The 67,729-nt window shown below is 42.8% G+C and overlaps 3 protein-coding genes across 9 annotated transcripts in view; 1 reads left to right on the top strand and 2 right to left on the bottom strand.

Annotated features, from left to right (window-relative positions):
• Window positions 1-15,004, bottom strand: part of LOC120028379 — a 16,039-nt gene extending 1,035 nt beyond the window's left edge. For 2 of the 6 annotated variants that reach the window (XM_038973603.1, XM_038973607.1), the window contains exons 1-2: window positions 750-1,703; window positions 1-211 (exon numbers count right to left, since the gene is read on the bottom strand). The exon at window positions 1-211 is cut by the window's left edge. In XM_038973603.1, coding sequence (XP_038829531.1) covers window positions 1-211; window positions 750-767 — 229 coding nt within the window. In that variant the 5' untranslated portion in view covers window positions 768-1,703. The other 4 variants (XM_038973604.1, XM_038973605.1, XM_038973606.1 and 1 more) reach the window with 4 other exon arrangements.
• Window positions 15,005-26,776: 11,772 nt separating this feature from the next.
• On the top strand, window positions 26,777-31,132 carry LOC120028378. The gene is made up of 4 exons (XM_038973602.1): window positions 26,777-26,881; window positions 27,531-27,776; window positions 30,165-30,757; window positions 30,862-31,132. Exons 2-4 carry the CDS (start codon window positions 27,731-27,733, stop codon window positions 30,925-30,927), a joined length of 705 nt encoding a protein of 234 aa, XP_038829530.1. The 5' UTR covers window positions 26,777-26,881; window positions 27,531-27,730; the 3' UTR covers window positions 30,928-31,132.
• A 22,006-nt stretch (window positions 31,133-53,138) lies between these two features.
• Window positions 53,139-55,818, bottom strand: LOC120028597. Of its 2 annotated transcripts, XM_038973806.1 has the most exons (3): window positions 54,898-55,818; window positions 53,514-54,379; window positions 53,139-53,409 (listed from the first exon to the last, which is right to left on the bottom strand). In XM_038973806.1, exons 2-3 carry the CDS (start codon window positions 54,351-54,353, stop codon window positions 53,344-53,346), a joined length of 906 nt encoding a protein of 301 aa, XP_038829734.1. In that variant the 5' UTR covers window positions 54,354-54,379; window positions 54,898-55,818; the 3' UTR covers window positions 53,139-53,343. The 2 variants fall into 2 exon arrangements, with proteins under 2 accessions (XP_038829734.1, XP_038829733.1); XM_038973805.1 differs by having other exon boundaries at window positions 53,514-55,817.
• Between the last annotated feature and the right edge of the window lie 11,911 nt (window positions 55,819-67,729).

Here is a 67,729-nt window from a genome sequence, read left to right as displayed (position 1 = left end):
ACTCGCCAAGCTCTTGGCGGAGCAGCTGCATCTGATTTAGGAGGTCTTCGGGGGAGAGGGGCCGTGTCCATATCTGTGTTGAAGTGTCCACTGGGCTTTGATCCACGACAGGCTGCACCTTCACCAGGAGGGCCTCAGGAGGGGAGGGGGGCTGTGGTGAACTATCGCCTGCACATGGCCATCCACAACTTGAGCTTCCATCCATGACAAGCTGAATTTATGGATGCAGATCTTTGATCACCCAATAAAAGAAAGACACTTGTTCAATAATAATTGCTTGAAAATAAACAAGTAGACTAGCTAATGACTTTTCAATATCACGAGAAGACACGGATAAGGAAACAATTAAGTAAAATACACTGGTAAGACGCAGGTAATGCTCGAAGTTGACAGCAACTGACGAAATGAATCCCTCCCGATTCTTCAACGATTTGTGACAGCTGCGTCATAATGACTAGGAATCCACAATAGTCCTAGAATATGTTGCGTAATATTCGGATTCGTACTAACCCAAGGAACAAAACCACATACTTGAATTACCTCTCATTATATTCTGGCTGTCACGAATGTGGTTCCTCTTTATGTAATTTAGCTCAGGTCAGTGTGTTATAATTGCTTGCTGACCGTAAAACCATGATCGCGTATTTCAAGGATACAGATTTAAAGAATACGCCTGCTAGATCGCGCTCTTGAAAACAATTACAAATTCACCAGTCTTAGTTGTTAATTCAACTTAATTTCCAGATTACCAACAAATCTGTGTCCATGATCGAGATGGCTCAAGTGTGCACTGCATTCACTACAGCTCTGGCGAGACCTCCCAATCACATCTCTGTGGCTGATCTTTGACAGGCCCAATCCCAACTGACACTCCTTTTGGCTCTGGTCAATAGTAGCCTTGTAAACGCCTGATCTCTCGAGTTTACACGAATGTTCGCTACACGGATATCTTCAGTGTTTCCCCTACCAGAGATATGAGGAGGAGGGGGGCTTTTGCCTTGTTCTTATGCTATCTGAGTGACTCAAACATTTTAACAAAATCAATTTGGTCCTGTCATGCCAAATATTATCGTCAGTTGCTTTATCAACGCTGTGATGATCATTAAGGCCTAAATGACATTGTCATCGTCGCTATGCCAACAAGGCTGATTTCCGCGACAATTTCGCTGTTTTAACAAGCTTTAAGCTAATAAAATGAAAGCATTAATTCGAGCTACTTTTGGGTACCTTGTTAACATTCGATTTCATGTTCGGTCTTAAACATTGCTACGTTTCGGAAAAGAACGTGTAATCTGCTTGACAACAGTTATTTACTTTACAGATCACGAAATCAGCTAATTTCCACTCCATTTATGTGCCAAATCGTTTGATAGCTTGTCTGGCTATCATGTTTTTATTTTAACCTACCCTTCCCTTATCTACACTGAAATAATATAATTTCAGTAGTCCCCCAATTATTATTTTTCTATCTCGCATAGCTCATTAGTACACCATTGTGTACTATGCAACATCTATTGTAGGTCCTAGAATACAACAATAACGTGGAGCAAATATCTACGATCGAAGGATAATTTACAACTAATAACATTACCTTGTGAAACAGCTGTGAAAACCAACCTGGCAATATTAAGATTGTAATACATAAACTTTGATCGTTTTTGGTCCAATTGTGTGATTCATTTATTTTCTAAGATTTTTTGACCACTCACATGGCAATCATAGACTAAAAAACTGCATTCTGGTGTTTGGAATATAGAGCTGGTTGGAGGTTCTGTCTGTCACTTGTTCTCAACAGACAGCCAGTCTCAGAAGGGGGGCTTGGAGAGGGAGACTGCAAAGTCCAGGCACTGCTGCTCTCTGTTCAAATCAAATTTTATTGGTCACATACACATGGTTAGCAGATGTTAATGTGAGTGTAGCAAAATTCTTGCGCTACTAGTTCCAACAGTGCAGTAATATCTAACAAGTAATTGAACAATTCCACAACAACTACCTAATACACACAAATCTAAAGGGATGGAATAAGAAAATGTACATATAAATACAGTTGAAGTCAGAAGTTTACATACACTTAGGTTGGAGTCATTAAAACTCATTTTTCAACCACTCCACAAATGTCTTGTTAACAAACTATAGTTTTGGCAAGTCAGTTAGGACATCTACTTTGTGCATGACACAAGTAATTTTTCCAACAATTGTTTACATACAGATTATTTCACACTGTATCACAATTCCAGTGGGTCAGAAGTTTACATACACTAAGTTGACTGTGCCTTTAAACAGCTTGGAAAATTCCAGAAAATGATGTAATGGCTTTAGAAGCTTCTGATAGGCTAATTGACATAATTTTAGTCAATTGGAGGTGTACCTGTATTTCAAGGCCTACCTTCAAACTCAGTGCCTCTTTGCTTGACATCATGGGAAAATCAAAAGAAGTCAGCCAAGATCTCAGAAAATAAATTGTAGACCCCCACAAGTCTGGTTCATCCTTGGGAGCAATTTCCAAATGCCTGAAGGTACCACGTTCATCTGTACAAACAATAGTACGCAAGTATAAACACCATGGGACAACGCAGCCGTCCTACCGCTCAGGAAGGAGACGTTTTCTGTCTCCTCGAGATGAACGTACTTTGGTGAGAAAAGTGCAAATCAATCCCAGAACAACAGCAAAGGACCTTGTGAAGATGCTGGAGGAAACAGGTACAAAAGTATCTATAGCCACAGTAAAGCGAGTCCTATATCGACATAAGCTGAAAGGCCGCTCAGCAAGGAAGAAGCCACTGCTCCAAAACCACCATAAAAAAGCAAGACTACGGTTTGCAACTGCACATGGGGACAAAGATCGTACTTTTTGGAGAAATGTCTTCTGATCTGATGAAACAAAAATAGAACTGTTTGGCCATAATGACCATCGTTATGTTTGGAGGAAACAGGGGGAGGCTTGCTAGCCGAGGAACATTGAAGCATATATTGAAACATCTCAAGACATCAGTCAGGAAGTTGAAGGTTGGTCGCAAATGGTTCATCCAAATGGACAATGACCCCAAGCATACTTCCAAAGTTGTGGCAAAATGGCTTAAGGTCAGCAAAGTCAAGGTATTGGAGTGGCCATCACAAAGCCCTGACCTCAATCCTATACAAAATTTGTGGTCAGAACTGAAAAAGCGTGTGCGAGCAAGGAGGCCTACAAACCTGACTCAGTTACACCAGCTCTGTCAGGAGGAATGGGCCAGAATTCACCCAACTTATTGTGGGAAGCTTGTGGAAGGCTACCCAAAACGTTTAACCCAACAATTTAAAGGCAATGCTACCAAATACTAATTGAGTGTATGTTAACTTCTGACCCACAGTGAATGTGATGAAAAATATAAAAACTGAAATAAATCATTCTCTCTACTATTATTCTGACATTTCACATTCCTAAAATAAAGTGGTGATCCTAACTGACCTAAGACAGGGAATTTTTTACTAGGATTAAATGTCAGGAATTGTGAAAAACTGAGTTTAAATGTATTTGGCTAAGGAGTATGTAAACTTCCGACTTCAACTGTATATGGATGAGCATTGATCGAGCGGCATAGGCAAGATGCAACAGATGGCATAAAATACAGTATATACAAATATGAGATGAGTAATGTCAGATATGTAAACATTATTAAAGTGGCACTATTAAAGTGACGACTGATTAATTTATGAAAGTGGCCAATGATTTCGAGTCTGTGTTAGTGATGGCTGTTTAACAGTCTGATGGCCTTGCGATAGAAGCTGTTTTTCAGTCTCTCGGTCCCAGCTTTGATGCACCTGTACTGACCTCGCTTTCTGGATGGTTGCGGAGTGAACATGCAGTGGCTCCGGTGGTTGTTGTCCTTGATGATCTTTTTGGCCTTCCTGTGACATCGGGTGCTGTAGGTGTCCTAGAGGGCAGATGGTTTGCCCCCAGTGATGCGTTGTGCAGACCGCACCACCCTCTGGAGAGCCTTGCGGTTGTGCGCGGTGCAGTTGCCTTACCAGGCGGTGATACAGCCCGACAGGATGCTCTCAATTGTGCATCTGTAAAAGTTTGTGAGGGTTTTAGGTGACAGAAGCCAAATTTCTTACAGCCTCCTGAGGTTGAAGAGGAGCTGTTGTGCCTTCACCACACCGTCTGTGTGGGTGGACCATTTCAGTTTGTCTGTGATGTGTACGCCAAGGAACTTAAACTTTCCACCTTCTCCACCGCTGTCCCGTCAATGTGGATAGGGGGGTGCTCCCTCTGATGTTTCCTGAAGTCCACGATCATTTCCTTTGTTTTGTTGACGTTGAGTGAGAGGTTTTTTTCCTGAGTGCCCTCACCTCCTCCCTGTAGGATGTCTTGTCGTTGTTGGTAATCCAGCCCACTACTGTTGTGTCGTCTGCAAACTTGATGATTGAGATGGAGGCGTGCATGGCCACGCAGTCATGGGTGAACAGGGAGTACAGGAGGGGGCTGAGCACACACCCTTGTGGGGCCCCGGTGTTGAGGATCAGCGAAGTGGAGATGTTGTTTCCTACCTTCACCACCTGGGGGCGACCCATCAGAAAGTCCAGGACCCAATTACACAGGGCGGGGTTGAGACCCAGGGCCTCAAGCTTAATGATGAGCTTGGAGGGAACTATGATGTTGAATAATGAGCTGTAGTCAATGAACAGCATTCTTACATTCTGTACATCCTCTTGTACAGATGGGATAGGGCAGTGTGCAGTGTGATTGCATCGTCTTTGGAACTATTGAGGCGGTATGCAAATTGAAGTGGGTCTAGGGTGGCAGGTAAGGTGGAGGTGATATGATCCTTGACTAGTCTCTCAGAGCACTTCATGATGACTGAAGTGAGTGCTACGGGACGGTAGTCATTTAGTTCAGTTATCTTTGCCTTCTTGGGTACAGGAACAATGGTGGCCATCTTGAAGCATGTGGGGACAGCAGACTGGAATATGGAGAGATTGAATATGCCCGTAAACACATTTAAATGTCTTACTCACGTCGGCCACAAAGAAGGGGGGGGCACACAGTCCTTGGTAGCGGGCCGCATAACAACAACAGTAGCTGTAGATGATGTCATGAAAAGTTGGAGGGTGGTTGGTAATGGAGGACAGGAGCAGAGTTAAAGGGAACAGGGTAGGAGACAGATGTAAACAAGCACATACACAGGTTACACTTTACTGTGAGAAAATTTGATGGATTAGTGCAGTGTTATAAATGGGAGATAGTGGCAAGAAAAAGTAAGTGCCTTTGGAATTACCCGGATTTCTGCATAAATTGGTCATCAAATTTGATCTGATCTTCATCTAGGTCACAAAAATAGACAAACATAGTGTGCTTAAACTAATAACACACAAATTATTGCATTTTTCTACTCTACATTGAATACATAATTGAAAAACATTCAGTGTAGGTTGGAAAAAGTATGTGAACCTCTAGGTTAATGACTAACCTGGAGTCCAATCAATGAGACAAGATTGGAGATGTTGGTTAGAGCTGCCTTGCCCTATAAAAAAAAACACTCATAATTTCAGTTTGCTATTCACAAGAAGCATTGCCTGATGTGAACCATGCCTCGAACAAAGACCTCAGAAGACCTAAGATTAAGAATTGTTGACTTGCATAAAGCTGGAAAGGGCTAAAAGTATGCAGATTTTCATATTTGTTAGGATACTGACACACACACTATAATAATATAGCCCGGACTATTTGCATTGTGTGCCCCCAACCCCTCTTTTACTTTTAAGCTGCTGCTACTCTCTGTTTATCATATATGCATAGTCACTTTAACCATATCTACATGTACATACTACCTCAATTAGCCCGACTAACCAGTGCCTGTATATAGACTCGCTACTGTTATTTTTATTTCTTTACTTACCTAATGCCTATTTTTTTTTTTTTTAATTGCACTATTGGTTAGAGCCTGTAAGTAAGCATTTCACTGTAAGGTCTACTTCACCTGTTGTTTTCAGCGCACGTGACAAATAAACTTTGATTTGACTGAACTCTGCAAAATTTGAATTGGGACACTTACCGATCATGTGCCATGGTGAAACTACTTTGATGGGCTTCAACTCCGGCGCCAGTCTTTGCCCTCTCAAACTTCTGTCAGGCTAGACAAGGTACCGACCTTTTTTAAGCTAAACGTAACACATTTAAACATTGTGTGCTCTCTGATATGACGTTCATTGAAATCATAACTTCAGATATAATAGAACGTGATTGATAAACAAAAGGTTATTTCACTTGCCCAGCTGTCCACCTCCTTGACAATTCCACGTCAGAAGAAGCGTAGGTTGATTTTGGCAATCATGCGCTTCACTCCGAAATACTTAGATTGACCAGTTGGTCAATAGACTTAAGGACATTACAATATATGTGATTTTACAGCAGAAATACCAACACCGTCATATCAGCAAACATTTCTAAAAAACAGTTTTTGCTTTGTCATTATGGGGTATTGTGTGTAGCTTGATGAAGGGAAAAAATTTATTTAATCAATTTTAGAATAAGGCTGTAACGTAACAAAATGTGTTAAAAGTCAAAAGGTCTGAATACTTCCCGAATGCACTGTATGTATTGAATAATGGCACAATAATTTGGGCTTCTTTGGGCTTGGGCTCATTAAATGTCTTTAATGTAGGGCTCATCAGGCTCAGGTAGCATCAGGCTTGAATTTTAGATCAAAGCTCTAATCAAATCCAGACATAGGCCTAATTATATGCTTTTGAATGACACCAGGTTCCCTGGGAGAAAAGTGATTTATTCTCGGGATGGAACATTTGTAAAATACCGGGAAAAATAATCAACCCTACTCTGCATGCATAGCCTACAGTACATGCTTTTATGTAGAGCAAATGGAGTAGCTGTTTGCACTGGAGGTTTTCACTCCCTCCTGGCATGTGTAAGATAGGTTTCCACAGGTTGATGTTGCTGTTGTATGATAAGTCCCATCCATCCTCCTGCAGGCATTTATGCAGGAATGTCTCTGTGGCTATGATACAGTCCTACCTGGATCCAACAAAATGTAGTCTTGTTGGCATGCTAATTCTAGATGCCTTTTTCTGTTTGATATCTGGAGGAGAATCAACCCACCCCCCTGGAAACTATTGTATTTTCATATTCCTTTTTCTCCCCAATTTGGGACAAGAACATCCCTGCCGGCCAAACCCTCCCCTAACCCGGACAACGCTGGGCCAAATATGCACCGCCCCATGTGTCTCCCGGTCGTGGCCGGCTGCGACTGAGCCTGGACTCGAACCAGGATCTCTAGTGGCACAGCTAGCACTGTGATCAGTGGAGGCTGGTGACTTGAAAAACTGAGAAGGCCCACGGTATAGACATACGGAGACGTCAAAGCGTGTTTCAAACATCGTCAGAGTAATTGTTTTAACCTAAAGCATTTAATAAAGATTTCTAGTACAATATTATGGGGAATGAGAAAGAGAGGGCTACATACACCGTTTTGGGAAGGGATCACAGCAGTGATTGAATGAGGGTATGAGGCATGAATTGAGGTCTTCAGTGGCTTGACTTCAGTGCAGGACAGGAGATGACTGGGAAGACAAAAAACAATAACACAACACACTACACTGTTAGACAAAAGAGCTAAGAATGAGTTAGTCCAAGCAAGGAGTAAAATCATTGATGTGTAATGTGATTGACTATACATACAGTAATGAGAGAAAATTGATAGGGGTACTCACAGTGCTTGGAGAGGAAACATTAAATGTAACAGTGGATGAGCGGGAACATGAGACGTGGCTTCAGTTCATGTCAGGAGAGAGTTGACAATCATAGTGGAGTGGTCACTTCTTAAATCAGGGAACAGGAAGGGACTTAGATGGAATGTATCTGCTATTTGTATTTCCATTACAGCTGCGCCATTGTAGGTTTGAACAACAAGTTTGTCCATGAAGTTAAACAAAGACTGCGCATCTCGCTCACTTGACACATCAAAGTAGCCCAAGAAAGTTCCTGAATAAAGCCCTGATCATCCACATACCTGACGATAACTGACAACAGCAAGCAGACTGGTGGCAACCAGGGTTGGGGGGCAATTTTTTACCCACTGGGGCCTGGAGTTTTTCCTTATCTGTTAACCTATCCAGGAGAACTCTGGACCTTAAGGTCCCTAATCAGGTCTCATATGAATTATATTTAGAGGAGAGTAGGTGGGGGATTTCCTCTACCCAGAGACAACAATTGATAGACAATAGAACTCAAAGGGCTGAGCTTGCATCATGCAGGCCTATGCAACTGCAGGCCTTATAAAAATTTACTTACATCTGTCATCACTATTATGATGATTCATTCCAGTTAATAATTTGATTGAAAACGTATAGGCAGCCTAGCCAGCCCAATTTTGAATATAAACCACATTTGATCACATTCACATTTTCTCCTGACACACAAATGGACTGTAAATACATAACGCTACCAATTAATTACCCTGGCCAAATGGACAGCGCACATAGTAGGCTGTATGCATCTGCTCTTATTAGTAGCCTACAGTTGATCAGACTGAAAAATGGTCTAGTTTTCATCCCATACAGCAAGTCAAATCTCGAATGTTTAGGTGTGGTCTAGGCTGCTGCAACATTTATTTAATACGTTTTTGCTTGTGTCTGTCTGTCCGGAGTGATGTTTTATCATCTTTGCTAAATAAATACCGGAGGAAAGTGGAAAGCCTACTTGAGCGCGCTGCGTCAACCTCTCTTTAATCTAACTTTTAATGGGATGATGCGATGGAAGCTATCAAACCATTCTGAATGATCCCAGAAAAGACTGAAAGTTCCATATGTTTAGCAAGTAAAGCATCGAAACGTGCAATTACTGCTACAAGCTCCTTGTGGTTGCACTTGTTAGTTAGCGGAACATTCTCTCTCGTTGTGCCCTCTAATTTTTGCATGCCCAAAAACGCAGTGGTGTTGATAAACCAATTGAGAATATCCCTGTTTCTTCTTACTATCTCGTTGTGTTACGCATTTTGAATACGCAGACCTTCGTCATGGGACACGGCGATTCAGACAGTTAGCAGGCCGATGCTAACAGTTAGTAGGCCGGGGCTAATCAAGCTTAGCAGTTAGCATACCGGGGATGCCAAACTAGCAGTTAGCAAGCAAGCAGTTACCAGGGGTTAGCAGTTAGCAGACCGGGGCTAGCAAGTTAGCCTTTGGGGGACGTCGCGATGGGGGTACGTCTGTTTTTGCCTCCGTGCTGTGACATCGATAGACCAGTCGTGGAATTAATAGGGTTCCGGGTAGCTCTAGGTAGCTAGCAGGTTAGCAGAATGGGCCTTCAGCGGGCGTCGCGCTTGAGGGGCCTGTTGGAGTCCTCGGTCAGATTATGTCGGTATTCCAGTCGTAGAGGATCGGCGAGGGTTCCGTGCCCCGTACAGGCAGTAGAAGGTGTAATATTCATATGTGTAAACATACTGAATTATAATTGGATGCATTTTACCGCCATATCATACTGTGCTATGATTGGTTAAGACCACCCAAATGGTTAGGCCATGGTCAGTTTGATCCTGGTTGGCGATATGTGAACATGCCAGTTATAGCTAGCTAATAAAGAGCTATGTCAAGAAATATCCTGTAGTACTGCATTTTATTATTTTGTACAAAGTGTACAAAACAAGACATGGTGTCAGAGTAAAAGGTCTTACAAGATGGATTTTTCTGGAGTTCCTTCACCTCGAATGGACTTGGGAGTCTACAAATTTACCCGATGCATGGCGTAAATTCAAACAGCATGTGGAGTTAATGTTCACGGGTCCTCTGAAGGACAGAGGAGAAGAGGGAAAATGCAGCTACTTGCTCCTCTGGATCGGTGAAAAAGGGAGAGATATTTACAACACATGGACACTTACCGAGGCTGAATCAAAGGTACTGAAAACATACTACGATCGTTTTGAAGCATATGTTGTGCCGAAGACCAATACGATATTCGCTAGGTACAAATTCCATGAGAAAGTACAGGGAGCTCGCGAGTCTTTTGAACAGTTTGTGACAGAGCTGCGTCTGCTTGTGAAAGACGGTGATTATGCAAACAAGGATGAGATGGTCAGGGACCGTATTGTATATTTGGAATACACTCACCGCGAGTGAGAGAGAAACTTTTGAATGTTGGGTCTGAGGTAACGCTGGACAAAGCCATCGTCATAGCCAGATCTCACGAGCTAGCACAGGCTCAGATGAAAACCATTTCGCGCGGTAGCACGAGCGCATCACGTGAACAAGCAGTGCACGCAGTCAGGCAGACATCAAAGCACACCTCCGGTGCACAGAGAGCGCGTTTTAGAACGGAGAGAGACATAACTCCAAAACAGAGCGACACAGACTCAAAACATGTGGATATTGTGGATACAAAGTGCATGGCGAACAAGGAAATTGCCCAGCTAAAGGCAAACAGTGTACTAAATGTGGAAAATGGAATCACTTTGCAAAAGTGTGCAGAGCTTACCGTGGAAAAACAGTACACACAGCGAGTGAAGATGAAATGTCAATCAAAGAGTCAAACGCAGATGAACTGTTTATTGATTCAGTGACACAGAAAAGTCAAATATCAGAGACAGAGCAAGCCTTTGCTGACATTGAGATAGGAACACAAGGCACGAAGCTAAAGTTCAAACTAGACACTGGTGCACAAGTAAACATTATTCCTCTGAATAAGTACCGCAGCTTGACATCTGAGTGCGAGCTACAGCCCACCACGCGCAGACTGACTGGTTATGGTGGTGAACAGCTCCCAGTAAAAGGCACATGCACTTTCAAATGCAAATACAAGGAAAGTGACATGATGTTGGACTTTTATGTTGTTGACACTAGAGCACCTGTAGTGCTAGGTCTTAAAGCATGTTTAGCTATGGACCTCATCAAGCTAGTTTTATCAGTGACAGCACCAGTAGAGACAGACAATGTACTGGAGGAGTTTGCTGATGGTTTTACAGGAATAGGATTATTCCCAGGAGAATTTCCCTAGTTTAATATTGCCTGCTAACATTAATTTCTTTTAACTAAATATACAGGTTTAATTTTTTTTTTTTAATACTTCTGTGTATTGATTTTAAGAAAGGCATTGATGTTTATTGCTAGGTACATTCATGCAATGATTGTGCTTTTTTTCCCGCAAATGCGCATTTGTTAAATCATCCCCCGTTCGGCGAAGTTGGCTGTCTTTGTTAGGAAGAAATGGTCTTCACACAGTTCGCAACGAGCCAGGCTGCCCAAACTGCTGCGTATACCCTGACTGTTGCACAGAACGCAAGAGAAGTGACACAATTTCCCTAGTTAAAATAAATTAATGTTAGCAGGCAATATTAACTAAATATGCAGGTTTAAAAATATATACTTCTGAATTGATTTTAAGAAAGGCGTTGAGGTCAGGTACACATTGGTGCAACGAAAGTGCTTTTTTCGCGAATGCGCTTGTTAAATCACCCGTTTGGCGTAGTAGGCTGTGATTCAATGATAAATTGACAGGCATCGATTATATGCAACGCAGGACAAGCTAGATAAACTAGTAATATCATCAACCATTTGTAGTTAACTAGTGATTATGTTTAGATTGATTGTTTTTTTATAAGATACGTTTAATGCTAGCTAGCACCTTACCTTGGCTCCTTGCTGCACTCGCATAACAGGTAGCCAGCCTGCCACGCAGTCTCCTCGTGGAGTGCAATGTAATCGTCCATGATCGTGTCCAAAAATGCCGATTACAGATTGTTATGAAAACTTGAAATCGGCCCTAATTAAATCGGCCATTCCGATTAATTGGTCGACCTCTAGTGTAAACATTCACAGTGCAGGGTGGAAAAAGTATGTGAAACCTTAGATTTAATAACTGGTTGACCCTCCTTTGGCAGCAATAACCTCAACCAAACGTTTTCTGTAGTTGTGGATCAGACCTGCACAACGGTCAGGAGGAAATTTGAACCATTCTTCTTTACAAAACTGTTTCAGTTCAGCAATATTCTTGGGATGTCTGGTGTGAACTGCTCTCTTGAGGTCATGCCACAGCATCTCAATCGGGTTGAGGTCAGGACTGACTGGGCCACTCCAGAAGGTGTATTTTCTTCTGTTGAAGCCATTCTGTTGTTGATTTACTTCTGTGTTTTGGGTCATTGTCCTTTTGCATCGCCCAACTTCTGTTGCGCTTCAATTGGCGGACAGATAGCCTTACATTCTCCTGCAAAATGTCTTGATAAACTTGAATTCATTTTTTCCATTGATGATAGCAAGCTGTCCAGGCCCTGAGAAAGCAAAGCAGACCCAAACCATGATGCTCCCTCCACCATACTTTACAGTTGGGATGAGGTTTTGATGCTGGTGTTCTGTGCCTTTTTTTCTCCACACAGTGTTCTTCCAAACAACTCAACTTGAGTTTCGTCTACCTACAGAACATTTTGCCAGTAGCGCTGTAAAACATCCAGTTGCACTTTTGCAAACTTCAGACATGCCGCAATGTTTTTTTTGGACGGAGTAGCTTCTTCCGTGGTGTTCTCCCATGAACACCATTCTTGTTTAGTGTTTTACATATCGTAGACTCGTCAACAGAGATGTTAGCATGTTCCAGAGAGTTCTGTAAGTCTTTAGCTGACACGCTAAGATTCTTCTTAACCTCATTGAGCATTCTGCGCTGTGCTCTTGCAGTCATCCTTGCAGGACGGCCACTCCTAGGGAAAGTAGCAACAGTGCTGAACTTTCTCCATTTATAGACAATTTGTCTTAACGTGGACTGATGAACATCAAGGCTTTTAGAGATACTTTTGTAACCCTTTCCAGCTTTATGCAAGTCAACTATTCTTAATCTTAGGTCTTCTGAGATCTCTTTTGTTTGAGGCATGGTTCACATCAGGCAATGCTTTTTGTGAATAGCAAACTCGGATTTTTAGTGTTTTTTTTTTTATAGGGCAAGGCAGTTCTAACCAACATCTCTAATCTCGTCTCATTGATTGGACTCCAGGTTAGCTGACTAACCTGGAGGACTGTGGGGGGTCTCGGATGGTTGAGGGGCAGCTCTTTTTGGGAACTGTGGGGGTGGAACTTGGAGGGCTGGTGGCCTGGCGGTTAGGAGCTTGGGCCGGTGGCTGATGGATCGCTGGTTCGGGTCCCCGTTTTTGACCTTGTGGGAGATCTGTCGACGTGAGCATGATGTTGGTTGCCTCTGTGTGTTGCTCTGGATGGGAGTGTGTTAGATGACTAATGTGATGAAGTTATTGAGCGGCTTCACAGCAAGTATATTGTACGTTTTAAATATTCAATACCATTTTTTTTTTTTTATATATATATATAAAAACTATTCCACAACAACTACCTAATAAACACAAATCTAAGTAAAGGTTTGCGTGTATCAGGTAGTTGTTGTGGAATTGTTAGTTCACTTGTTAGATATTGCTACACAAGGCAATGACTCAAGGCTGCTGCCCACTGCAAATGTCAGTGTGGACGTAACTGCATTCATGTAAATGGTCTTTGGTCTGCTCTTGGTGAGTCCACCAAGATCATTTGCCTGAATATGCTTACTGTAACTTAACCCTACATTTGTACTGTTTTACCATTGTTTTATTTAAACTGCTTTTAAATTAGTCTGGTGGTGGGCAGTCTTATTTTATCAACAACCTTCTCTTTGATTGATAAGACTTAGCAACCCATATCAACATAGGGTGCTGAATGATAGTGTTTTAAAAGGAGCTTTAACTTCTCCAGATTTGTAACCCACAATTTTTATTATCAGATCACCACATTGGGTTTGATGTTGAGTCTTTTTTCTCATGTCAGAACCGTAAAGTTATCATAATATGAAAGTCACGTAGAATCTGTAGATCATTTATAAAACTTTATTGAAAACATGATTAACAACATTAACCACCCCAGCCTTGATAAGTATGTTATGATCGCTCCCATTCGGGATATCCTGATGGATAGGATGTGTTTGTCTTTGGATCAGGCAACCAGGTTTTTCCCGCTGACTCTATAGGAAAAACAATTCGATAAAAATCCTAGTTCACTTCTTCACCCGTTTGTTGTATTACTTTGTGAGCAGTTTTATGAGGTTGAAATACGTGGAGAAATATCCCCTGGTCATGGCAGTGTCCTATAAGCAGAGAACAGAAACAAGACTTTAGAGGAGAGGTCATGGTACACTGGCACATAATAACAATACTTATTTATGACTGATGAGCCAGTGGTCATCTCACCTTCTCCACCTTGGTCTTCTCCTGGACCTTGGTCTTCTCCACCTTTGCCTTGGTCTTCTTCTTGACCTTGTTGTTCTTAGTGGATCCAGTCTTGTTCCTCTTCCCAAAACAACATACCAGCCTCCTCCAGAAAGACATCTTCTTGGGCGTTGAGGAAGCCTTGTCAACCATTACCACAGGCTTCTCCTCAGGAACTGGTTGGCCGATGAGGTCACAGTGAGGGTAGATGGAGTACGGCCATGACATGCCCACACTCTTAGAGATGGAGGACCGGCTCAGGGCCCTCTGAGGCTCACCCTTGGAGGCCCAGGCGGCTTTAGGGAGAGGTGGTGTCGGTGCGTCCAAATAGCTTGTCTCGGGTTCATCCAGAACTTGGCTGATAGAAGCACTAAGCTCCACAACCTCTTGGCGGAGCAGCTGCATCTGTGTTAGGAGGTCTTCGGGGGAGAGGGGCCGTGTCCATATCTGTGTTAAGTGTCCACTGGGCTTTGATCCAGCAGGACAGGTTCAGTTAATGCAATCAGGTCGGCAACCCCTTGTTGGCGCAGGAAAGATCCAGGTGTGGGGGGGCGCTGTGGTGAAGCCTCCATAGCGTTGCTGCTTTGGTCCACGACAGGCTGCATTAATGCAGTCAACTCGCCAAGCTCTTGGCGGAGCAGCTGCATCTGTGTTAGGAGGGCTTCGGGGGAGAGGGGCCGTGTCCATATCTGTGTTGAAGTGTCCACTGGGCTTTGATCCAGCAGGACAGGTTCAGTTAATGCAATCAGGTCGGCAACCCCTTGTTGGCGCAGGAAAGATCCAGGTGTGGGGGGGGCGCTGTGGTGAAGCCTCCATATCGTTGCTGCTTTGGTCCACGACAGGCTGCACCTTCACCAGGAGGGCCTCAGGAGGGGAGGGGGGCTGTAGTGAACTATCGCCTGCACATGGACATCCACAACTTGAGCTTCCATCCATGACAAGCTGAATTTATGGATGCAGATCTTTGATCACCCAATAAAAGAAAGACACTTGTTCAATAACAATTGCTTGAAAAGAAACAAGTAGACTAGCTAATGACTTTTCAATATCACGAGAAGACACGGATAAGGAAACAATTAAGTAAAATACACTGGTAAGACGCAGGTAATGCTCGAAGTTGACAGCAACTGACGAAATGAATCCCTCCCGATTCTTCAACGATTTGTGACAGCTGCGTCATAATGACTAGGAATCCACAATAGTCCTAGAATATGTTGCGTAATATTCGGATTCGTACTAACCCAAGGAACAAAACCACATACTTGAATTACCTCTCATTATATTCTGGCTGCCACGAATGTGGTTCCTCTTTATGTAATTTAGCTCAGGTCAGTGTGTTATAATTGCTTGCTGAGCGTAAAACCATGATCGCGTATTTCAAGGATACAGATTTAAAGAATATGCCTGCTAGATCGCACTCTTGAAAACAATTACAAATTCACCAGTCTTAGTTTTTAATTCATCTTAATTTCCAGATTACCAAGAAATCTGTGTTCATGATCGAGATTGCTCAAGTGTGCACTGCATTCACTACAGCTCTGGCGAGACCTCCCAATCACATCTCTGTGGCTGCTCTTTGACAGGCCCAATCCCAACTGACACTCCTTTTGGCTCTGGTCAATAGTAGCCTTGTAAACGCCTGATCTCTCGAGTTAACACGAATGTTCGCTACACGGATATCTTCAGTGTTTCCCCTACCAGAGGTATGAGGAGGAGGGGGGCTTTTGCCTTGAGTGACTCAAAATCAATGGAGGCCTGTCATGCCAAATATTATCGTCAGTTGCTTTATCAATGCTGTGATGATCATTAAGGCCTAAATGACATTGTCATCGTCGCTATGCCAACAAGGCTGATTTCCGCGACAATTTCGCTGTTTTAACAAGCTTTAAGCTAATACAATGAAAACATTAATTCAAGCTACTTTTGGGTACCTTGTTAACATTAGATTTCATGGTCTGTCTTAAACATTGCTACGTTTCAGAAAAGGCAAAGAACGTGTAATCTGTTTGACAACAGTTATTTACCTTACAGATCACGAAGTCAGCTAATTTCCACTCCATTTATGTGCCAAATCGTTTGATAGCTTGTCTGGCTATCATGTTTTTATTTTAACCTACCCTTCCCTTATCTACACTGAAATAATATAATTTCAGTAGTCCCCCAATTATTATTTTTCTATCTCGCATCGCTCATTAGTACACCCTTGTGGTTGCATCTATTGTAGGTTTTTAGTATAATTGTGTGATTCATTTATTTTCAAGAATTTTTTGACCACTCACATGGCAATCATAGACTAAAAAACTGCATTCAGGTGTTTGGTATATAGAGGTGGTTGCGAGGTTCTGCCTGTCACTTGTTCTCAACAGACAGCCAGTAAGTTGGGTCCACCACCTCCTCCTCCTTCAAACCCACGACCACGGCCGCCAAAACCTAGAGAGCGACAAACACCACTTAACTAACTGCAAGGGACAAAGTACCTCTGAAGGCCTAGCTTCAACAAAGGGGTTCCAAAAACATCAGTTAATTGTTTAAAAAGTAAATAAGATATCAAAGTTGTATACAAGCAACTCAATCCTGACCTGTCTACACGTTTTAAAGTTTGAACAGCGTTTGTAGCTTAAACAGTGTAAGAAGATTAGCGTGCTAAAGACTAACTAAACTCAGCAAAAAAGAAATGTCAATTTTTCAGTACCCTGTCTTTCAAAGATAATTCATAAAAATCTAAATAACTACACAGATCTTCATCGTACAACACTGTTTGGTGGATGATCCATCACGGTGACATTGGTCCAGGCGGCAAATTTGTTCTTCGAGTAGAGGAACCCATGTGCCAAATTCCAAGACTAGGTTGAACGATGAGGCGGGGCTAACCTTTTGAAGTCCAAGGTGGCTTATAGGGCAACCAAATGTATTTGTGCATCATTTTACACCATCCTGCCAAGTTTGAAATCTGTAGGTCTCCAAAGATAAAAAATAATAATTATAATAGGGTTCCAGCCCCTTGCTCATTACTCTCTTCTAAATTCAATCACCCTCGTCATTTTTCCTGTGCTACCCCATGCGCTCCTCTGCCTATAAGTATCTATGGCAACGGCTCGGTTTGGCCTGCTCAATGACGAGACATGAGAGCTGTTCGCTGATGTTAGCTAGCTGCTTTTTGTCACTCAATACCAGCTAACAGCGGTAACTTGATTGGTAGTAGATCATTCTATTCTGATTATTGATTTGAATAGTAGAAAAGTTGACCAATAGATCATACCCTCTAAGTTTAAGTCTAAAGTCATGCGACAGTTGTCAATTTCAAATGTAACGCGGTTACTAAAACTGTTTTGGTAGCAGATATTTTTGTTGGGATTTGAATAGCAGCGAGGTAAATGAAGGTAAACTTTATACACTGTAACTTTTTGGGAAAGTGGTCCATTTCAGTTTATAAAAAATGTTTGAGGAAATGTTGATGTGGTTAGTAAAATAGCTGTATTGTTTGATCGGTATACTTTCTTGTTTCAATTTGAATAGGAGAGCAGTAGAGGAAGATTTTGTGAAAGTAGCTGATTTGTGCCAAGTTGCATTATTGCATTTACAGTGAATGCTGAAAAAAGTCCCATCAAAGTCAATTAAGATGGACAAAAATCTTTCTTTAGGAGTAATTTCACAGAAACAAGTAATTGTGGCTTGCAAAAGCTGACTTCTAGTTATTATTTGGGCTTGCGAAGCAAGAGTCCCCACTTTCAATCTTCAACATATTTCTTATTATAAACTCAGCAAAAAAAGAAACGTCCTCTCACTGTAAACTGCATTTATTTTCATCAAACTGTACATGTGTAAATATTTGTATAAACATAAGATTCAACAACTGAAACAAACTGAACAGGTTCCACAGACATGTCACTAACAGAAATGGAATAATGTGTCCCTGAACAAACAAAGGGGGGGTCAAAATCAAAAGTAACAGTCAGTATCTGGTGTGGCCACCAGCTGCATTTAAGTACTGCAGTGCATCTCCTCCTCATGGACTGCACCAGATTTGCCAATTCTTGCTGTGAGATGTTACCCCAGTCTTCTACCAAGGCAACTGCAAGTTCCTGGACATTTCTGGGGGGAATGGCCCTAGCCCTCACCCTCCGATCCAACCGGTCCCAGACGTGTTCAGTGGGATTGAGATCCGGGCTCTTCGCTGGCCATGGCAGAACACTGACATTCCTGTCTTGCAGGAAATCACACACAGAACGAGCAGTATGGCTGGTGGCATTGTCATGCTGGAGGGTCATGTCAGGATGAGCTTGCAGGAAGTGTACCACGAGGGAGGAGGATGTCTTCCCTGTAACACACAGTGTTTAGATTGCCTGCAATGACAACAAGCTCAGTCCGATGATGCTGTGACACACCGCCCCAGACCATGACGGACCCTCCCTCCAAATCGATCCTGCTCCAGACTACAGGCCTCGGTGTAACGCTAATTTCTTCAACGATAAACGCGAATCCGACCATCACCCCTGGTGAGACAAAACCGCAACTCGTCAGTGGACCAGTCCTGCCTGGTCCAGCGACGGTGGGTTTGTGACCATAGGCGACGTTGTTGCCGGTGATGTCTGGTGAGGACTTGCCTTACAACAGGCCTACAAGCCCTCAGTCCAGCCTCTCTCAGCCTATTGCGGACAGTCTGAGCACTGATGGAGGGATTGTGCATTCCTGGTGTAACTCGCTCGGGCAGTTGTTGTTGCCACCCTGTACCCGTCCCGCAGGTGTGATGTTTGCATATACCGATCCTGAGCAGGTACTGTTACACCGTGACCTGCCACTGCGAGGACGATCAGTTGTCCGTTCTGTCTCCCTGTAGCGCCGTCTTAGGCGTCTCACAGTACGGACACTGCAATTTATTGCCCTGGCCACATCTGCAGTCCTCATGCCTCCTTGCAGCATGCCTAAGGCACGTTCACGCAGATGAGCAGGGGCCGTGGGCATCTTTCTTTTGGTGTTTTTCAGAGTCAGTGGAAAGGCATCTTTAGTGTCCTAAGTTTTAATAACTGTGACCTTAATTGCCTACCGTCTGTAAGCTGTTAGTGTCTTAACGACCGTTCCACAGGTGCATGTTCATTAATTGTTTATGGTTCATTGAACAAAAATGGGAAACCGTGATTAAACCCTTTATAGTGAAGATCTGTGAAGTTATTTGGATTTTTACGAATCATCTTTGAATTTTTTTTTTAATGAGTTTACATGCATACATACATACATACAGATATAGACTGAGTATATCAAACATTAAGAACACATTCCTAATATTGAGTTGTGCGCACCCCCCCCCAGTCAGGGCATGGACTCTACAAGGTGGCAAAAGCGTTCCACAGGGATGCTGGCCCTTGTTGACTCCAACAGCTATGTCAAGATGGCTGGATATCCTTTGGGTGGTGGACCATTCTTGATACACGGGAAACTTGAGCACCAGCTGGTGGGCCCGGCACCTACTACCATACCCTTTTCAAAGGCACTTAAATATTTTGTCTTAACCAATCACCCTTGAATGGCACAAATAATCCATGTCTCATGGCTTAAATCTTTATTTAACCAGTCCCCCCCGTCATCAACACTGATTGAATTGGATTTAACAAGTGAGGGATAAGTGATCAAAGCTTTTACCTGGTCAGTCAGCATTTCAAAATACCCGGGTATATTGCCTAAACCTAGTTCAAGCTAGAGACACCAAACCATCTTTCACATGTTCAGGCTATCCTATCCACTGCCCAAATAATTATGTTGAAGAGCTGAAGCAAGTCACTATTTTTCTTCATGGGAAAAGTGCATCTAGTCTTCTGCATTAAGATAATTCGTCCATAACCTATTAGGGGCGTGCATCTTTCCATTTAGATACATGGGCTCAGATAGTTTAATTTGAAACGATGTGGTGCTCTGTTTGATTAGAGGAACGAATCTATGAGATTCTGCTTGATGCGAATAGATGCGCTAACATTTGTTGCATAAACATTTGTATTTTCTTTTCTAAATTCAAATCTGCTGCTGATGGAGCTCTGGTGCTGGATCTGTCGGAGCAGAGTTTTCTGAGATGTGTGAGAGTGAATGATGTACAGTGGCAAGAAAAGGTATGTGAACCCGTTGGAATTATAAATTGGTCCTAACATTTTTATACAATTTCATGTCTTCATTGAACCCACTGTGTAAACATTCACAGTGTAGGGTGGGAAAAGTACGTGGACCCTTGGATTTAATAACTGGTTGACCATCCTTTGGAAGCAATAAACTCAACCAAATGTTTTCTGTAGTTGCAGATCAGACCTGCACAACAGTCAGGAGGAATCTTGGACCATTCCTCTTTACAAAACTGTTTCAGTTCAGCAATATTCTTGGGATGTCTGGTGTGAACTGCTCGAGGTCATGCCACAGCATCTCAAATCGAGTTGAGGTCAGGACTGACTGGGCCACTCCAGAAGGCGTATTTTCTTCTGTTGAAGCCATTCTGTTGTTGATTTACTTCTGTGTTTTGGTTTGCTGTCCTGTTGCATCACCCAACTTAATGCTGAGCTTCAATTGGCAGACAGATAGCCTTACATTCTCCTGCAAAATGTCTTGATAAAACTTGGGAATTCATTTTTCCCGTCGATGATAGCAAGCTGTCCAGGCCCTGAGGCAGAAAAGCAGTCCCAAACCATGATGCTCCCTCCACCATACTTTACAGTTGGTATGAGGTTTTGATGTTGGCGTGCTGTATCTTTTTTTCTCCAAACAGTTGTGTGTTCCTTCCAAACATCAACTGTAGTTTCATCTGTCCACAGAATATTTTTCCAGAAGCGCTGTGGAACATCCAGGTGCTCTTTTGCGAACTTCCGACATGCAGCAATGTTTTTTTTTGATAGCAGTGGCTTCTTCTGTGGTGTCCTCCCATGAACACCATTCTTGTTTAGTGTTTTACATATCGTAGACTCGTCAACAGTTAGCATGTTCCAGAGATTTCTGTAAGTCTTTAGCTGACACTGTAGGATTCTTCTTAACCTCATTGAGCATTCTTTCCAGGACGGCCACTTCTAGTGAGAGTAGCAACAGTGCTGAACTTCTCCAATCTCGTATCATTGATTGACTAATCGGAATGGCCGATTAATTAAGGCCGATTAAGTTTTCATAATCGGCATTATTGTACACCGATCATGGCCGATTACATTGCACTCCACGAGGAGATTGCGTGGCAGGCTGACTACCTGTTATGCGAGTGCAGCAAGTAGCCAAGGTAAGGTGCTAGCTAGCATTAACCTTATCTTATAAAAAACAATCAATCTTAACATAATCACTAGTTAACTACACATGGTTGATGATATTACTAGTTTATCTAGCTTGTCCTGCGTTGCATATAACCGATGCGGTGCCTGTTAATTTATCCATGAATCATAGCCTACTTCGCCAAACTGGTGATTTAACAAGCGCATTCGCGAAAAATCACTGTCGTTGCACCAATGTGTACCCAACCATAAACATCAACGCCTTTCTTAAAATCAACACACAAGTATATATTTTTAAACCTGCATATTTAGTTAATATTGCCTGCTAACATGACATTTTTTTAACCAGGGAAATTGTGTCACGTTCTGTGCAACAGAGTCAGGGTATATGCAGCAGTTTGGGCCGCCTGGCTCGTTGCGAACTGTGAAGAATATTTCTTCCTAACAAAGAAAGCCAACTTCGCCAAACGGGGGATGATTTAACAAAAGCGCATGTGCAAAAAAAGCATAATCGTTGCACAAATGTGTACCTAACCATAAACATCAATGCCTTTCTAAAAAATCAATACACAGAAGTATATATTTTTAAACCTGCATATTTAGTTAAAAGAAATTCATGTTAGCAGGCAATATTAAACTAGGGAAATTGTGTCACTTCTCTTGCGTTCATTGCATGCAGAGTCAGGGTATATGCAACAGTTTGAGCCGCCTGGCTTGTTGCGAACTAATTTGCCCGAATTTTACGTAATTATGACATAACATTGAAGGTTGTGCAATGTAACAGCAATATTTAGACTTATGGATGCCACCCGTTAGATAAAATACGGAACGGTTCCGTATTTCAATGAAAGAATAAACGTTTTATTTTCTAAATGATAGTTTCCGGATTTGACCATATTAATGTATTTCTGTGTGTTATTATGTTATAATTAAGTCTATGATTTGATATTTGATAGAGCAGTCTGACTGAGCGGTGGTAGGCAGCAGCAGGCTCGTAATCATTCATTCAAACAGCACTTTCGTGAGTTTGCCAGCAGTACTGTTTATGACTTCAAGCCTATCAACTCCCGAGATTAGGCTGGTGTAACCGATGTGAAATGGCTAGCTAGTTAGCGGGGTGCGCGCTAATAGCGTTTCAAACGTCACTCGCTCTGAGACTTGGAGTAGTTGTTCCCCTTGCTCTGGAAGGGCCGCGGCTTTTGTGGAGCGATGGGTAACGATGCTTCGAGGGTGGCTGTTGTCGATGTGTTCCTGGTTCGAGCCCAGGAAGGGGCAAGGAGAGGGAGGAAGCTATACTGTTACACTGGTAATACTAATGTGCCTATAAGAACATCCAATAGTCAAAGGTATATGAAATACAAATGGTAAAGAGTGAAATAGTCCTATAATAACCTCAACCTAAAACTTCTTACCTGGGAATATTGAAGACTCATGTTAAAAGGAACCACCAGCTTTCATGTGGCGTGGATCTGCTTTTTTCTAAAGTATTTCTATTTACTTCAGATCTGGAATCCCTCAACTGAAGCTAGCCAGTTAACTACCTACCAGCTATCAGTTAGCAAACCATTGCTAGCGGTCATCAGCTAACCTTTAGCTCGGAAAGCTCTCGCCAGTTCTAACAACGTGACTCAAACCAGAGCATAACGGACCTATTTCTCTCCATATCCCCGGATTCCTACCACAAACTCTGAACATTTTCATCTGGACCTTCGCAACTAGCTAACCGCAATCCCGGGTGACCACTCCTGGCTAGCGTTTCCATCCCGGAGCAAGCACCAATTAGCCTGAAGCTAGCCCGGTCAGGGCTCCTGTGCTACCACCGAAGCCAACTCCTGGGCTACAATATCCGGACCCCTTCTACTGCCGGTACGGGGCACGGAACCCTCGCCGATCCTCTACGACTGGAATACCGACATAATCTGCCCGAGGACTCCAACAGGCCCCTCAAGCGCGATGCCCGCTGAAGGCCCATTCTGCTAACCTGCTAGGCCTGCTAGCTATCTAGAGCTACCCGGAACCCTACTAATTCCACGACTGGTCTATCGATGTCACCGCACGAAGAGGCAAAAACAGACATACCCCCATCGCGACGTCCCCCAAAGGCTAACTTGCTAGCCCCGGTCTGCTAACTGCTAGCTTTCCTGCCCCGGTCTGCTAACTGCTAGCTTGCCTGCCCTGGTCTGCTAACCCCTGCTAACTGCTTGCTTGCTAACCCGGTCTGCTAACTGCTAGCTTGGCAGCCCCGGTATGCTAACTGCTAGCTTGTTTAGCCCCGGCCTACTAACTGTTAGCATCGGCCTGCTAACTGTCTGAATCGCCGTGTCCCAGTCAGCCCAATGCATTTTTGGAAATTTTGAGCCTTGGGCGATAGCGGGGTACAGTGCCCTGAAGAACAAGTGCCCTAAAGAACATTAATCATTCAGCTAAACGGCAAAACAAAAACAGGGAGCGTAATGTTATAAGATTCAAGCTTCTGGGGAAAAGCCGCATCGATCATGACGAAGGTCTGCGTATTCAAAATGCGTAACACAACGAGAAAGTAAGAAGAAACAGGGATATTCTCAATTGGTTTATCAACACCACTGCGTTTTTGAGCATGCAAAAATTAGAGGGCACAACGAGAGAGAATGTTCCGCTAACTAACAAGTGCAACCACAAGGAGCTTGTAGCAGTAATTGCACGTTTCGATGCTTTACTTGCTGAACATATGGAACTTTCAGTCTTTTCTAGGATCATTCAGAATGGTTTGATAGCTTCCATCGCATCATCCATTAAAAGTTAGATTAAAGAGAGGTTGACGCAGCGCGCTCAAGTAGGCTTTCCACTTTCCTCCGGTATTTATTTAGCAAAGATGATAAAACATCACTCCGGACAGACAGACACAAGCAAAAACGTATTAAATAAATGTTGCAGCAGCCTAGACCACACCTAAACATTCGAGATTTGACTTGCTGTATGGGATGAAAACGAGACCATTTTTCAGTCTGATCAACTGTAGGCTACTAATAAGAGCAGATGCATACAGCCTACTATGTGCGCTGTCCATTTGGCCAGGGTAATTAATTGGTAGCGTTATGTATTTACAGTCCATTTGTGTGTCAGGAGAAAATGTGAATGTGATCAAATGTGGTTTATATTCAAAATTGGGCTGGCTAGGCTGCCTATACGTTTTCAATCAAATTATTAACTGGAATGAATCATCATAATAGTGATGACAGATGTAAGTAAATTTTTATAAGGCCTGCAGTTGCATAGGCCTGCATGATGCAAGCTCAGCCCTTTGAGTTCTATTGTCTATCAATTGTTGTCTCTGGGTAGAGGAAATCCCCCACCTACTCTCCTCTAAATATAATTCATATGAACAAGTATAAGGTTGCTCGCCCCCCCCCCCCCCCCCCTCATGTGACCTGATTAGGGACCTTAAGGTCCAAAGTTCTGGGCGAGATGCGCAGTCTTTGTTTAACTTCATGGACAAACTTGTTGTTCAAACCTACAATGGCGCAGCTGTAATGGAAATACAAATAGCAGATACATTCCATCTAAGTCCCCTCCTGTTCCCTGATTTAAGAAGTGACCACTCCACTATGATTGTCAACTCTCTCCTGACATGAACTGAAGCCACGTCTCATGTTCCCGCTCATCCACTGTTACATTTAATGTTTCCTCTCCAAGCACTGTGAGTACCCCTATCAATTTTCTCTCATTACTGTATGTATTGTCAATCACATTACACATCAATGATTTTACTCCTTGCTTGGACTAACTCATTCTTAGCTTTTTGTCTAACTGTGTAGTGTGTTGTGTTATTGTTTTTTGTCTTCCCAGTCAACTCCTGTCCTGCACTGAAGTCAAGCCACTGAAGACCTCAATTCATGCCTCATACCCTCATTCAATCACTGCTGTGATCCCTTCCCAAAACGGTGTATGTAGCCCTCTCTTTCTCATTCCCCATAATATTGTACTATAAATCTTTATTAAATGCTTTAGGTTAAAACAATTACTCTGACGATGTTTGAAACACGCTTTGACGTCTCCGTGTGTCTATACCGTGGGCCTCCTCAGTTTTTGAAGTCACCAGCCTCCACTGATCACAGTGCTAGCTGTGCCACTAGAGATCCTGGTTCGAGTCCAGGCTCAGTCGCAGCCGGCCACGACCGGGAGACACATGGGGCAGGGATGTTCTTGTCCCAGATTGGGGAGAAAAAGGAATAAGAAAATACAATAGTTTCCAGGGGGGTGGGGTTGATTCTCCTCCAGATATCAAACAGAAAAAGGCATCTAGAATTAGCATGCCAACCAGACCACATTTTGTTGGATCCAGGTAGGACTGTATCATAGCCACAGAGACATTCCTGCATAAATGCCTACAGCAGGATGGATGGGACTTATCATACAACAGCAACATCAACCTGTGGAAACCTATCTTACACATGCCAGGAGGGAGTGAAAACCTCCGGTGCAAACAGCTACTCCATTTGTTCTACATAAAAGCATGTACTGTAGGCTATGCATGCAGAGTAGGGTTGATTATTTATCCCGGTATTTTACAAATGTTCCATCCCGAGAATAAATCATTTTTCTCCCAGGGAACCTGGTGTCATTCAAAAGCATATAATTAGGCCTATGTCTGGATTTGATTAGAGCTTTGATCTAAAATTCAAGCCTGATGCTACCTGAGCCTGATGAGCCCTACATTAAAGACATTTAATGAGCCCAAGCCCAAAGAAGCCCAAATTATTGTGCCAATTTTCAATACATACAGTGCATTCGGGAAGTATTCAGACCTTTTGACTTTTAACACATTTTGTTACGTTACAGCCTTATTCTAAAATTGATTAAATACATTTTTTTCCTTCATCAATACCCCATAATGACAAAGCGAAAACTGTTTTTTAGAAATGTTTGCTGATATGACAGTGTTGGTATTTCTGCTGTAAAATCACATATATTGTAATGTCCTTAAGTCTATTGACCAACTGGTCAATCTAAGTAACATAATAAAAAAGTCCCCATCAAAATCTGTCAATTTAATCCAGTTTAATATTTTTGCATATTTGCCTACGGGGAAGGATGGCCAGCCACACAGGAGGGTGATTTTTTACTAAAGGAGGAAAAGGAGGCCGTGCTGACCGAGATGCATGTTGGCCATTTCGGAGTGAAGCGCATGATTGCCAAAATCAACCTACGCTTCTTCTGACGTGGAATTGTCAAGGAGGTGGACAGCTGGGCAAGTGAAATAACCTTTTGTTTATCAATCACGTTCTATTATATCTGAAGTTATCATTTCAATGAACGTCATATCAGAGAGAACACAATGTTTAAATGTGTTACTTTTAGCTTAAAACTTCTGTCTAGCCTGGCAGAAGTTTGAGAGGGCAAAGACTGTGGCGCCGGAGTTGAAGCCCATCAAAGTAGTTTCACCATGGCACATGATCGGTAAGTGTCCCAATTCAAATTTTGCAGAGTTCAGTCAAATCAAAGTTTATTTGTCACGTGCGCTGAAAACAACAGGTGAAGTAGACCTTACAGTGAAATGCTTACTTACAGGCTCTAACCAATAGTGCAATTTAAAATAAAAAAGGCATTAGGTAAGTAAAGAAATAAAAACAACAGGTGAAGTAGACCTTACAGTGAAATGCTTACTTACAGGCTCTAACCAATAGTGCAAAAAAATAAATAAATAAAGGCATTAGGTAAGTGAAGAAATAAAAACAACAGTGAAAAATAACAGTAGCGAGTCTATATACAGGCACTGGTTAGTCGGGCTGATTGAGGTAGTATGTACATGTAGATATGGTTAAAGTGACTATGCATATATGATAAACAGAGTAGCAGCAGCTTAAAAGTAAAAGAGGGGTTGGTGGCACACAATGCAAATAGTCCGGGCTATATTATTATAGTGTGTGTGTGTGTGTGTCAGTATTCTAACAAATATGAAAATCTGCATACTTTTAGCCCTTTCCAGCTTTATGCAAGTCAACAATTCTTAATCTTAGGTCTTCTGAGGTCTTTGTTCGAGGCATGGTTCACATCAGGCAATGCTTCTTGTGAATAGCAAACTGAAATTATGAGTGTTTTTTTATAGGGCAAGGCAGCTCTAACCAACATCTCCAATCTTGTCTCATTGATTGGACTCCAGGTTAGTCATTAACCTAGAGGTTCACATACTTTTTCCAACCTACACTGAATGTTTTTCAATTATGTATTCAATGTAGAGAAGAAAAATGCAATAATTTGTGTGTTATTAGTTTAAGCACACTATGTTTGTCTATTTTTGTGACCTAGATGAAGATCAGATCAAATTTGATGACCAATTTATGCAGAAATCCAGGTAATTCCAAAGGGTTCACTTACTTTTTCTTGCCACTATCTCCCATTTATAACACTGCACTAATCCATCAAATTTTCTCACAGTAAAGTGTAACCTGTGTATGTGCTTGTTTACATCTGTCTCCTACCCTGTTCCCTTTAACTCTGCTCCTGTCCTCCATTACCAACCACCCTCCAACTTTTCATTACATCATCTACAGCTACTGTTGTTGTTATGTTGTCATTATCTGCTAAGAAAGTTTTATTTCTCGATCATACCGGGCACATAATGTGAGATACACAGATTAACTTAACAAGAGCACTGCAAACACTCAGAACACCTTCTTTGCCCGCTTTGAGGATAATACAGTGCCACCGACGCGGCCCGCTACCAAGGACTGTGTGCCCCCCCCCTTCTCTGTGGCCGACGTGAGTAAGACATTTAAATGTGTTTACGGGCATATTCAATCTCCCTATTCCAGTCTGCTGTCCCCACATGCTTCAAGATGGCCACCATTGTTCCTGTACCCAAGAAGGCAAAGATAACTGAACTAAATTACTGCCGTCCCGTAGCACTCACTTCTGTCATGAAGTGCTTTGAGAGACTAGTCAAGGATCATATCACCTCTACCTTACCTGCCACCCTAGACCCACTTCAATTTGCATACCGCCTCAATAGGTCCAAAGACGATGCAATCACACTGCACACTGCCCTATCCCATCTGTACAAGAGGATGTACAGAATGTAAGAATGCTGTTCATTGACTACAGCTCATTATTCAACATCATAGTTCCCTCCAAGCTCATCATTAAGCTTGAGGCCCTGGGTCTCAACCCCGCCCCCGGGTGACTCTCAAAAAACTTGGCTTGACCACAAACCCAAGGGCTCTTTTAAATGTAACCAGTGCAACCATTGCAGAAGTATTGCACAGAAAAAGTATTTTGTTGACACAGCTTCCAAAATGGAGTATTACGTCAAGCATTTCATTAATTGCAAAACCACTCATGTCATCTATAGATTGGAATGTCCACAGTGCAAGGTGTTCTACATTGGACGGACAAAGAGACGCCTTCAAGATCGCTTGGCGGAACACAAGTACGCCATACGGGTAGGCAATGAAGACTACCCCATGGCAATGAAGACTACCCCATGGCAAGGCACTACAAGTCCTTACACCATGGCAACCCTGCCTCCCTACAAGCTATGGGTATTGATCATATTCCGGCCTCTATTAGAAAAGGGGACCGTCTTAAACAGTTAAACCAAAGGTTAAGTTTTTGGATTTACAAACTAAATTTCTGATGGGTCGCCCCCAGGTGGTGAAGGTAGGAAACAACATCTCCACTTCGCTGATCCTCAACACCGGGGCCCCACAAGGGTGTGTGCTCAGCCCCCTCCTGTACTCCCTGTTCACCCATGACTGCGTGGCCATGCACGCCTCCATCTCAATCATCAAGTTTGCAGACGACACAACAGTAGTGGGCTTGATTACCAACAACGACAAGACATCCTACAGGGAGGAGGTGAGGGCACTCAGGAAAAAAACCTCTCACTCAACGTCAACAAAACAAAGGAAATGATCGTGGACTTCAGGAAACATCAGAGGGAGCACCCCCCTATCCACATTGACGGGACAGCGGTGGAGAAGGTGGAAAGTTTTTAAGTTCCTTGGCGTACACATCACGGACAAACTGAAATGGTCCACCCACACAGACGGTGTGGTGAAGGCACAACAGCTCCTCTTCAACCTCAAGAGGCTGTAAGAAATGTGGCTTCTGTCACCTAAAACCCTCACAAACTTTTACAGATGCACAATTGAGAGCATCCTGTCGGGCTGTATCACCGCCTGGTAAGGCAACTGCACCGCGCATAACCGCAAGGCTCTCCAGAGGGTGGTGCGGTCTGCACAACGCATCACCGGGGGCAAACCATCTGCCCTCCAGGACACCTACAGCACCCGATGTCACAGGAAGGCCAAAAAGATCATCAAGGACAACAACCACCCGAGCCACTGCCTGTTCACTCCGCTACCATCCAGAAAGCGAGGTCAGTACAGGTGCATCAAAGCTGGGACCAAGAGACTGGAAAACAGCTTATATCGCAAGGCCATCAGACTGTTAAACAGGCATCACTAACACAGACTCGAAATCATTGGCCACTTTAATAAATTAATCAGTCGTCACTTTAATAATGCCACTTTAATAATGTTTACATATCTGACATTACTCATCTCTTATGTGTATATACTGTATTTTATGCCATCTGTTGCATCTTGCCTATGCCGCTCGATCAATGCTCATCCATATACAGTTGAAGTCGGAAGTTTACATACACCTTAGCCAAATACATTTAAACTCAGTTTTTCACAATTCCTGACATTTAATCCTAGTAAAAAATTCCCTGTCTTAGGTCAGTTAGGATCACCACAGCGCCCTCCCACACCTGGATCTTTCCTGCGCCAACAAGGGGTTGCCGACCTGATTGCATTAACTGAACCTGTCCTGCTGGATCAAAGCCCAGTGGACACTTCAACACAGATATGGACACGGCCCCTCTCCCCCGAAGACCTCCTAACACAGATGCAGCTGCTCCGCCAAGAGGTTGTGGAGCTTAGTGCTTCTATCAGCCAAGTTCTGGATGAACCCGAGACAAGCTATTTGGACGCACCGACACCACCTCTCCCTAAAGCCGCCTGGGCCTCCAAGGGTGAGCCCCAGAGGGCCCTGAGCCGGTCCTCCATCTCTAAGAGTGTGTGCATTTCATGGCCGTACTCCATCTACCCTCACTGTGACCTCATCGGCCAACCAGTTCCTGAGGAGAAGCCTGTGGTAATGGTTGACAAGGCTTCCTCAACGCCCAAGAAGATGTCTTTCTGGAGGAGGCTTGTATGTTGTTTTGGGAAGAGGAACAAGACTAGATCCACTAAGAACAACAAGGTCAAGAAGAAGACCAAGGCAAAGGTGGAGAAGACCAAGGTCCAGGAGAAGACCAAGGTGGAGAAGGTGAGATGACCACTGGCTCATCAGTCATAAATATAATTGTTATTATGTGCCAGTGTACACCTTGACCTCTCCTCTAAAGTCTTGTTTCTGTTCTCTGCTTATAGGACACTGCCATGACCAGGGGATGTTTCTCCACGTATTTCAACCTCATAAAACTGCTCACAAAGTAATACGACAAACGGGTGAAGAAGTCAACTAGGATTTTTATCGAATTGTTTTTCCTATAGATTCAGCGGGAAAAACCTGGTTGCCTGATCCAAAGACAAACACATCCTTTCCATCAGAATATCACGAATGGGAGAGATCATAACATACTTATCAAGGCTGGGGTGGTTAATGTTGTTAATCATGTTTTCAATAAAGTTTTCTAAATGATCTACAGATTCTACGTGACTTTCATATTATGATAACTTTACGGTTCTGACATGAGAAAAAAGACTCAACATCAAACCCAATGTGGTGATCTGATAATAAAAATTGTGGGTTACAAATCTGGAGAAGTTAAAGCTCCTTTTAAAACACTATCATTCAGCACCCTATGTTGATATGGGTTGCTAAGTCTTATCAATCAAAGAGAAGGTTGTTGATAAAATAAGACTGCCCACCACCAGACTAATTTAAAATCAGTTTAAATAAAACAATGGTAAAACAGTACAAATGTAGGGTCAGTAAGTATATACATATATATATAAGTATATACATATATTTGCCTGAATATACAGTAAGTATATTCAGGCAAATGATCTTGGTGGACTCACCAAGAGCAGACCAAAGACCATTTACATGAATGCAGTTACGTCCACACTGACATTTGCAGTGGGCAGCAGCCTTGAGTCATTGCCTTGTGCAGCAATATCTAACAAGTGAACTAACAATTCCACAACAACTACCTAATACACGCAAACCTTTACTTAGATTTGTGTTTATTAGGTAGTTGTTGTGGAATAGTCTATATATATATATATATATATTTAAAAAATTGTATTGAATATTTAAAACGTACAATATACTTGCTGTGAAGCCGCTCAATAACTTCATCACATTAGTCATCTAACAGACTCCCATCCAGAGCAACACACAGAGGCAACCAACATCATGCTCAAGGGCACGTCGACAGATCTCCCACAAGGTCAAAAACGGGGACCCGAACCAGCGATCCATCAGCCACCGGCCCAAGCTTCCAACCGCCAGCCCTCCAAGATCCCCCCCCCACCCCACAGTTCCCCAAGAGCTGCCCCTCAACCATCCAAGACCCCCCACAGTCCTCCAGGTTAGTCAGCTAATCTGGAGTCCAATCAATGAGACGAGATTGGAGATGTTGGTTAGAACTGCCTTGCCCTATAAAAAAACACTAAAGATTTGAGTTTGCTATTCACAAGAAGCATTGCCTGATGTGAACCATGCCTCAAACAAAAGAGATCTCAGAAGACCTAAGATTAAGAATAGTTGACTTGCATAAAGCTGGAAAGGGTTACAAAAGTATATCTAAAAGCCTTGATGTTCATCAGTCCACATTAAGACAAATTGTCTATAAATGGAGAAAGTTCAGCACTGTTGCTACTTTCCCTAGGAGTGGCCGTCCTGCAAGGATGACTGCAAGAGCACAGAGCAGAATGCTCAATGAGGTTAAGAAGAATCCTAGAGTGTCAGCTAAAGACTTACAGAACTCTCTGGAACATGCTAACATCTCTGTTGACGAGGCTACGATATGTAAAACACTAAACAAGAATGGTGTTCATGGGAGGACACCACGGAAGAAGCTACTCCGTCCAAAAAAAACATTGCGACATGTCTGAAGTTTGCAAAAGTGCAACTGGATGTTTTACAGCGCTACTGGCAAAATATTCTGTAGGTAGACGAAACTCCAGTTGAGTTGTTTGGAAGAACACTGTGTGGAGAAAAAAAGGCACAGCACACCAGCATCAAAACCTCATCCCAACTGTAAAGTATGGTGGAGGGAGCATCATGGCTTGGGTCTGCTTTGCTGCCTCAGGGCCTGGACAGCTTGCCATCATACATGGAAATAATTAATTCCCAAGTTTATCAAGACATTTTGCAGGAGAATGTAAGGCTATCTGTCCGCCAATTGAAGAGCAACAGAAGTTGGGCGATGCAAAAGGACAATGACCCAAAACACAGAAGTAAATCAACAAGAGAATGGCTTCAACAGAAGAAAATACACCTTCTGGAGTGGCCCAGTCAGTCCTGACCTCAACCCGATTGAGATGCTGTGGCATGACCTCAAGAGAGCAGTTCACACCAGACATCCCAAGAATATTGCTGAACTGGTTCAAATTTCCTCCTGACCGTTGTGCAGGTCTGATCCTGATCCGTTGTGCAGGTCTGATTATTAAATCTAAGGGTTCACATACTTTTTCCACCCTGCACTGTGAATGTTTACACTAGAGGTCGACCAATTAATCGGAATGGCCGATTTAATTAGGGACGATTTCAAGTTTTCATAACAATCGGTAATCGGCATTTTTGGACACGATCATGGCCGATTACATTGCACTCCACGAGGAGACTGCGTGGCAGGCTGGCTACCTGTTATGCGAGTGCAGCAAGGAGCCAAGGTAAGGTGCTAGCTAGCATTAAACGTATCTTATAAAAAAACAATCAATCTTAACATAATCACTAGTTAACTACACATGGTTGATGATATTACTAGTTTATCTAGCTTGTCCTGCGTTGCATATAATCGATGCCTGTCAATTTATCATTGAATCATAGCCTACTACGCCAAACGGGTGATTTAACAAGCGCATTTGCGAAAAAAGCACTGTGTGTACACCAATGTGTACCTGACCTCAACGCCTTTCTTAAAATCAATTCACAAGTATGTATATATTTTTAAACCTGCATATTTAGTTAATATTGCTTGCTAACATTAATTTATTTTAACTAGGGAAATTGTGTCACTTCTCTTGCGTTCTGTGCAACAGTCAGGGTATACGCAGCAGTTTGGGCAGCCTGGCTCGTTGCGAACTGTGTGAAGACCATTTCTTCCTAACAAAGACAGCCAACTTCGCCGAACGGGGGACGATTTAACAAATGCGCATTTGCGAGCAAAGCACAATCGTCGCACGAATGTACCTAACCATAAACATCAATGCCTTTCTTAAAATCAATACACAGAAGTATTTTATTTTTTTAAACCTGCATATTTAGTTAAAAGAAATTCATGTTAGCAGGCAATATTAAACTAGGGAAATTGTGTCACTTCTCTTGCGTTCATTGCACGCAGAGTCAGGGTATATGCAACAGTTTGGGCCACCTGGCTCGTTGCGAACTAATTTGCCAGAATTTTACGTAATTATGACATAACATTGAAGGTTGTGCAATGTAACAGCAATATTTAGACTTATGAATGCCACCCGTTAGATAAATTACGGAACGGTTCCATATTTCACTGAAAGAATAAACGTTTTGTTTTCGAAATGATAGTTTCCGGATTTGCCCATATTAATGACCTAAGGCTTGTATTTCTGTGTGTTATTATATTATAATTAAGTCTATGATTTGATAGAGCAGTCTGACTGAGCGGTGGTAGGCAGCAGCAGGCTCGTAAGCATTCATTCAAACAGCACTTCCCTGCGTTTGTCAGCAGCTCTTTGCAATGCTTCAAGCATTGTGCTGTTTATGACTTCAAGCCTATCAACTCCTGAGATTAGGCTGGCAATACTAAAGTACCTATTAGAACATCCAATAGTCAAAGGTATATGAAATACAAATGGTATAGAGAGAAATAGTCCTGTAATAACTACAACCTAAAACTTTTTACCTGGGAATATTGAAGACTCGTGTTAAAAGGAACCACCAGCTTTCATATGTTCTCATGTTCTGAGCAAGGAACTTAAACGTTTGCTTTTTTACATGGCACATATTGCAATTTTACTTTCTTCTCCAACACTTTGATTTTGCATTATTTAAACCAAATTGAACATGTTTCATTATTTATTTGAGATTAAATTGATTTTATTGATGTATTATATTAAGTTAAAATAAAAGTGTTCATTGTTCATTCAGTATTGTTGTAATTGTCAATTGACCTCTAGTTTACACGGTGTGTTCAATAAAGACATGAAAACGTATTGTTTGTGTTCCTAGTTTAAGCAGACTGCGTTTGTCTATTGTTGTGACCTAGATGAAGATCAGATCAAATTTTATGAGGGTTCACATACTTTTTCTGCCACTGTGTATTACCAGTCAAAAGTTTGGACACACCTACTCATTCAAGGGTTTTTCTTTATTTTTTACCATTTTCTACATTGTGGAATAATAGTAAAGACATCAAAACTATGAAATACCACATGTAGTAACCAAAAAAGTGTTAAACAAATCAAAATATATTTGAGATTCTACAAAGTAGCCCTTTGCCTTGATGACAGCTTTGCACACTCTTGACATTCTCTCAACCAGCTTCACCTGGAATGCTTTTCCAACAGTCTTGAAGGAGTTCCCACATATGCTGAGCACTTGTTGGCTGATTTTCCTTCACTCTGCGGTCCAACTCATCCCAAACCATCTCAATTGGGTTGAGCTCGGGTGTTGTGGAGGCCAGGTCATCTGATGCAGCACTCCATCACTCTCCTTGGTCAAATAGCCCTTACACAGCCTGGAGGTGTGTTGGGTCATTGTCCTGTTGAAAAACAAATGATAGTCCCACTAAGCGCAAACCAGATGGGATGGCGTATCGCTGCAGAATGCTGTGGTAGCCATGCTGGTTAAGTGTGCCTTGATTTCAAAATAAATTACAGACAGTGTCACCAGCAAAGCACCCCCACAGCATCACACCTCTTCCATGCTTCACTGTGGTAACCACACATGCAGAGATCATCCGTTCGCCTACTTTGCGTCTCACAAAGACACAGCGGTTGTGTCAAAAATCTCAAATTTGGACTCATCAGACCAAAGGACAGATTTCAAGCAAGCAAGTCTCTTTTTCTTATTGGTGTCCTTTAGTAGTGGTTTCTCTGCAGTAATTTGACCATGAAGGCCTGATTCACATAGTCTCCTCTAAACAGTTGATGTTGAGATGTGTCTGTTACTTTTATTTGGGCTGCAACTTCTGTTAACTCTAATGAACCTTTGCGTCAGAGGTAACTCTGGGTCTTCCTTTCCTGTGGCGGTGCTCATGAGAGCCAATTTTATCATAGAGCTTGATGGTTTTTGTGACTGCACTTGAAGAAACGTTCAAACTTCTTACATTTCCGTATTGACTGACCTTCATGTCTTAAAGTAATAATGGACTGTCAGTTCTCTTTGCTTATTTGAGCTGTTCTTGCCATAATATGGACTTGGTCTTTTACCAAATAGGGCTATCTTCTGTATACCAACCCTACCTTGTCATCACACAACTGATTGGCTCAAACACATTAAGAAGGAAAGAAATTCCACCAATTAACTTTTAACACCTGTTAATTGAAATGCATTCCACATGACTACCTCATGAAGCTGGTTGAGAGAATGTAAAGAGTGTACAAAGCTGTCATCAAGGCAAAGGGTGGCTACTTTGAAGAATCTCAAAAAAAATATATTTTGATTTGTTTAACACTTTTTTGGTTACTACATGATTCCATATGTGTTATTTAATCGTTTTGAGGTCTTCACTATTATTCTACAATGTAGAAAATAATAAAAATAAAGAAAAACCCTGCAATGACTATGACGTTAAAGTGTAGACTGTTAGCTTTAATTTGAGGGTATTTTCATCCATATCGGGCAAACCGTTCAGATATTACAGAACTTTTTGTACATAGTCCAATTTAGGAGATCGAAAGTATTGGAACAAATTCACTTGTGTGTATCAAAGTAGTAAAAAGTAAAGTATTTGGTCCCATATTCTTAGCGCGCAATGACTACATCAAGCTTGTGACTCTACAAATGTGTTGGATGCATTTGATGTTTGTTTTGGCTGTGTATCAAATTGTTTTGTGACCAATAGAAATAATGTTGTGTCATTTTGGAGTGACTTTTATTGTAAATAAGAGTAATGTTTCTAAACGCTTATACATTCATGTGGATGCTACCACAATTACAGGTAATCCTGAAAGAACTGAATAATGAATGAGAAAGTTAGATACACAAATATCATACCCCCCCAAAAAATGCTAACTTCCCCTGTTATTGTAAGAGAGGTTATTAAGAGATGTCTTGGGGTATGATATTTGTGCGTCTAACTTTTTCACTAATCATTATTCACGACTCATTCAGGATTATCTGTAGTCATGGTAGCATCCACATTAATTTAGATGTGCTCATTACATTATATAAAAAGGGAAAAGTTGAAACATCAGGGACGTGTTCATGAGGGCACATTCAAAGGATTTGAAACGGATTTGGTGCCCAATGAACCTGACCCTGGGCTTCCCTGAGGGACACCTGACGCCTGTTGTAGTCGTAACTTTCACGTGTTTCGCTTAATAACACTCCTGCTTGTCGTATGAGTCATTTTTCTGAGACGGTGATGACAAAGACAGTGGCTCAGGTCTCAAAACAACAGAGATGTGTTATTTACCCAGCTAGCGAACAGAGGACAAGGCTCATTAGGTACTGACTTGGAAGTGGGAGAGACCGTCCGACGCCATTACATTCCCAGAGTATTAGCCAATCCCCTCAGTGACAGGGAGGAATGCCGAATGTTCAAAGTTCAGGCTAGGGGAAGGAACACGAGAGGGATGGTTGTCGCCTCCTCACGGTCACTAACACCAGGCTGTTAAAAGTTACTGTAGAGAGAGACCAGATACTGTCTAACAAACAGTAGACACAAGCAGAGGATCTGTGCAGGGTCAAAACATCTCAAGAGGCCAAGTATAAGAGTCAACCGCTACATGAATTGGGAGTTGCACTGGTGTTGGTGTCAAATTGTAGTATGATTTGAACTATCAATCATACCTTCCTAGGAGGGAGAAAAAGGAGACCTTACTGCATTGACTGAAACATTACCCTTATGTATAACCAAAATCCAGAATATATATGTTCTAATCCAGTAGGGTATGTATGGTACAATGAATGTGCAGTGAATATGCTAATAAGACCCCTGCAGCAGAGGGCTTGTTCTGGCCAACGCGTGGGACATCAGACGCTCTTCTATGTCTTAATTACAGCCCTCGGTGCTATTGGTCATGGGCTTTATGACGGGAGACCCACCCAGACCAGTGTGCACGCTTTTTGAGCTCTGGAGCTACCACAGCCACAGACCTCCACAAGCAAATCAAAACAAAATATAATTTTATGTCACCAAATACAGCAGGTGTAGACTTCACTGTGAAATGCTTACTTACTCTGCATTGTTGGGAAAGGGATTGTAAGAACATTTGCAAATAAAAATAGAAAATAGTAACACAAATAACAATAACGAGTGCTCAGTCCCCTCCTGTACTCCCTGTTTACCCACGACTGCATGGCCAGGCACGACTCCAACACCATCATGATGTTTGCAGACGAAAACAACAGTGGTAGGCCTGATCACCGACAATGACGAGACAGCCTATAGGGAGGAGGTCAGAGACCTGGCCGGGTGGTGCCAGAATAACAACCTATCCCTCAACGTACCCAAGACTAAGGGGATGATTGTGGACTACAGGAAAAGGAGGACCGAGCACGCCCCCATTCTCATCGACGGGGCTGTAGTGGAGCAGGTTGAGAGCTTCAAGTTCCTTGGTGTCCACATCAACAACAAACTAGAATAGTCCAAACACACCAAGAGAGTCGTGAAGGGGGCACGACAAAGCCTATTCCCCCTCAGGAAACTAAAAAGATTTGGCATGGGTCCTGAGATCCTCAAAAGGTTCTACAGCTGCAACATCGAGAGCATCCTGACTGGTTGCATCACTGCCTGGTACGGCAATTGCTCAGCCTCTGACCGCAAGGCACTACAGAGGGTAGTGCGTACGGCCCAGTACATCACTGGGGCTAAGCTGCCTGCCATCCAGGACCTCTACACCAGGCGGTGTCAGAGGAAGGCCCTAAAAATTGTCAAAGACCCCAGTCATAGACTGTTCTCTCTACTACCTCATGGCAAGCGGTACCGGAGTGCCAAGTCTAGGACAAAAAGGCTTCTCAACAGTTTTCACCCCCAAGACATAAGACTCCTGAACAGGTAATCAAATGGCTACCCGGACTATTTGCATTGTGCCCCCCCCCCCCCACCCCTATTTTTACGCTGCCGCTACTCTCTGTTTAACATATATGTATAGTCACTTTAACTATACACTCATGTACATACTACCTCAATTGGGCCGACCAACCAGTGCTCCCACACATTGGCTAATCGGGCTATCTGACACCACCCGCCAACCTCTCTTTTACGCTACTACTACTCTTTGTTCATCATATATGCATAGTCACTTTAACCATATCTACATGTACATACTACCTCAATCAGGCTGACTAACCGGTGTCTGTATGTAGCCTCGCTACTTTTATAGCCTCGCTACTGTATATAGCCTGTCTTTTTACTGTTGTTTTATTTCTTTACTTACCCATTGTTCACCTAATACCTTTTTTGCACTATTGGTTAGAGCCTGTAAGTAAGCATTTCACTCTAAGGTCTACACCTGTTGTATTCGGCGTACGTGACAAATAAACTTTGATTATATACAAGGAGTACCGGTACCGAGCAGGTGTACGAGGTAGTTGAGGTAATATGTACATGTAGTTAGGGGTAAAAGTGGCTAGGCAATCAGGATAGATAAAATGAGTACCAGCGCAGCATGTGCTCAGAGTGTGTGTGTGGCGTCAATATGCAGGTGTGTGTGCTTTGTGTGTGTTGGAGAGTCCAGTGAGTGTGCATTGAGCCAGTGCAAATCAATGCTAATAGTCAGGGTAGCCATTTGATTAGCTGTTCAGCAGTCTTCTGGCTTGGGGGTAGAAGCTGTTCAGTAGAAACTGAGCCTTTTGGTTCCCAGACTTGGCACTCCGGAACCGCTTGACGTGCGGTAGCAGAGTGAACAGTATATGGCTTGGGTAGCTGGGATCTTTGACAATATTCCGGGTCTTCCTCTGATAGCGCCTGGTATAAAGTTCCCAGTGTTGTAGTGTGCCGTCCGCACCATCCTCTGTAGCGCCTTGCGATCGAGGCCGGTGCAGTTGCCATACCAAGCCATGATGCAGCCAGTCAATATGCTCTCAATGGTTTAGCTGTATAACTTTTTGAGGATCTGAGGGGCCATGACATATCTTTTCAACCTCCTGAGGGGGAAGAGGCATTGTTGTGCCTTCTTCACGACTGTGCTGGTTTGAGACGACACCAAGTAAGTTGAAGCTCTCGACCCGTTCCACTACAGCCCTGTCGATGTGGATGGGGCGTGCTCGCCCCTCCGCTTCCTGTAGTCCACGATCAGCTCCTTTGTCTTGCTGACATTGGAGGGAGAGGTTGTTGTCCTGGCACCACACTGCCAGGTCTCTGACCTCCTCCCTGTAGGTTGCCTCATTGTCGTCAGTGATCAGTCCTACCACGTCGTGTCACCAGCAAACTTGATGGTGGTGTTGGACTTGTGCGTGGCCACACAGTCATGGGTGAACAGGGAGTACAGGAAGGGACTAAGCACACAGCACTGAGGGGCGCCCATGTTGAGTGGCAGATGTTACCTACCCTCACCACCTGGGGGCAGCCTATCAAAAAGTTCAGGATCCATTTCAGAAGGAGGTGTTCAGTCCGAGGGTCCCAAGGTTGGTTTTGAGCTTGGAAGGAACCTGTAGTCAATGAACAGCATTCTCACATATGTATTCCTCTTGCTCAGGTTGGAGAGAGCAGTGTGGAGTGCAATAGAGATTGCATCATCAGTGGATCTGTTGGGGTGGTATGCGAATTGGAGTTGGTCCATGGTGTCTGGGATGATGGTGTTGATGTGTGCTATGACCAGCCTTTCAAAGCATTTCATGGTTACAGATGTGAGTGCTATGGGACAATATTATTTTAGGCAGGTTACTTTTGAGTTCATAGGAACAATGGTGGTCTGCTTGAAACATGTTGGGATTACAGACTGGGAGAAGGAGATGTTGAAAATGTCCATGAAGACAGTTGCCAGATGGTCTGTGCATGCTCTGAGACCACACCCTGGTATTCCGTCTGGCCCAGTGGCCTTAAGAATGTTTATCTGTTTAAAATTCTTCCATTGGCCACGGAGAGCGAGATCACACAGTCGTCCAAGACAGCAGGGGATCTCATGCCTGGCTCAGTGTTGGTTGCCTCAAAGCGAGCATAGAAGGCATTCAGCTCGTCTGGGAGGTTTGCATCACTGGAAAACTATGGAAATGCAGATATACCAGAGCTCAACAACATGGAAACAAAAGCCATTGTTACCTTTGAGCGCCACCGACTACCTGCTTAGGGCACATACACAGACACCTTTGAGTGTATTCCCTCACCTGGTTGAGCATAGCATTTCTTGCGGGGTTGTGACCCATTGGAGGTTATCTTGCCTGTGAAGACTGCATTAACTCTCTGGGCCCAGACCTGATGGGTGCCCTTATCCTTTACCCCGCACTGCGCCATGCCCATATGCTTCACGGTGGCACCGTCCTGCAAAGGTATCCTAGTCTATTAATATAGACTAGCATACCGATAAACAATACACGAGATGAACTCTGTCTTAGTCACACTGAGGAATAGATTCTGACGTCAGAATTTCAGTGTCCCTGTTGCATTTAACTCACACAGAGACAATCACGTTCTTAAACCTCATTACTTAAAGAGTATATCTAATGATTATACAGTGCATTCAGAAAGTACACACAATACTCCATAATGACAAAGAAAAACAGGTTTTTCAAATTTTTTGCAATTTTATAAAAATAAAAAAAAACATACATTATTTACATAAGTATTCAGACCCTTTGCATTGAGACTCGAAATACCAGGGTGTGGTCTCAGAGCATGCACAGACCATCTGGCAACTGTCTTCATGGACATTTTCAACATCTCCTTCTCCCAGTCTGTAATCCCAACATGTTTCAAGCAGACCACCATTGTTACTATGAACTCAAAAGTAACCTGCCTAAAATAATATTGTCCCATAGCACTCACATCTGTAACCATGAAATGCTTTGAAAGGCTGGTCATAGCACACATCAACACCATCATACCAGACACCATGGACAAACTCCAATTTGCATACCACCCCAACAGATCCACAGATGATGCCATCTCTATTGCACTCCACACTGCTCTCTCCCACCTGAGCAAGAGGAATACATATGTGAGAATGCTGTTCATTGACTACAGGTTCCTTCCAAGCTCAAAACCAACCTTGGGACCCTCGGACTGAACACCTCCTTCTGAAATGGATCCTGAACTTTCTGATATGCTGCCCCCAGGTGGTGAGGGTAGGTAACATCTGCCACTCAACATGGGCGCCCCTCAGTGCTGTGTGCTTAGTCCCTTCCTGTACTCCCTGTTCACCCATGACTGTGTGGCCATGCACAACTCCAACACCACCATCAAGTTTGCTGGCGACACAACGTGGTAGGACTGATCACTGACGACAATGAGACAACCTACAGGGAGGAGGTCAGAGACCTGGCAGTGTGGTGCCAGGACAACAACCTCTCCCTCCAATGTCAGCAAGACAAAGGAGCTGATCGTGGACTACAGGAAGGGGAGGGGCGAGCACGCCCCATCCACATCGACAGGGTTGTAGTGGAACGGGTCGAGAGCTTCAACTTACTCGGTGTCGTCTCAAACCAGCACAGTCGTGAAGAAGGCACAACAATGCCTCTTCCCCTCAGGAGGTTGAAAAGATTTGTCATGGACCCTCAGATCCTCAAAAAGTTATACAGCTAAACCATTGAGAGCATTTTTACTGGCTGCATCATGGCTTGGTATGGCAACTGCACCGGCCTCGATCGCAAGGCGCTACAGAGGATGGTGCGGACGGCACACTACAACACTGGGGCAGAGCTCCCTGCCATCTAGTAACTTTATACCAGGCGCTATCAGAGGAAGACCCGGAATATTGTCGAAGATCCCAGCCACCCAAGCCATATACTGTTCACTCTGCTACCGCACGTCAAGCGGTACCGGAGTGCCAAGTCTGGGAACCAAAAGGCTCAGTTTCTACTGAACAGCTTCTACCCCCAAGCCAGAAGACTGCTGAACAGCTAATCAAATGGCTACCCTGACTATTAGCATTGACCTATTTTTGCACTGACTCTATGCACACTCACTGGACTCTCCAACACACACAAAGCACACACACCTGCATATTGACGCCACACACACACTCTGAGCACATGCTGCGCTGGTACTCATTTTATCTATCCTGATTGCCTAGCCACTTTTACCCCTAACTACATGTACATATTACCTCAACTACCTCGTACACCTGCTCGGTACCGGTACTCCTTGTATATAATCAAAGTTTATTTGTCACGTACGAAGAAAACAACAGGTGTAGACCTTACAGTGAAATGCTTACTTACAGGCTCTAACCGATAGTGCAAAAAAGGTATTAGGTGAACAATGGGTAAGTAAAGAAATAAAACAGTAAAAAGACAGGCTATATACAGTAGCGAAGCTATAAAAGTAGCGAGGCTACATACAGACACAGGTTAGTCAGGCTGATTGAGGTAGTATGTACATGTAGATGTGATTAAAGTGACTATGCATATATGATGAACAGAGAGTAGCAGCAGCGTAAAAAGAGAGGTTGGGGGGGGGGACACAATGCAGATAGCCCAGTTAGCCAATGTGCGGGAGCAGTGGTTGGTCGGCCCAATTGAGGTAGTATGTACATGAATGTATAGTTAAAGTGACTATGCATATATGATTAACAGAGAGTAGCAGCAGCGTAAAAAGAGAGGTTGGGGGGAGCACACAATGCAGATAGCCCAGTTAGCCAATGTGCGGGAGCAGTGGTTGGTCGGCCCAATTGAGGTAGTATGTACATGAATGTATAGTTAAAGTGACTATGCATATATGATAAACAGAGAGTAGCAGCAGCGTAAAAAGAAGGGTTGGGGGGGGGCACACAATGCAAATAGTCCGGTTAGCCATTTGATTACCTGTTCAGGAGTCTTATGGCTTGGGGGTAAAAACTGTTGAGAAGCCTTTTTGTCCTAGACTTGGTACTCCGGTACCGCTTGCCATGAGGTAGTAGAGAGAACAGTCTATGACTGGGGTGGCTGAGGTCTTTGACAATTTTTAGGGCCTTCCTCTGACACCGCCTGGTGTAGAGGTCCTGGATGGCAGGCAGCTTAGCCCCAGTGATGTACTGGGCTGTACGCACTACCCTCTGTAGTGCCTTGCGGTCAGAGGCTGAGCAATTGCCGTACCAGGCAGTGATGCAACCAGTCAGGATGCTCTCGATGTTGCAGCTGTAGAACCTTTTGAGGATCTCAGGACCCATGCCAAATCTTTTTAGTTTCCTGAGGGGGAATAGGCTTTGTCGTGCCCCCTTCACGACTGTCTTGGTGTGTTTGGACTATTCTAGTTTGTTGTTGATGTGGACACCAAGGAACTTGAAGCTCTCAACCTGCTCCACTACAGCCCCGTCGATGAGAATGGGGGCGTGCTCGGTCCTCCTTTTCCTGTAGTCCACAATCATCCCCTTAGTCTTGGGTACGTTGAGGGATAGGTTGTTATTCTGGCACCACCCGGCCAGGTCTCTGACCTCCTCCCTATAGGCTGTCTCGTCATTGTCGGTGATCAGGCCTACCACTGTTGTTTTCGTCTGCAAACTTCATGATGGTGTTGGAGTCGTGCCTGGCCATGCAGTCGTGGGTAAACAGGAGTACAGGAGGGGACTGAGCACTCGTTATTGTTATTTGTGTTACTATTTTCTATTTTTATTTGCAAATGTTCTTACAATCCCTTTCCCAACAATGCAGAGTAAGTAAGCATTTCACGGTGAAGTCTACACCTGCTGTATTTGGTGACATAAAATTATATTTTGTTTTGATTTTGTAACAGTCATCGTTGCATGAAGAAGTGGACCAAAGCACAGCATGGTAAGTGTTCATGATTTATTCTCAAATAACACTTGAACAAAATAACAAAGAGCAAAACGACAACGAACAGTTCTGTCAGGTGCAGAAACACAAAACAGAAAATAACTACCCACAAAACACAGGTGGGAAAATGCTACCTAAGTATGGTTCCCAATCAGAGACAACGATAGACAGCTGTCCCTGATTGAGAACCACACCCGGCCAAAACAAAGAAATACAAAACATAGAAAAATGAACATAGAATGCCCACCCAAATCACACCCTGACCAAACCAAAATAGAGACATAAAAAGCTCTAAGGTCAGGGTGTGACAGTACCCCCCCAAAGGTGTGGACTCTGGTCGCAAAACCTGAACCTATAGGGAAGGGTCTGGGTGGGCATTTCTCCGCGGTGGAGGCTCTGGTGCGGGACGTACACCCCGCTCCACCTCTGGCTTGGCCCACATTGGTGGCGCCTCTAGTGCGGGGACCCTCGCCGCCGACCCTGGACTGGGGACCCTCGTTGCAGGCTCCGGACTGGAGGGCGTCTCTGGAGGCTCCGGGCTGGAGGGCGTCGCTGGAGGCTCCGGGCTGGAGGTCTTGGCCATAGTGGAGTTTGGAGTGTGACTGTTTGAGGTTGTGGACAGGTGTCTTTTATACTGATAACAAGTTCAAACAGGTGCCATTAATACAGGTAACGAGTGGAGGACAGAGGAGCCTCTTAAAGAAGAAGTTACAGGTCTGTGAGAGCCAGAAATCTTGCTTGTTTGTAGGTGACCAAATACTTATTTTCCACCATAATTTGCAAATAAATTCATAAAAAATCCTACAATGTGATTTTCTGTATTTTTTTTTCTCATTTTGTCTGTCATAGTTGAAGTGTACCTATGATGAAAATTACAGGCCTCTCTCATCTTCTAAGTGGGAGAACTTGCACAAATGGTGGCTGACTAAATACTTTTTTGCCCCACTGTATATTCTGGATTTTGGTTATACATAAGGGTAATGTTTCAGTCAATGCAGTAAGGTCTCCTTTTTCTCCCTCCTAGGAAGGTATGATTGATAGTTCAAATCATACTACAATTTGACACCAACACCAGTGCAACTCCCAATTCATGTAGCGGTTGACTCTTATACTTGGCCTCTTGAGATGTTTTGACCCTGCACAGATCCTCTGCTTGTGTCTACTGTTTGTTAGACAGTATCTGGTCTCTCTCTACAGTAACTTTAACAGCCTGGTAACTTTAACAGCCTGGTGTTAGTGACCGTGAGGAGGCGACAACCATCCCTCTCGTGTTCCTTCCCCTAGCCTGAACTTTGAACATTCGGCATTCCTCCCTGTCACTGAGGGGATTGGCTAATACTCTGGGAATGTAATGGCGTCGGACGGTCTCTCCCACTTCCAAGTCAGTACCTAATGAGCCTTGTCCTCTGTTCGCTAGCTGGGTAAATAACACATCTCTGTTGTTTTGAGACCTGAGCCACTGTCTTTGTCATCACCGTCTCAGAAAAATGACTCATACGACAAGCAGGAGTGTTATTAAGCGAAACACGTGAAAGTTACGACTACAACAGGCGTCAGGTGTCCCTCAGGGAAGCCCAGGGTCAGGTTCATTGGGCACCAAATCCGTTTCAAATCCTTTGAATGTGCCCTCATGAACACGTCCCTGATGTTTCAACTTTTCCCTTTTTATATAATGTAATGAGCACATCTAAATTAATGTGGATGCTACCATGACTACAGATAATCCTGAATGAGTCGTGAATAATGATTAGTGAAAAAGTTAGACGCACAAATATCATACCCCAAGACATCTCTTAATAACCTCTCTTACAATAACAGGGGAGGTTAGCATTTTTTGGGGGGGTATGATATTTGTGTATCTAACTTTCTCATTCATTATTCAGTTCTTTCAGGATTACCTGTAATTGTGGTAGCATCCACATGAATGTATAAGTGTTTAGAAACATTATTCTTATTTACAATAAAAGTCACTCCAAAATGACACTACATTATTTCTATTGGTCACAAAACAATTTGATACACAGCCAAAACAAACATCAAATGCATCCAACACATTTGTAGAGTCACAAGCTTGATGTAGTCATTGCGTGCTAAGAATATGGGACCAAATACTTTACTTTTTACTACTTTGATACACACAAGTGAATTTGTTCCAATACTTTCGATCTCCTAAATTGGACTATGTACAAAAAGTTCTGTAATATCTGAACGGTTTGCCCGATATGGATGAAAATACCCTCAAATTAAAGCTAACAGTCTACCCTTTAACGTCATAGTATAATTTAAAATCCTGGTACTGGAGTACAGAGCCGAAACAACAAATGTGTCCCAATACTTTTGGAGCTCACTGTATGTGTTTTAAACCATAGTTTGTACTTGGTTTTGATGACATAAAACCAATAAATGACTTGGATCGAATTGTTGTAACGGTCGTCGTAATCCTCCTCCTCGGACGAGGAGGAGAGGCGAGAAGGATCAGACCAATATGCGGAGTGGTTTGTGTCCATGATTATTTATTAACAAGAATAACCGGAACACTAATGAAACAAAATGACAAAAGAGAAACGAACCGACAAACAGTCCCGTGTGGCACGAATACAGACACGAGATACAAACACCCACAAAACACACGTGAATCACAGGCTGCCTAAGTATGATTCTCAATCAGGGACAACGATTGACAGCTGTCTCTGATTGAGAATCATACCCGGCAGAACACAGAAAATAACACATCGACAACCCACCCCAACTCACGCCCTGACCAACTAAATAAATACAAGAAAAAAGGAAAAACAGGTCAGGAACGTGACAATTGTTTAGATTTTTCCATTGTTGTTTCACAGGGAAAAGGAGGTGCTGCTACTGTGCCTCCCAGGAATAACATGCACACCTAGCTCTTATCCAGGAAGACTAGCTATGGGAATCTAAAGCAGGTTCCCACTGATATTTACAGAGGCTACATTCCATCACCCTTGTTCAAGAAAAGCAGTGCAGGTTGTGAATGCTCTGTGTGTTTGTGAGAAGCGTGTGCCTTTTGGAACCACAGCCCCTGACTGACCACATGCTTTCTCTCTGGTTTGAGGTGTGAATGGGTATCAAATATTTTACACATACAGTACCAGTCAAAAGTTTGGACACACATACTCATTGCAGGGTTTTTCTTTATTTTTATTATTTTCTACATTGTAGAATAATAGTGAAGACATCAAAACGATTAAATAACACATATGGAATCATGTAGTAACCAAAAAAGTGTTAAACGAATCAAAATATATATTTTTTGAGATTCTTCAAAGTAGCCACCCTTTGCCTTGATGACAGCTTTGTACACCAGCTTCATGAGGTAGTCATGTGGAATGCATTTCAATTAACAGGTGTTAAAAGTTAATTGGTGGAATTTCTTTCCTTCTTAATGCATTTGAGCCAATCAGTTGTGTTGTGACAAGGTAGGGTTGGTATACAGAAGATAGCCCTATTTGGTAAAAGACCAAGTCCATATTATGGCAAGAACAGCTCAAATAAGCAAAGAGAACCGACAGTCCATTATTACTTTAAGACATGAAAGTCAGTCAATACAAAAATGTAAGAAGTTTGAACGTTTCTTCAAGTGAAGTCACAAAAACCATCAAGCTCTATGATAAAATTGGCTCTCATGAGCACCGCCACAGGAAAGGAAGACCCAGAGTTACCTCTGACGCAAAGGTTCATTAGAGTTAACAGAAGTTGCAGCCCAAATAAAAGTAACAGACACATCTCAACATCAACTGTTCAGAGGAGACTGTGTGAATCAGGCCTTCATGGTCAAATTACTGCAGAGAAACCACTACTAAAGGACACCAATAAGAAAAAGAGACTTGCTTGCTTGAAATCTGTCCTTTGGTCTGATGAGTCCAAATTTGAGATTTTTGACACAACCGCTGTGTCTTTGTGAGACGCAAAGCAGGCGAACGGATGATCTACGCATGTGTGGTTACCACAGTGAAGCATGGAAGAGGTGTGATGCTGTGGGGGTGCTTTGCTAGTGACACTGTCTGTAATTTATTTTGAATTCAAGGCACACTTAACCCAGCATGGCTACCACAGCATTCTGCAGCGATACGCCATCCCATCTGGTTTGCGCTTAGTGGGACTATCATTTGTTTTTCAACAGGACAATGACCCAACACACCTCCAGGCTGTGTAAGGGCTATTTGACCAAGAAGGAGAGTGGTGGAGTGCTGCATCAGATCACCTGGCCTCCACAACACCCGAGCTCAACCCAATTGAGATGGTTTGGGATGAGTTGGACCGCAGAGTGAAGGAAAATCAGCCAACAAGTGCTCAGCATATATGGGGACTCCTTCAAGACTTTTGGAAAAGCATTCCAGGTGAAGCTGGTTGAGAGAATGTCAAGAGTGTGCAAAGCTGTCATCAAGGCAAAGGGTGGCTACTTTGTAGAATCTCAAATATATTTTGATTTGTTTAACACTTTTTTGGTTACTACATGTGGTATTTCATAGTTTTGATGTCTTCACTATTATTCCACAATGTAGAAAATGGTAAAAAATAAAGAAAAACCCTTGAATGAGTAGGTGTGTCCAAACCTTTGACTGGTAATACACAGTGGCAAGAAAAGGCATGTGAACCCTCATAAAATTTGATCTGATCTTCATCTAGGTCACAACAATAGACAAACGCAGTCTGCTTAAACTAAGAACACAAACAATACGTTTTCATGTCTTTATTGAACACACCGTGTAAACTATAGTTCGACCAATTACGATTTTTCAACACCGATACCAATTATTGGAGGACCAAAAAAAGTCGATACCGATTAATCGGACGATTTTTATATATATATATTTGTAATAATGACAATTACAATTGGTTTAAATAATGCAAAAACAAAGTGTTGGAGAAGAAAGTAAAAGTGCAATATGTGCCATGTAAAAAAGCTAACGTTTAAGTTCCTTGCTCAGAACATGAGAACATATGAAAGCTGGTGGTTCCTTTTAACACGAGTCTTCAATATTCCCAGGTAAAAAGTTTTAGATTGTAGTTATTACAGGACTATTTCTCTCTATACCATTTGTATTTCATATACCTTTGACTATTGGATGTTCTAATAGGTACTTTAGTATTGCCAGCCTAATCTCAGGAGTTGATAGTCTTGAAGTCATAAACAGCACAATGCTTGAAGCATTGCAAAGAGCTGCTGGCAAACGCAGGAAAGTGCTGTTTGAATGAATACTTACGAGCCTGCTGCTGCCTACCACCGCTCAGTCAGACTGCTCTATCAAATCATAGACTTAATTGTAATATAATAACACACAGAAATACAAGCCTTAGGTCATTAATATGGTCAAATCCGGAAACTATAATTTCGAAAACAAAACGTTTATTCTTTCAGTGAAATATGGAACCGTTCCGTAATTTATCTAACGGGTGGCATTCCTAAGTCTAAATATTGCTGTTACATTGCACAACCTTCAATGTTATGTCATAATTACGTAAAAATCTGGCAAATTAGTTCGCAACGAGCCAGGTGGCCCAAACTGTTGCATATACCCTGACTCTGCGTGCAATGAACTCAAGAGAAGTGACACAATTTCCCTAGTTTAATATTGCCTGCTAACATTAATTTCTTTTAACTAAATATACAGGTTAAAAAAATAAAATACTTCTGTGTATTGATTTTAAGAAAGGTATTGATGTTTATGGTTAGGTACATTCGTGCGACGATTGTGCTTTGCTCGCAAATGCGCATTTGTTAAATCATCCCCCGTTCGGCGAAGTTGGCTGTCTTTGTTAGGAAGAAATGGTCTTCACACAGTTCGCAACGAGCCAGGCTGCCCAAACTGCTGCGTATACCCTGCTGTTGCACAGAACGCAAGAGAAGTGACACAATTTCCCTAGTTAAAATAAATTAATGTTAGCAGGCAATATTAACTAAATATGCAGGTTTAAAAATATATACATACTTGTGAATTGATTTTAAGAAAGGCGTTGAGGTCAGGTACACATTGGTGTACACACAGTGCTTTTTTCGCGAATGCGCTTGTTAAATCACCCGTTTGGCGTAGTAGGCTATGATTCAATGATAAATTGACAGGCATCGATTATATGCAACGCAGGACAAGCTAGATAAACTAGTAATATCATCAACCATGTGTAGTTAACTAGTGATTATGTTAAGATTGATTGTTTTTTTATAAGATACGTTTAATGCTAGCTAGCACCTTACCTTGGCTCCTTGCTGCACTCGCATAACAGGTAGCCAGCCTGCCACGCAGTCTCCTCGTGGAGTGCAATGTAATCGGCCATGATCGTGTCCAAAAATGCCGATTACCGATTGTTATGAAAACTTGAAATCGGCCCTAATTAAATCGGCCATTCCGATTAATTGGTCGACCTCTAGTGTAAACATTCACAGTGCAGGGTGGAAAAAGTATGTGAAACCTTAGATTTAATAACTGGTTGACCCTCCTTTGGCAGCAATTACCTCAACCAAACGTTTTCTGTAGTTGTGGATCAGACCTGCACAACGGTCAGGAGGAAATTTGAACCATTCCTCTTTACAAAACTGTTTCAGTTCAGCAATATTCTTGGGATATCTGGTGTGAACTGCTCTCTTGAGGTCATGCCACAGCATCTCAATCGGGTTGAGGTCAGGACTGACTGGGCCCCTCCAGAAGGTGTATTTTCTTCTGTTGAAGCCATTCTGTTGTTGATTTACTTCTGTGTTTTGGGTCATTGTCCTTTTGCATCGCCCAACTTCTGTTGCGCTTCAATTGGCGGACAGATAGCCTTACATTCTCCTGCAAAATGTCTTGATAAACTTGAATTCATTTTTTCCATTGATGATAGCAAGCTGTCCAGGCCCTGAAGCAGCAAAGCAGACCCAAATCATGATGCTCCCTCCACCATACTTTACAGTTGGGATGAGGTTTTGATGCTGGTGTGCTGTGCCTTTTTTTCTCCACACAGTGTTCTTCCAAACAACTCAACTGGAGTTTCGTCTACCTACAAAACATTTTGCCAGTAGCGCTGTAAAACATCCAGTTGCACTTTTGCAAACTTCAGACATGCCGCAATGTTTTTTTTTGACGGAGTAGCTTCTTCCGTGGTGTCCTCCCATGAACACCATTCTTGTTTAGTGTTTTACATATCGTAGACTCGTCAACAGAGATGTTAGCATGTTCCAGAGAGTTCTGTAAGTCTTTAGCTGACACTCTACGATTCTTCTTAACCTCATTGAGCATTCTGCTCTGAGCTGTCGCAGTCATCTTTGCAGGACGGGCCCTCCTAGGGAAAGTAGCAACAGTGCTGAACTTTCTCCATTTATAGACAATTTGTCTTAACGTGGACTGATGAACATCAAGGCTTTTAGAGATACTTTTGTAACCCTTTCCAGCTTTATGCAAGTCAACTATTCTTAATCTTAGGTCTTCTGAGATCTCTTTTGTTTGAGGCATGGTTCACATCAGGCAATGCTTCTTGTGAATAGCAAACTCAAATCTTTAGTGTTTTTTTATAGGGCAAGGCAGTTCTAACCAACATCTCCAATCTCGTCTCATTGATTGAACTCCAGGTTAGCTGACTAACCTGGAGGACTGTGGGGGGTCTCGGATGGTTCAGGGGCAGCTCTTTTTGGGAACTGTGGGGGTGGATCTTGGAGGGCTGGTGGCCTGGCGGTTGGGAGCTTGGGCCGGTGGCTGATGGATCGCTGGTTCGGGTCCCCGTTTTTGACCTTGTGGGAGATCTGTCGACGTGCCCTTGAGCATGATGTTGGTTGCCTCTGTGTGTTGCTCTGGATGGGAGTCTGTTAGATGACTAATGTGATGAAGTTATTGAGCAGCTTCACAGCAAGTATATTGTACGTTTTAAATATTCAATACAATTTTTTATATATATAAAAACTATTCCACAACAACTACCTAATAAACACAAATCTAAGTAAAGGTTTGTGTGTATCAGGTAGTTGTTGTGGAATTGTTAGTTCACTTGTTAGATATTGCTGCACAAGGCAATGACTCAAGGCTGCTGCCCACTGCAAATGTCAGTGTGGACGTAACTGCATTCACGTAAATGGTCTTTGGTCTGCTCTTGGTGAGTCCACCAAGATCATTTGCCTGAATATACTTACTGTAACTTGACCCTACATTTGTACTCTTTTACCATTGTTTTATTTAAACTGCTTTTAAATTAGTCTGGTGGTGGGCAGTCTTATTTTATCAACAACCTTCTCTTTGATTGATAAGACTTAGCAACCCATATCAACATAGGGTGCTGAATGATAGTGTTTTAAAAGGAGCTTTAACTTCTCCAGATTTGTAACCCACAATTTTTATTATCAGATCACCACATTGGGTTTGATGTTGAGTCTTTTTTCTCATGTCAGAACCCTAAAGTTATCATAATATGAAAGTCACGTAGAATCTGTAGATCATTTAGAAAACTTTATTGAAAACATGATTAACAACATTAACCACCCCAGCCTTGATAAGTATGTTATGATCTCTCCCATTCGGGATATTCTGATGGATAGGATGTGTTTGTCTTTGGATCAGGCAACCAGGTTTTTCCCGCTGACTCTATAGGAAAAACAATTCGATAAAAGTCCTGGTTCACTTCTTCACCCGTTTGTCGTATTACTTTGTGAGCAGTTTTATGAGGTTGAAATACGTGGAGAAACATCCCCTGGTCATGGCAGTGTCCTATAAGCATAGAACAGAAACAAGACTTTAGAGGAGAGGTCAAGGTGTACACTGGCACATAATAACAATTATATTTATGACTGATGAGCCAGTGGTCATCTCACCTTCTCCACCTTGGTCTTCTCCTGGACCTTGGTCTTCTCCCCCTTTGCCTTGGTCTTCTTCTTGACCTTGTTGTTCTTAGTGGATCCAGTCTTGTTCCTCTTCCCAAAACAACATACCAGCCTCCTCCAGAAAGACATCTTCTTGGGCGTTGAGGAAGCCTTGTCAACCATTACCACAGGCTTCTCCTCAGGAACTGGTTGGCCGATGAGGTCAAAGTGAGGGTAGATGGAGTACGGCCATGAAATGCACACACTCTTAGAGATGGAGGACCGGCTCAGGGCCCTCTGAGGCTCACCCTTGTAGGCCCAGGCGGCTTTAGGGAGAGGTGGTGTCGGTGCGTCCAAATAGCTTGTCTCGGGTTCATCCAGAACTTGGCTGATTGAAGCACTCAGCTCCACAACCTCTTGGCGGAGCAGCTGCATCTGTGTTAGGAGGTCTTCGGGGGAGAGGGGCCGTGTCCAAATCTGTGTTGAAGTGTCCACTGGGCTTTGATCCAGCAGGACAGGTTCAGTTAATGCAATCAGGTCGGCAACCCCTTGTTGGCACAGGAAAGATTCAGGTGTGGGAGGGCGCTGTGGTGAAGCCTCCATAGCGTTGCTGCTTTGGTCCACGACAGGCTGCATTAATGCAGTCAACTCGCCAAGCTCTTGGCGGAGCAGCTGCATCTGATTTAGGAGGTCTTCGGGGGAGAGGGGCCGTGTCCATATCTGTGTTGAATTGTCCACTGGGCTTTGATCCACGACAGGCTGCACCTTCACCAGGAGGGCCTCAGGAGGGGAGGGGGGCTGTAGTGAACTATCGCCTGCACATGGCCATCCACAACTTGAGCTTCCATCCATGACAAGCTGAATTTATGGATGCAGATCTTTGATCACCCAATAAAAGAAAGACACTTGTTCAATAATAATTGCTTGAAAAGAAACAAGTAGACTAGCTAATGACTTTTCAATATCACGAGAAGACACGGATAAGGAAACAATTAAGTAAAATACACTGGTAAGACGCAGGTAATGCTCGAAGTTGACAGCAACTGACGAAATGAATCCCTCCCGATTCTTCAACGATTTGTGACAGCTGCGTCATAATGACTAGGAATCCACATTAGTCCTAGAATATGTTGCGTAATATTCGGATTCGTACTAACCCAAGGAACAAAACCACATACTTGAATTACCTCTCATTATATTCTGGCTGCCACGAATGTGGTTCCTCTTTATGTAATTTAGCTCAAGTCAGTGTGTTATAATTGCTTGCTGAGCGTAAAACCATGCTCGCGTATTTCAAGGATACAGATTTAAAGAATACGCCTGCTAGATCGCACTCTTGAAAACAATTACAAATTCACCAGTCTTAGTTTTTAATTCATCTTAATTTCCAGATTACCAACAAATCTGTGTCCATGATCGAGATGGCTCAAGTGTGCACTGCATTCACTACAGCTCTGGCGAGACCTCCCAATCACATCTCTGTGGCTGATCTTTGACAGGCCCAATCCCAACTGACACTCCTTTTGGCTCTGGTCAATAGTAGCCTTGTAAACGCCTGATCTCTCGAGTTTACACGAATGTTCGCTACACGGATATCTTCAGTGTTTCCCCTACCAGAGATATGAGGAGGAGGGGGGCTTTTGCCTTGTTCTTATGCTGAGTGACTCAAACATTTTAACAAAATCAATGGAGGCCTGTCATGCCAAATATTATCGTCAGTTGTTTATCAACGCTGTGATGATCATTAAGGCGTAAATGACATTGTCATCGTCGCTATGCCAACAAGGCTGATTTCCGCGACAATTTCGCTGTTTTAACAAGCTTTAAGCTAATACAATGAAAACATTAATTCGAGCTACTTTTGGGTACCTTGTTAACATTAGATTTCATGTTCGGTCTTAAACATTGCTACCTTTCGGAAAAGGCAAAGAACGTGTAATCTGCTTGACAAGAGTTATTTACCTTACACATCACGAAGTCAGCTAATTTCTACTCCATTTATGTGCAAATTCGTTTGATAGCTTGTCTGGCTATCATGTTTTTATTTTAACCTACCCTTTTCCCTTATCTACACTGAAATAATATAATTTCAGTAGTCCCCCAATTATTATTTTTCTATCTCGCATCGCTCATTAGTACACCCTTGTGTACTATGCAACATCTATTGTAGGTCCTAGAATACAAGAATAACGTGGAGCAAATATCTACGATCAAAGGATAATTTACAACTAATAATATTACCTTGTGAAACAGCTGTGAAAACCAACCTGGCAATATTAAGATTTTAATACATAAACTTTGATCGCTTTAGGTACAATTGTGTGATTCATTTATTTTCTAAGATTTTTTGACCACTCACATGGCAATCATAGACTAAAAAACTGCATTCTGGTGTTTGGAAAATAGAGGTGGTTGCGAGGTTCTGCCTGTCACTTGTTCTCAACAGACAGCCAGTCTCAGAAGGGGGGCTTGGAGAGGGAGACTGCAAAGTCCAGGCACTGCTGCTCTCTTTGTTCAAATCAAATTTTATTGGTCACATACACATGGTTAGCAGATGTTAATGTGAGTGTAGCAAAATTCTTGCGCTTCTAGTTCCAACAGTGCAGTAATATCTAACAAGTAATTGAACAATTCCACAACTACCTAATACACACATCTAAAGGGATGGAATAAGAAAATGTACATATAAATACAGTTGAAGTCAGAAGTTTACATACACTTAGGTTGGAGTCATTAAAACTCGTTTTTCAACCACTCCACAAATGTCTTGTAAACAAACTATAGTTTTGGCAAGTCAGTTAGGACATCTACTTTGTGCATGACACAAGTAATTTTTCCAACAATTGTTTACATACAGATTATTTCACACTGTATCACAGTTCCAGTGGGTCAGATGTTTACATACACTAAGTTGACTGCACCTTTACACAGCTTGGAAAATTCCAGAAAATTATGTAATGGCTTTAGAAGCTTCTGATAGGCTAATTGACATAATTTTAGTCAATTGGAGGTGTACCTGTGGATGTATTTCAAGGCCTACCTTCAAACTCAGTGCCTCTTTGCTTGACATCATGGGAAAATCAAAAGAAATCAGCCAAGATCTCAGAAAATAAATTGTAGACCTCCACAAGTCTGGTTCATCCTTGGGAGCAATTTCCAAATGCCTGAAGGTACCACGTTCATCTGTACAAACAATAGTACGCAAGTATAAACACCATGGGACCACGCAGCCGTCCTACCGCTCAGGAAGGAGACGTTTTTTGTCTCCTCGAGATGAACGTACTTTGGTGAGAAAAGTGCAAATCAATCCCAGAACAACAGCAAAGGACCTTGTGAAGATGCTGGAGGAAACGGGTACAAAAGTATCTATAGCCACAGTAAAGCGAGTCCTATATCGACATAAGCTGAAAGGCCGCTCAGCAAGGAAGAAGCCACTGCTCCAAAACCACCATAAAAAAGCAAGACTACGGTTTGCAACTGCACATGGGGACAAAGATCGTACTTTTTGGAGAAATGTCTTCTGGTCTGATGAAACAAAAATAGAACTGTTTGGCCATAATGACCATCTTTATGTTTGGAGGAAACAGGGGGAGGCTTGTTAGCCGAGGAACATTGAAGCATATATTGAAACATCTCAAGACATCAGTCAGGAAGTTGAAGGTTGGTCGCAAATGGGTCATCCAAATGGACAATGACCCCAAGCATACTTCCAAAGTTGTGGCAAAATGGCTTAAGGACAACAAAGTCAGGGTATTGGAGTGGCCATCACAAAGCCCTGACATCAATCCTATACAAAATTTGTTGGCAGAACTGAAAAAGCGTGTGCAAGCAAGGAGGCCTACAAACCTGACTCAGTTACACCAGCTCTGTCAGGAGGAATGGGCCAAAATTCACCCAACTTATTGTGGGAAGCTTGTGGAAGGCTACCCAAAACGTTTAACCCAACAATTTAAAGGCAATGCTACCAAATACTAATTGAGTGTATGTTAACTTCTGACCCACTGTCAATGTGATGAAAAAAATCAAAACTGAAATAAATCATTCTCTCTACTATTATTCTGACATTTCACATTCTTAAAATAAAGTGGTGATCCTAACTGACCTAAGACAGGGAATTTTTTACTAGGATTAAATGTCAGGAATTGTGAAAAACTGAGTTTAAATGTATTTGGCTAAGGTGTATGTAAACTTCATTGACTACAGCTCAGCGTTCAACACCATAGTGCCCTCCAAGCTCATCACTTTTATTTTGCCTTTATTTAACCAGGTAGGCTAGTTGAGAACAAGTTCAGGGAGCATTGATCGAGCGGCATAGGCAAGATGCAACAGATGGCATAAAATACAGTATATACACATACAGTGGGGAGAACAAGTATTTGATACACTGCCGAGTTTGCAGGTTTTCCTACTTACAAAGCATGTAGAGGTCTGTAATTTTTATCATAGGTACACTTCAACTGTGAGAGACGGAATCTAAAACAAAAATCCAGAAAATCAAATTGTATGATTTTTAAGTCATTCATTTGCATTTTATTGCATGACATAAGTATTTGATCACCTACCAACCAGTAAGAATTCCGGCTCTCACAGACCTGTTAGTTTTTCTTTAAGAAGCCCTCCTGTTCTCCACTCATTACCTGTATAAAAGACACCTGTCCACACACTCAATCAAACAGACTCCAACCTCTCCACAATGGCCAAGACCAGAGAGCTGTGTAAGGACATCAGGGATAAAATTGTAGACCTGCACAAAGTGACGACTGATTAATTTATTAAAGTGGTCTGTGTTAGTGATGGCTGTTTAACAGTCTGATGGCCTTGCGATAGAAGCTGTTTTTCAGTCTCTCGGTCCCAGCTTTGATGCACCTGTACTGACCTCGCTTTCTGGATGGTTGCGGAGTGAACAGGCAGTGGCTCGGGTGGTTGTTGTCCTTGATGATCTTTTTGACCTTCCTGTGACATCGGGTAGTGTAGGTGTCCTGGAGGGCAGATGGTTTGCCACCGGTGATGCGTTTTGCAGACCGCACCACCCTCTGGAGAGCCTTGCGGTTGTGCGCGGTGCAGTTGCCTTACCAGGCGGTGATACAGCCCGACAGGATGCTCTCAATTGTGTATCTGTAAAAGTTTGTGAGGGTTTTAGGTGACAGAAGCCAAATTTCTTACAGCCTCCTGAGGTTGAAGAGGAGCTGTTGTGCCTTCTTCACCACACCGTCTGTGTGGGTGGACCATTTCAGTTTGTCCGTGATGTGTACGCCAAGGAACTTAAAAACTTTCCACCTTCTCCACTGCTGTCCCGTCAATGTGGATAGGGGGGTGCTCCCTCTGATGTTTCCTGAAGTCCACGATCATTTCCTTTGTTTTGTTGACACACTCCGAGTGCCCTCACCTCCTCCCTGTAGGATGTCTTGTCGTTGTTGGTAATCAAGCCCACTACTGTTGTGTCGTCTGCAAACTTGATGATTGAGATGGAGGCGTGCATGGCCACACAGTCATGGGTGAACAGGGAGTACAGGAGGGGGCTGAGCACACACCCTTGTGGGGCCCCGGTGTTGAGGATCAGCGAAGTGGAGATGTTGTTTCCTACCTTCACCACCTGGGGGCGACCCATCAGAAAGTCCAGGACCCAATTGCACAGGGTGGGGTTGAGACCGAGGGCCTCAAGCTTAATGATGAGCTTGGAGGGAACTATGAGGTTGAATAATGAGCTGTAGTCAATGAACAGCATTCTTACATTCTGTACATCCTCTTGTACAGATGGGATAGGGCAGTGTGCAGTGTGATTGCATTGTCTTTGGACCTATTGAGGCGGTATGCAAATTGAAGTGGGTCTAGAGTGGCAGGTAAGGTGGAGGTGATATGATCCTTGACTAATCTCTCAAAGCACTTCATGATGACAGAAGTGAGTGCTACGGGATAGTAGTCATTTAGTTCAGTTATCTTTGCCTTCTTGGGTACAGGAACAATGGTGGCCATCTTGAAGCATGTGGGGGACAGCAGACTGGAATAGGGAGAAGATTGAATATGCCCGTAAACACATTTAAATGTCTTACTCACGTCGGCCACAAAGAAGGGGGTGGGGGGCCACACAGTCCTTGGTAGCGGGCGGCGTCGGTGGCACTGTATTATCCTCAAAGCGGGCAAAGAAGGTGTTCTGAGTGTTTGCAGGGCTCTTGTTAAGTTAATCTGTGTATCTCACATTATGTGCCCGGTATGATCGAGAAATAAAACTTTCTTAGCAGATAATGACAACATAACAACAGTAGCTGTAGATTATGTAATGAAAAGTTGGAGGGTGGTTGGTAATGGAGGACAGGGGGCAGAGTTAAAGGAACAGGGTAGGAGACAGATGTAAACAAGCACATACACAGGTTACACCTTACTGTGAGAAAATTTGATGGATTAGTGCAGTGTTATAAATGGGAGATAGTGGCAAGAAAAAGTAAGTGAACCCTTTCGAATAACTGGATTTCTGCATAAATTGGTCATCAAATTGATCTGATCTTCATCTAGGTCACAAAAAAAGACAAACATAGTGTGCTTAAACTAATAACACACAAATTATTGCATTTTTCTTCTCTACATTGAATACATAATTGAAACATTCAGTGTAGGTTGGAAAAAGTATGTGAACCTCTAGGTGTAATGACTAACCTGGAGTCCAATCAATGAGACAAGATTGGAGATGTTGGTTAGAGCTGCCTTGCCCTATTAAAAACACTCAAAATTTGAGTTTGCTATTCCAAGAAGCATTGCCTGATGTGAACCATGCCTCGAACAAAGACCTCAGAAGACCTAAGATTAAGAATTGTTGACTTGCATAAAGCTGGAAAGGGCTAAAGTATGCAGATTTTCATATTTGTTAGGATACTGACACACACACTATAATAATATAGCCCGGACTATTTGCATTGTGTGCCCCCAACCCCTCTTTTACTTTTAAGCTGCTGCTACTCTCTGTTTATCATATATGCATAGTCACTTTAACTATATATTCATGTACATACTACCTCAATTAGCCCGACTAACCAGTGCCTGTATATAGACTCGCTACTGTGTATAGCCTCGCTACTGTTATTTTTCACTGTTGTTTTTATTTCTTTACTTACCTAATGCCTTTTTTATTTTAAATTGCACTATTGGTTAGAGCCTGTAAGTAAGCATTTCACTGTAAGGTCTACTTCACCTGTTGTTTTCAGCGCACGTGACGAATAAACTTTGATTTGACTGAACTCTGCAAAATTTGAATTGGGACACTTACCGATCATGTGCCATGGTGAAACTACTTTGATGGGGCTTCAACTCCGGCGCCACAGTCTTTGCCCTCTCAAACTTCTGTCAGGCTAGACAGGGTACCGACCTTTTTTAAGCTAAAAGTAACACATTTAAACATTGTGTTCTCTCTGATATGACGTTCATTGAAATCATAATAACTTCAGATATAATAGAACGTGATTGATAAACAAAAGGTTATTTCACTTGCCCAGCTGTCCACCTCCTTGACAATTCCACGTCAGAAGAAGCGTAGGTTGATTTTGGCAATCATGCGCTTCACTCCGAAATGGCCAACATGCATCTCGGTCAGCACGGCCTCCTTTTCCTCCTTTAGTAAAAATCACCCTCCTGTGTGGCTGGCCATCCTTCCCCGTAGGCAAATATGCAAAAATATTAAACTGGATTAAATTGACAGATTTTGATGGGGACTTTTTTATTATGTTACTTATGTTACCAGTTGGTCAATAGACTTAAGGACATTACAATATATGTGATTTTACAGAAGAAATACCAACACTGTCATATCAGCAAACATTTCTAAAAAACAGTTTTCGCTTTGTCATTATGGGGTATTGTGTGTAGCTTGATGAGGGAAAAAATTTATTTAATCAATTTTAGAATAAGGCTGTAATGTAACAAAATGTGTTAAAAGTCAAAGGGTCTGAATACTTTCCAAATGCACTGTATGTATTGAATAATGGCACAAATATTTGGGCTTCGGCTCATAAAATGTATTTAATGTATGGCTCATCAGGCTCAGGTAGCATCAGGCTTGAATTTTAGATCAAAGCTCTAATCAAATCCAGACATAGGCCTAATTATATGCTTTTGAATGACACCAGGTTCCCTGGGAGAAAAATGATTTATTCTCGGGATGGAACATTTGTAAAATACCGGGATAAATAATCAACCCTACTCTGCATGCATAGCCTACAGTACATGCTTTTATGTAGAACAAATGGAGTAGCTGTTTGCACCGGAGGTTTTCACTCCCTCCTGGCATGTGTAAGATAGGTTTCCACAGGTTGATGTTGCTGTTGTATGATAAGTCCCATCCATCCTGCTGCAGGCATTTATGCAGGAATGTCTCTGTGGCTATGATACAGTCCTACCTGGATCCAACAAAATGTGGTCTGGTTGGCATGCTAATTCTAGATGCCTTTTTCTGTTTGATATCTGGAGGAGAATCAACCCCACCCCCCTGGAAACTATTGTATTTTCTTATTCCTTTTTCTCCCCAATCTGGGACAAGAACATCCCTGCCCCATGTGTCTCCCGGTCGTGGCCGGCTGCGACTGAGCCTGGACTCGAACCAGGATCTCTAGTGGCACAGCTAGCACTGTGATCAGTGGAGGCTGGTGACTTCAAAAACTGAGGAGGCCCACGGTATAGACACACGGAGACGTCAAAGCGTGTTTCAAACATCGTCAGAGTAATTGTTTTAACCTAAAGCATTTAATAAAGATTTATAGTACAATATTATGGGGAATGAGAAAGAGAGGGCTACATACACCGTTTTGGGAAGGGATCACAGCAGTGATTGATGAGGGTATGAGGCATGAATTGAGGTCTTCAGTGGCTTGACTTCAGTGCAGGACAGGAGTTGACTGGGAAGACAAAAAACAATAACACAACACACTACACAGTTAGACAAAAAGCTAAGAATGAGTTAGTCCAAGCAAGGAGTAAAATCATTGATGTGTAATGTGATTGACAATACATACAGTAATGAGAGAAAATTGATAGGGGTACTCACAGTGCTTGGAGAGGAAACATTAAATGTAACAGTGGATGAGCGGGAACATGAGACGTGGCTTCAGTTCATGTCAGGAGAGAGTTGACAATCATAGTGGAGTGGTCACTTCTTAAATCAGGGAACAGGAGGGGACTTAGATGGAATGTATCTGCTATTTGTATTTCCATTACAGCTGCGCCATTGTAGGTTTGAACAACAAGTTTGTCCATGAAGTTAAACAAAGACTGCGCATCTCGCCCAGAACTTTGGACCTTAAGGTCCCTAATCAGGTCACATGAGGGGGGGGGGGGGGGGCGAGCAACCTTATACTTGTTCATATGAATTATATTTAGAGGAGAGTAGGTGGGGGATTTCCTCTACCCAGAGACAACAATTGATAGACAATAGAACTCAAAGGGCTGAGCTTGCATCATGCAGGCCTATGCAACTGCAGGCCTTATAAAAATTTACTTACATCTGTCATCACTATTATGATGATTCATTCCAGTTAATAATTTGATTGAAAACGTATAGGCAGCCTAGCCAGCCCAATTTTGAATATAAACCACATTTGATCACATTCACATTTTCTCCTGACACACAAATGGACTGTAAATACATAACGCTACCAATTAATTACCCTGGCCAAATGGACAGCGCACATAGTAGGCTGTATGCATCTGCTCTTATTAGTAGCCTACAGTTGATCAGACTGAAAAATGGTCTCGTTTTCATCCCATACAGCAAGTCAAATCTCGAATGTTTAGGTGTGGTCTAGGCTGCTGCAACATTTATTTAATACGTTTTTGCTTGTGTCTGTCTGTCCGGAGTGATGTTTTATCATCTTTGCTAAATAAATACCGGAGGAAAGTGGAAAGCCTACTTGAGCGCGCTGCGTCAACCTCTCTTTAATCTAACTTTTAATGGATGATGCGATGGAAGCTATCAAACCATTCTGAATGATCCTAGAAAAGACTGAAAGTTCCATATGTTCAGCAAGTAAAGCATCGAAACGTGCAATTACTGCTACAAGCTCCTTGTGGTTGCACTTGTTAGTTAGCGGAACATTCTCTCTCGTTGTGCCCTCTAATTTTTGCATGCTCAAAAACGCAGTGGTGTTGATAAACCAATTGAGAATATCCCTGTTTCTTCTTACTTTCTCGTTGTGTTACGCATTTTGAATACGCAGACCTTCGTCATGATCGATGCGGCTTTTTCCCAGAAGCTTGAATCTTATAACATTACGCTCCCTGTTTTTGTTTTGCCGTTTAGCTGAATGATTAATGTTCTTCAGGGCACTGTACCCCGCTATCGCCCAAGGCTCAAAATTTCCAAAAATGCATTGGGCTGACTGGGACACGGCGATTCAGACAGTTAGCAGGCCGATGCTAACAGTTAGTAGGCCGGGGCTAAACAAGCTAGCAGTTAGCATACCGGGGCTGCCAAGCTAGCAGTTAGCAGACCGGGTTAGCAAGCAAGCAGTTAGCAGGGGTTAGCAGACCAGGGCAGGCAAGCTAGCAGTTAGCAGACCGGGGCAGGAAAGCTAGCAGTTAGCAGACCGGGGCTAGCAAGTTAGCCTTTGGGGGACGTCGCGATGGGGGTATGTCTGTTTTTGCCTCTTCGTGCGGTGACATCGATAGACCAGTCGTGGAATTAGTAGGGTTCCGGGTAGCTCTAGATAGCTAGCAGGCCTAGCAGGTTAGCAGAATGGGCCTTCAGCGGGCATCGCGCTTGAGGGGCCTGTTGGAGTCCTCGGGCAGATTATGTCGGTATTCCAGTCGTAGAGGATCGGCGAGGGTTCCGTGCCCCGTACCGGCAGTAGAAGGGGTCCGGATATTGTAGCCCAGGAGTTGGCTTCGGTGGTAGCACAGGAGCCCTGACCGGGCTAGCTTCAGGCTAATTGGTGCTTGCTCCGGGATGGAAACGCTAGCCAGGAGTGGTCACCCGGGATTGCGGTTAGCTAGTTGCGAAGGTCCAGATGAAAATGTTCAGAGTTTGTGGTAGGAATCCGGGGATATGGAGAGAAATAGGTCCGTTATGCTCTGGTTTGAGTCACGTTGTTAGAACTGGCGAGAGCTTTCCGAGCTAAAGGTTAGCTGATGACCGCTAGCAATGGTTTGCTAACTGATAGCTGGTAGGTAGTTAACTGGCTAGCTTCAGTTGAGGGATTCCAGATCTGAAGTAAATAGAAATACTTTAGAAAAAAGCAGATCCACGCCACATGAAAGCTGGTGGTTCCTTTTAACATGAGTCTTCAATATTCCCAGGTAAGAAGTTTTAGGTTGAGGTTATTATAGGACTATTTCACTCTTTACCATTTGTATTTCATATACCTTTGACTATTGGATGTTCTTATAGGCACATTAGTATTACCAGTGTAACAGTATAGCTTCCTCCCTCTCCTTGCCCCTTCCTGGGCTCGAACCAGGAACACATCGACAACAGCCACCCTCGAAGCATCGTTACCCATCGCTCCACAAAAGCCGCGGCCCTTCCAGAGCAAGGGGAACAACTACTCCAAGTCTCAGAGCGAGTGACGTTTGAAACGCTATTAGCGCGCACCCCGCTAACTAGCTAGCCATTTCACATCGGTTACACCAGCCTAATCTCGGGAGTTGATAGGCTTGAAGTCATAAACAGTACTGCTGGCAAACTCACGAAAGTGCTGTTTGAATGAATGATTACGAGCCTGCTGCTGCCTACCACCGCTCAGTCAGACTGCTCTATCAAATATCAAATCATAGACTTAATTATAACATAATAACACACAGAAATACATTAATATGGTCAAATCCGGAAACTATCATTTAGAAAATAAAACGTTTATTCTTTCATTGAAATACGGAACCGTTCCGTATTTTATCTAACGGGTGGCATCCATAAGTCTAAATATTGCTGTTACATTGCACAACCTTCAATGTTATGTCATAATTACGTAAAATTCGGGCAAATTAGTTCGCAACAAGCCAGGCGGCTCAAACTGTTGCATATACCCTGACTCTGCATGCAATGAACGCAAGAGAAGTGACACAATTTCCCTAGTTTAATATTGCCTGCTAACATGAATTTCTTTTAACTAAATATGCAGGTTTAAAAATATATACTTCTGTGTATTGATTTTTTAGAAAGGCATTGATGTTTATGGTTAGGTACACATTTGTGCAACGATTATGCTTTTTTTGCACATGCGCTTTTGTTAAATCATCCCCCGTTTGGCGAAGTTGGCTTTCTTTGTTAGGAAGAAATATTCTTCACAGTTCGCAACGAGCCAGGCGGCCCAAACTGCTGCATATACCCTGACTCTGTTGCACAGAACGTGACACAATTTCCCTGGTTAAAAAAATGTCATGTTAGCAGGCAATATTAACTAAATATGCAGGTTTAAAAATATATACTTGTGTGTTGATTTTAAGAAAGGCGTTGATGTTTATGGTTGGGTACACATTGGTGCAACGACAGTGATTTTTCGCGAATGCGCTTGTTAAATCACCAGTTTGGCGAAGTAGGCTATGATTCATGGATAAATTAACAGGCACCGCATCGGTTATATGCAACGCAGGACAAGCTAGATAAACTAGTAATATCATCAACCATGTGTAGTTAACTAGTGATTATGTTAAGATTGATTGTTTTTTATAAGATAAGGTTAATGCTAGCTAGCACCTTACCTTGGCTACTTGCTGCACTCGCATAACAGGTAGTCAGCCTGCCACGCAATCTCCTCGTGGAGTGCAATGTAATCGGCCATGATCGGTGTACAATAATGCCGATTATGAAAACTTAATCGGCCTTAATTAATCGGCCATTCCGATTAGTCAATCAATGATACGAGATTGGAGAAGTTCAGCACTGTTGCTACTCTCACTAGAAGTGGCCGTCCTGGAAAGAATGCTCAATGAGGTTAAGAAGAATCCTACAGTGTCAGCTAAAGACTTACAGAAATCTCTGGAACATGCTAACTGTTGACGAGTCTACGATATGTAAAACACTAAACAAGAATGGTGTTCATGGGAGGACACCACAGAAGAAGCCACTGCTATCAAAAAAAAACATTGCTGCATGTCGGAAGTTCGCAAAAGAGCACCTGGATGTTCCACAGCGCTTCTGGAAAAATATTCTGTGGACAGATGAAACTACAGTTGATGTTTGGAAGGAACACACAACTGTTTGGAGAAAAAAAGATACAGCACGCCAACATCAAAACCTCATACCAACTGTAAAGTATGGTGGAGGGAGCATCATGGTTTGGGACTGCTTTTCTGCCTCAGGGCCTGGACAGCTTGCTATCATCGACGGGAAAAATGAATTCCCAAGTTTTATCAAGACATTTTGCAGGAGAATGTAAGGCTATCTGTCTGCCAATTGAAGCTCAGCATTAAGTTGGGTGATGCAACAGGACAGCAAACCAAAACACAGAAGTAAATCAACAACAGAATGGCTTCAACAGAAGAAAATACGCCTTCTGGAGTGGCCCAGTCAGTCCTGACCTCAACTCGATTTGAGATGCTGTGGCATGACCTCGAGCAGTTCACACCAGACATCCCAAGAATATTGCTGAACTGAAACAGTTTTGTAAAGAGGAATGGTCCAAGATTCCTCCTGACTGTTGTGCAGGTCTGATCTGCAACTACAGAAAACATTTGGTTGAGTTTATTGCTTCCAAAGGATGGTCAACCAGTTATTAAATCCAAGGGTCCACGTACTTTTCCCACCCTACACTGTGAATGTTTACACAGTGGGTTCAATGAAGACATGAAATTGTATAAAAATGTTAGGACCAATTTATAATTCCAACGGGTTCACATACCTTTTCTTGCCACTGTACATCATTCACTCTCACACATCTCAGAAAACTCTGCTCCGACAGATCCAGCACCAGAGCTCCATCAGCAGCAGATTTGAATTTAGAAAAGAAAATACAAATGTTTATGCAACAAATGTTAGCGCATCTATTCGCATCAAGCAGAATCTCATAGATTCGTTCCTCTAATCAAACAGAGCACCACATCGTTTCAAATTAAACTATCTGAGCCCATGTATCTAAATGGAAAGATGCACGCCCCTAATAGGTTATGGACGAATTATCTTAATGCAGAAGACTAGATGCACTTTTCCCATGAAGAAAAATAGTGACTTGCTTCAGCTCTTCAACATAATTATTTGGGCAGTGGATAGGATAGCCTGAACATGTGAAAGATGGTTTGGTGTCTCTAGCTTGAAC

The sequence above is a fragment of the Salvelinus namaycush genome, chromosome 34, assembly GCF_016432855.1.
Source record: "Salvelinus namaycush isolate Seneca chromosome 34, SaNama_1.0, whole genome shotgun sequence".
In the NCBI taxonomy this organism is placed as follows: domain Eukaryota; kingdom Metazoa; phylum Chordata; class Actinopteri; order Salmoniformes; family Salmonidae; genus Salvelinus; species Salvelinus namaycush.
This window is presented reverse-complemented; position numbering and strand designations above follow the sequence as displayed.

Bases quoted from the DNA above. Each gene is read 5' to 3' on its own strand.
- LOC120028597 (XM_038973806.1), bottom strand. From the start codon at position 54,353: ATGGATGGAAGCTCAAGTTGTGGATGGCCATGTGCAGGCGATAGTTCA. The intron at 53,410-53,513 runs GTGAGATGACCA...CTATGCTTATAG, and splicing joins AGAAGACCAAGGTGGAGAAG to GACACTGCCATGACCAGGGG.
- LOC120028378 (XM_038973602.1), top strand. From the start codon at position 27,731: ATGAAGATCAGATCAAATTTGATGACCAATTTATGCAGAAATCCAG. The intron at 27,777-30,164 runs GTAATTCCAAAG...TCCCTGTCTTAG, and splicing joins CAATTTATGCAGAAATCCAG to GTCAGTTAGGATCACCACAG. The intron at 30,758-30,861 runs GTGAGATGACCA...CTCTGCTTATAG, and splicing joins AGAAGACCAAGGTGGAGAAG to GACACTGCCATGACCAGGGG.